At 27.2% G+C, this 66,926-nt stretch overlaps 1 protein-coding gene across 3 annotated transcripts; it reads right to left on the minus strand.

The window, feature by feature from the left end:
* Positions 1–6,377: 6,377 nt before the first annotated feature.
* On the minus strand, positions 6,378–56,976 carry LOC145835807 (uncharacterized). Of its 3 annotated transcripts, none has more exons than XM_082943526.1 (15): positions 56,816–56,976; positions 56,033–56,193; positions 54,202–54,369; positions 53,775–53,946; positions 53,193–53,296; positions 52,984–53,089; positions 52,334–52,506; positions 25,751–25,824; positions 23,579–23,677; positions 23,264–23,505; positions 22,484–22,648; positions 21,987–22,096; positions 8,335–8,451; positions 7,946–8,045; positions 6,378–6,842 (listed from the first exon to the last, which is right to left on the minus strand). In XM_082943526.1, the coding sequence occupies exons 1-15, from the start codon at positions 56,907–56,909 to the stop codon at positions 6,781–6,783; spliced, it is 1,947 nt and encodes a 648-aa protein (XP_082799652.1). In that variant the 5' UTR covers positions 56,910–56,976; the 3' UTR covers positions 6,378–6,780. The 3 variants fall into 3 exon arrangements, with proteins under 3 accessions (XP_082799652.1, XP_082799654.1, XP_082799653.1); XM_082943527.1 differs by lacking the exon at positions 6,378–6,842 and adding an exon at positions 7,191–7,274; XM_082943528.1 differs by lacking the exons at positions 52,984–53,089; positions 53,193–53,296; positions 53,775–53,946; ... (1 more) ...; positions 56,033–56,193; positions 56,816–56,976 and adding an exon at positions 37,481–37,670 and having other exon boundaries at positions 52,334–52,422.
* Positions 56,977–66,926: the final 9,950 nt, after the last annotated feature.

Genomic DNA, 66,926 nt, shown 5'->3' on the forward strand with positions numbered 1-66,926 from the left:
GTAAACGTCTCGCAAGATATGCAGATTTCGGTAGCCACCGCAAGATCAAGGTATGTTGTATTTTTTAGAGTGTTACGGTTTAGTGTTAAAGTAATATTTTATAATTAAAATTCATTTAAATTACTTTTAATTAATTTTTTTTTCTAAATCAGATATCAAGCATTTTTAAAAGAACAAAGACAGGAAGAGATAGAGGATGAGGAGGAATCAGAGGCAGCAAAATTGGAGGTAAAAATAAATGAGTGCCAAAAGAAAAGAAATGAAGCCCACAAATTGCGGCTTGATTTAGAGAAAAAAATTTCTTCAACATGTGTAGGGACAGCAGATGAGAGCGATTTAAATAAAATGAGGCAAATGAAGCGGAACGCAGACCAGATGAAGGAAACCATATCTTCATTAGATTAGATGAAGAGGTTGAAGTGCTAATAAAAAAAAGGAAAAAATAAATTTTTGTACATACATTTAAAAAAACATTAACTTCTTTATTGTTTTAATATTTTAACAGTAAAAGTTCGTTATTGTTTTAAGGTTTGAGTTGTGAAAGTTCCTTATTGATTAAAGGTTTTAATTGTAAAAGTTCCTTATATGTCGTTTCGTTTATTTAGATACATTTATGCTAGAAAATTCTAAAAAAAATGAATTCTTTGTTGTTTTAAGGTTTCAACTGTAAAAATTTGTTATTGTTTTAAGATTTTAGTTGTGAAAGTTCGTTATAAATTCAAGGTTTTAATTGTAAAAGTTCCTTATATGTCGTTTGTTTATCTAGATACATTTATGCTAGGAAATGCTAAAAAATGTGTCTTTTTTCAGACAAGCTGTGTTTATATAGTAATAATACAAGTATTTTGCTAGTAGAGCTGTTTATTACAAACATCAATCATACCAGATGGTTTAAGTGATGTACTGGAAGTTTGATGATAGAATTCAGCAAAAAAAAGTTGTTTATAACCTGTATTAAAATTAGATTGAAAGCTGTATATATTTTCAAGTGTTAGATTATGTATTTTAGAATAAGTTTAATTTAAGAGTTTGATTTAGAAAAGTCAGGAAAATTTTGGTAAAAATTCAGGAAATTTTTCTCAGCTTGATCAGTGGCAACCATGTTTAGTTCAATTGTAAAAAAAATATCTGAGTTAGTCTATTTTAACTTTTGACTATATAATTAAAAGTAAATCATGGTTACATACTTAACTGTTTATTTTATAAAATTAGAATTGTGTTTTTTTATGATCTATAACTGTCAGTAAACATTTCAATTAGATTTTCTAGTGCTAATTTTTTGTTTGAATATCAAGTAGTATTAATATTGATAACCGAAAATTGCTTATTTTAAACAGGATTACGTAGGACTAATGATATTTCAATTTTTTGTTATACTAAAGATTGTATGTTTTAGATTTATATACCTGTTTTTAATTTTTCTTAATTTTTCAACACATAAAACGGAAGAAATTATTTGTTTTTATATAAAATTTTTTTAAGTTTTAAAAGTATAATAGATAGATGTTTTGTTTTCTGCTTTTAAAAAAATAAATAAAAAATTTTTTCAAAATATGTTTGGATTATTTTCAATACTTAAGATAACTAGTGAATTTTTTATTGTCTTTTATAATAAAATATGAATCTTATACATTTAGGTAAATATAACGTTTTTTGTTAATTTTTGTGTGTTAACATAATTTAAACTAATAATTTTTTAACAAATGCGAAAGTGTTTCATTTCTTTATTTATTAAAAAAAATTACAGGAGATACTTATTTTTGAATACAACTAAAGTTAACTTTGAATTCGATTTTAAGTTTATAGTATAATAAAATGTTATAGTTATAATTGAATAAATTTACAGTTTTATCTTAAGCTTTAACTAAAAATAAGAGCAAGTAATAAAATTTGTTAAAGTAAATTTTAGAACCCTTATGGCTTGTTTGAAGTATTATTTAAATAACTATGATAAACAGCTTACAATAAATTAAAACTTTACTAGCTTTTTGTTTTTAAACAAAATGAGAGTAGTCTCTTTAAATTTAATTTAAAACTAAATTGGTTATTTATGCCTTATTTTAGTTTATCTATACACATCACATTATCGGCTTTAATTATTATATTAACTGGTCAAGTATGTTTAATACAAAAATCATAACATAAAGGAAGTCTTATTGTATCATGTTAAATAAGTTTCAAATGTATAATTTCAAAATTAATAGTAATTAAAGTTTAATTAGTATTCTTCTGTAGTTATAACTTCGTAAATAAGTTTATAAAGTACACATGACTCAAAGAAAATTACACATAAATTGAAAACGACCCACTTTATAATTGTAATTACACTAATTTAGCAGTGCTTTGTAAATGTTTAGGTATTTTGGTATGACCACTATCGGAAACTGAATATCTAAATGAATTTTTTTATAAGATCTTTATAGTGGTTGTTTTTGGCTGCTTCACTGAATGATAGAAACTGATAATATGAAAAAAAGTTTATAATCTCCTTGGTCATAAATTAAATACTTTAAGATATTATACTGGAAATTTACAATTGATTTTAAGTTATCTATTAGTTCTGCAATATTTGTATTTGTCCAATTCACATAATTCTTAATAACATGGTTAATTGATTCTGACTGGTTTGTTGTCAACGGATTTAATAATTTGTTTTCCCACTTAGGTTGACTTACATACATAAAAATTTCTTCAATGAGCTTTTTTACACAACTTTCTGTTTTTTTATCCATCACAAAATTCAACATTTTTCCTTTAGTTTCTGCAAAACTGAACATACCTTTAGAATTAATTAATTTTTAAATATTCTTTTCATGTCTGTTTTCTGTGAATAGTCCATATAAAACTTTCTCAAATTATAAATTATGTTTTTATTAATATGTATATGGCACCTAAACTTTGTGCTGTTAGGAAAACTTTTGTAGATTGAATTTACAAGTTCTTGTTCACCATCTGAGAGGAAAGATAGTGTTGAAGTATTGAATGTAGGAGAAATAGCCTGTTTAAGTCTGAGAATACAATAGTTTCCTTATGATAGGGGTAAACTAAAACTACTAAAAATCTTTCTCCTCCTAGGTTTTTGAGATCAATACTATAAACAGATTTTTTGAAAATTTTCTTCATGTTTTCAGAACTTCTTTTAAGTTTTTAAGGCAACAAGTATATTGATCTAACTATAGCATAAACTAATAAATATAAGGTAAATAACTATTTAAATAGTATAACAACACTAAAAAAATACTGTAAAACTACTTAAAATGTGTTTTTAGTTCAATAAATTTTTTGATAGAAATAAAAACTCATATATATGGTAGATTTATCATATCTTATCAAAACTTTATTAATTTACATGCAGAAATAGTTTAAAAACCACATATATTTTGGTGATTTTTGTTTGAAATACCGTATTTTTCCTTTTTTTTTTAATTTCACAGACTCAAGGTTTTTCCAGTTTTTGTTTTAACTGTCAAGTTCCTGGATTCCAGGTATTTTGGCAACCCTGTCAAATTTTAAGGAAATATATCTTTGAATATTTATAAAAAGAAAGAAAACAAAATAAAAGATGACAATAAAAACCTACAGTACCCTCTAATATAATTTTATATCTCAAAAATTTGTTTTAGTATCTGTATAAGGCTACTTGTGGTTTACTTAAAAATCTGTAAAATAACATCAAGTTGTAATAAAAGTGATCTACACCCTTCCTGTAACTACACTAAGTTTTTTTTGAATTTTTTTCAATTTTTTATAAATTTAACATACTTTTTTAATTACAAGACTTATTTATTTTTCTAGAAAAAAAAAGTGATCAGAATATTAAGTTATTCTAGGATTTTATACAATATTCCAAGATTCCAATAAACATCTAGATTTGATGACCATCATTTTAGCTTTATTTTAAACTAAAAAAATGCTAGGTTTTATTGAATTGCATAACTTATGTATAACTAGTTTAAATTTTTTCTATAACTTAAGGTCATCAATAATAAACTATAAAGGAAAAATTAATAAAATAAGAGCTTAATTTGTTTTTGAGTTTGAAATTGTAACTTACACAAAAAATATCAGAGTTAAAAATTATATTTCTATAACTTTAATAACAAAAGGAAATGTTTTGTAATATTTCATTATTTTATTCAGATTTAATCATTTTCATACTTAAAAAATATACAATGTGAATTTATCATAGGCTTAGGCAGCAATTTTGCTTTGTTTACAAAGTTTGAGCTTCACAACTACCAAAGTAAAGTTAATAACGTCATCAAAATATTGGGTACTTTTTTTGAAAAATTGCTGCAATCAAAAGTACCCAATATTTAAAACTACCCATAAAAAGTCCCATCGATAAATAAACTTTTTTGAATGAGTGACTTATGTATAAATTTTTTTGTTAAAACCAGAACCAAACTATTCAAAAAAAAAAAGAGTATAAGACAATTTTTTTCAGCTATAAAATTTCAAATCTAGTTTTAGATCTTACTAATTAGATTGTGAGACTTCCAACATTTTTTTCATCTGCGTTTGTTTTGTTTTTTAATCAAAGTAGCTTAATAATATTTCTATTAAGTTTAAAAACAATACTTCTAATATAATTTATTATTGCATGTTTATTGTCAATACGATTGTCCCAAGCATCAAAACCTGGACTACTTAAAATAAAAGACACATAGCGAAGAGACGAAAAATAAAAACAATTACATAAACGTTCATATTGTTTAAAATCAAAGTTTTTTTTTTCTTTAAACACTGAACAAATTTTTATTAATGGTATGTTTAACAATATTTTATTCTGTATTAATAATAGTTAAAAAAGAAACATTTTAAAGCTTGTAAAAACCTAAGTAAAAATATGATACCAAACTAAAAATTATACAGAAGTCTTTAAAGACTTAAAAGTAAGGTATAAAATAAGTTCACATTTAAGACTACAGATCTTACAACAAGTAGTTTTAGTTAGTAAGTTTAATGATTTTTGACAGGATACATAAACTATAATGATTAAACTTCTTAAGTTTATAAATTGGCTGATTATCTTTAATAACAAGGAAACGATTTTGCAGTGATTTTTAAAAACTATAAGCTTTAAAATTAATGTCATTTGTTCAAGTTAAATGACAAAATTTAACATTTGAATTGACTAAATAACAAATTAATCAATATTTGTCAGACATTGTTTCAATAATTCTAACGGGGGTTCGACTACGACTTTTATTAAATTGACCAATTTTTCGGAAATTTTATCAAGTAGATAAAGGATTTTTTAACAAACTGTTTTTTAGTTCTTTTAGAAAAGAATATTTTTTTTACCTTTTTTTACAAGCATTTATTTAGTACAAATCCTTATCTTTAATAATATAGCTTTATGCCGGTTTTTTCTACAGGCCTTATGTTTTCCACCGTTATTCTGCAATAAAGTTGAGCTAACTGAAAGATAATAAACCTAATCAACTTTAAATATTGAAAACAAGTTTTAGATTTTTTTCTAGTTTTTAGTATTCTGCAATATACTAAGTAAAAAGTTTACTTCTGAATTTATATCTTTTTTATTTTATTAGTGTTATTTTAGTAGTTTTAGTTAGAATTTAATTGAAAAAAGTATACCATAGAAAATAATTGAGTAAAATGATATTTTTAAAAGTTAAACGTTTTTAAATGCATAATACTAAGAATTTTATAAAAAAATTATAAAAATAAATGTTATTATCAAAACTAGTAGTTTCAATTAAGTTAAACTTTTAAATTTACTGCGTCTAAAAATTATAGATCCAGTATCCAGATCTCAATTTTATAAAAGTATCCGGGTCTGGTAATTCACTGATAAATTGCATTAACAGGATGATATCTGTTTGCTTTCAATAAAAATATGTGTGGAGTCTGTTTGAAACCAGTTCATTTCTGAATTTAAAAAGTACACCAATGGCATATCTTTCTAAGTTAGACGTTTAATTCTGTTTTTGACATCAAAAGTAAATTTACTATTAACATTAACTACAAAACAAAAACCGATTTTTACGCGATGCAATTATTACGCTCAACAAAAATAAGAATCATTAAACAGTTTCTATCACTCAATTAAAAGACTGCATTAATAAAAAATGTAATTGTTAACACTTTGACATAATCATTAAGACCTCAGAGTTTTTTAAGTGATAAAAATATATATAGCAAAGTTTTTATATTAATTTTTTAAAGTATTTATCTAAAATAGATTTGATCATTTTAAACTTGGAAATATAAGAGATTAAAACGGCTATTTTCTTTTCTTTTACTACTTTAGTATGTTCAAGCATTACTTAAGCTGTTTTTGTTCTTAAATAGAAGGAAACAAATCAAGTGAGTATTAGTTTATTGGCTGTAAGATAAATACAAATCTGACAAGCAAGGAAAAAAAATATTTTTGAAAAACTCTATCTCAAAAATTAAGTTGAATATAACCACAGTAAGTTTTATACTGAACAAATAAAAAAACAAAGAAATATTATTTAAAAATTAAGTTAATAGTTTATGAAAATAATAGGTTATACATTAGTAAATTATCGTTACTTTTGTTTTGGTTTTAAAGTAACTAACGTTTTACACAAACTAGTTTATAAAATTAAAAATTTGTGAAGTGCTCCAGACCAACTGGTGGTAGGCTATACTACTAATTTAATAAGTTAGTTTTTAGAATTTAGTTATTGACTGTTTTTTTTTTTGATTTCCGTAAACACTAAAAGCCCATAAACTATTTATTTTTTTTAAGTCTGGCTCACTACTTATATTAGGCTTCTGACACCTGCTTTAAGTGTACTCTTTTTTGTCATTAGTTTTTTCAACAACAATCTTATCAGTAACAGTTGGTCCTGTAAAAGTATAGTTTTTATGGTCAATAATATAATTCATTCAGCTTAAATTAAGATATAGCTTCAAAAAAATATGAGTACTTATAAATGGACAGTATGTGACTAATTGAATTTCTTAACTACTAAAATATTGTTTTTACCTTCAGTGTTATAATTATCGATAGTAACTACAAAGAATTGAAAACATAAACGCTAACGACGATGGTCAATTGACTGGTATGAAGAAATACCTTTTGGTCATCGAGCTACTCACTATATCCTTTGTAAGCTTTGTTTTAAGCTTTTCTAACTTTTATAGTAATAAAAAACTACGTATTTAAAACTATAAGTCTAAAAACTAGTTTTTTGCAGGTTTTCGGCACACAAGTTTTAATTCAGTTGTCATACTGTTGCGCTACTCGAAGTTTAATACTTTTTATTTTTGCATATCACCTAAAAGAATTTAATCATTGAACATTAGTAATCTATAAAAACTGGTTGTACTAAAAAATTAACAAATGAAACTTAAAAAATAATCAATATAACTATAATAATCCTAAATAACTTAACAAATTAGTCATTTTTATTTAAGTTCTTATACGATTGTCAGTCGCGTTACAACATTGGGTAGGTCGCTTATAAGAAGTATATTCTAGTTACTGATTGTTTACGGAATTTAGTTGTTCAACATATATAATTTACTGTTTACAATTTGACAAGTGTTACATATCAACTCTATGATTATTAATTAAACAAATACCGTTTACTGCAAACAAAGCCTGAAATTTTTCGTAGCTTAAAACAATATTTAAATAAATAAATGGTTTGGACACTATAAGCATCTTTAAAAGTGTTTGTATGTTTTAAAAATATTTTTATTAACTTTAATAAAAGTTTTATTTGAAACAACATTTTTATAATTGATGCCATTACTTTAAGTGAGAAAATTTGTAAAAAGTGTTTAGTTTTTAAATTAAAGTCATTAGACCTGGGTAAATATTAAGTGAAGTAAATAAATTTTACTTTAACTATTTAACTTTTTACATTTATTACTAATCATTTTTAGATTATATTCAGTGATTGTAAACTATATTAATAGCTATCAATTGCTAAATTAAAATTACTTTTCATTATTGACTTGCTTTCATAAAGAGGCATTCCATAACTGATTTGCAACTTGTAGGTTTTTTCGGAGGTACTACGAAAACTAATTATGTATCCATGCTGTTATAAAACCTTATAGTTAATTTGTTAAAAGTTTATTAGAATCTGGATATGTTACTATTACTGTAGTTATGTAGAGTTAATTTAGAATTGAAAGTGGTTCATTTCTTTAAATACAAAATAGACTAAACTAAAGTTTGTTTTTTAAAGCCTTAATTCGAAAACACAATTTATAACAAACTTAACATTTTGAAAAATACTCGAGTTGTATTACATTGTTTTTAAGTATTTTACTTTAAAAAAATAAACAGTTTAAAATGTATATAAACGTATTAAAATTAAAAATTACCTTAAAGCATTGACAAATATTCAAGTCTTTTTCTTTCAGTTTTTTTAAAAGTTTTAATAATCGTTTGTGAACTATTAAAATTACTTTTAATCTTCCTTCAACCATAAACTTTACTGCCTAGAATTCATAGTCTAATTTAACTAAATAAATAAATGTGTATTGGGTAACAAATTTTAAAATAAGTACTAAAAACTGCTTATTGCAAAAATTTAGTTTTAAAACTAAAAAAACCTGGAAAACTATTTATATAATTACTGGTTTAACTAGTTGTAACTAATAAACAACTCTGTTTACTATAACAATTACTGACTATTTCCAATAAAAAAGGTCATAGTGTTTGAATGACTTACTAACAAAATAGTGCTTTTTTATATTTTATATTAAAATTTGTTGAGTTTCTAGACATGCGTTTTATTGCTATTTAGATTACATTTATAAAACCTTTAAACAACACACAATGTTCTTCTCTTAGAATACTTTTTTATAATAATACTTTTTAATAGAGTAATGTTGTTAAGTTTAACGTATACCTCTTCTAAAGCGGGTGCACGACTATTCAAAATCAGAAAATTCAAATTCCGAGAATTCAAATTCATAAAAAAAAACTGAATGGGTCACAATTAAAAAAGTTATGTTTATTTGTCAAATATAGGAAATTCATATGTAGGTCCAACTAATATCTAAAATCTGTTTTTTCTTTTTACGAAACATTAAATATTTTTTTGAGATATGGTGTAAATATAGTAAATTTCATAGTTATTTTTTGTAGTTTTGAATTATCTGAAAAAATATTTATTATTTTGCAAAATATAAAAAGTGGCTTATTCTGAGGATTGGCTTCGCTCGCATGTTCTGAGGATGGGAGACAAGCGAGTGTAGCGAGTTGTTGTTGGCAAACGCATCTGCGGTTTGTCTATATTACGTTATAAGAATATCTGCAAGTACAACCTAACCAGCTTGAATTTTTGCCTTGATAATTGGAATGAGCTTGGTATTGACCGAGACAAATGACTTATCTTAAATCTGCAAAACACTAAAACAACGATTCTTAAACTGGGGAAAATTCATTTATTTTAGAGAGTAAATTTTTCTTACCACAATTTATGTGAACTAATGTTTAATAATCATCCTTCACATTTAAAATTTAGTATTTAGCTGTAATTTTTTATATATCATAAGCTTAAAGTTCAAATATTTTTTTTTGCCTTTAAACTAATTAAAATCTGTATATTGGGGGTAAATTTGGTGATTACTTTCCATAAAAGGCTGAAATTTGAATAAATGTTAAGAACCGCTGGACTAAAATAGGAGAAAAGCAATACTTAAAGAAACCGAAGCAGAAAAATAACGAGTCCTAATAAACTTTATTTTTATTTATAATTTTAATGCAGCTCTGTTTTATTTTCTACATGACTAAATTTTCAAGCCTATTACAACTGATAGCATGCCTATTATTTTTATTGTCGTGTAATAAAACTATTTATTTTAAATAATTAAAATTTATTAAAAACTTGTCTGTTTTTATAAATTTTAAGAACTATTTGTCACAGTTCACCTAATGAATTTAAAAGTCCCTTTTAAACCTGCGAATAATGGTGGGTTTACAATCACCGGATAATAGGAGTAAGGAGTTGAGAAATGAGTCTGAATCTAGTCCTGTCTCTCCTTAATTAAACTACTATTTTGTTTACTAGACACTCTAGTGTTTTGCTTGCTTATTATATTAACTTTTTTACTTAACTTACCTTAATCAGATTTAGTTACAACTTAACTAAATGTAGACACAAACAAATGGTGGTGCTTTTTTTAGAAAATATAGTTCTGAAAGTCTAATGACATAAAAAGTGTTTATATCAATAAATATAAAAATAACATACTTAGCTTTAGAATTCGAGTTTCAACAAAAGTTTTAAACTTATAAAACTATTACAAATAAGAGTTAAAAAACAAAAAAAAAATAAAACTTAGTAGCAACCACTAAACAGATTAGCAAGAATATAACTTTTAAAAATATGCTTTTTAAATAATATTTTTATAAAACTAGGGGTTTACAGCACTTAAAAAATGTAAAGTAAAACTGATACCAAAAGCTTATGCCTTATGTGAACTCGAAGTTGTAGTACATATCAGGGGCGTCGCGTGGGGTGTTGCACTGCCGCAACTGCACCACCTTGAAATTTTGTAAGAAAAAAAAAAGTATCTATAACGTTTTCGTTATTTTTTTGAACGAAATCTCTTTTAAAACTTCAGTCTTGAAAACGACCATTTTGCCCACTTCACTGCCGCAAACTCTTAGCTGACTGCCGCAAATGAACTCAAAAAAGCAAAATTTCTTCAAGAATTACCGCAAAATCAATATCTTGCGGTAAGTAAGCTAAGTTGAAAATTCCCTAAAACAGGACTGCTTAAGTATCATCTACAAGCTATTGTAAACATAAAATAAAAACAAAGCTAAGCTACTGCAAAGGATTAAACTTGAGTTTATGTACCCACATGATTTTTTAAATTTAACAGATCACTTCTATTAAAAGATTTGTCATAAATTGCATATTTTGAAAAAAAGATAAAAACCCTAAATCACCAAAGTCTTAAAAATTTGATTTTTTATTTTAATCTGCATACATAAACTTAACTATAACTGATTATTGTTATCATAAAGTTAATAAAATAAATAATAAAACTTAAGTTCTGAAAAAAAGAATTAAGAAGTTTATTATAAACTTCTAGTTCACTCTTACAGAAAAATATTTTAGGTTTATATTAAATAAAAAATAGTATTATTTAAACAATCACATATTTAAATAAAGTAAATAGCCTTAACTTAGAAACTTTGATTACTTAAAGTAGTTTAACATTTTAGGAAAATTTAGTCTACCTCTACTTTATATGACTTTTGGTTTAGTTTTTTCATAAACAAAGCAAAAAAAATAGATAAAATTGTTGAAACATGGTTGCCTTGCCTCATAATCAGGATAACTTAGAAATGTTAAAAACTGAAGATGACCCAATATAAATTAAAACAGACCAAATTAGAAAAATATTCAGGCTGACTAAAGCAGTTTTAATTTTTACTCTGAAAATAACAAGCTTATTTAAAATTAAAAATAAGTGTTTTACTCCTATGGCCACATGAAAACTAACTAACCAAATTTTTACTTCTATAATGGTTACATATTTATAAGTTATCTTTAAAATTTATGAAAAATTCAACAGCCTCACAACTAAACTTAAAAAAGTTGAGCTCCTGACAAAAATACTGTCATCAAAATGAAAAAGAAATTAAAATTATGTAAAGAAAAGATACCCTTAAAAACCTATTGAATTTTAAAACTCCAACAAAAAACATTAAAATTAGAAAAAAAGTTTATAAAAATTTTAATGTTTGTAAAAAAAAAAGTGCAAATTAGTAAGGGGGGAGGGTGTATAGGCACTTTTTTACATGTTGTTCTTATTTTAACTTTTTCAGAAAGGCTAATAGTTACTCTTTAATAAACTTGAAATTTCCAATTAAGCTTTTAGTTACAACCAGTCAAAGCCAGAGAGTACAATGATTTATTATACAAGGAGCAAACCAAAACAGCAAAAAATACAATTTTACTGAAAACCTATATTCTCCATCATTTTTAAAACAATTTTTAATTAAACTTTTTCATCCTAATTTTGATAAAATTTTATACTTTTGTTGAAGAGAAGTTTTAAATTTTTAAGTATCAATATATATTTTTATATATACAAAAAAAAAACTTTTGTTATAACTTTTTTTTTTGGTGTTTTAAATTTCTAATTTAGCAATTTTTTTTTGTTTTATAAAAGAAACATCTAAAGATTTTGAGGCCAACTTATAAAAAAAAGATATGATTTTAGTGATTTGATTTATTTGTTGTTTGAGTTTATATTATAAAAATAAGGATTCATTTGTACCTCTGACTGTGAATTATCATATCTCAAAAATTTTAATGAATTTTTAATATTGATAAAAGATGACTTGTAGTTAAATTAAAACTGTATAAAGTAATTTCAGTAAAATAATTCTAAAGTAGATGTTAAGGGCATAAAGGGGAGGAGGGGGGGGGGAGTTAAAACATTTTTTTAAACACTGTTTTAGTTTGTGCCTCCCATTATGAACCTTTTGTTGCCTTTGACTTTGACCGGCTATATCTTAAAACATGTACTGAATTTTTAAAATCTGTAAAATGCATCTTGTAGCTTAGTAAAAACTACATAAAATAAGATCAAATTGTGAAAAAAGTGTTTTATCCCCCCTATGCCCTTAAAAGCAAAGCTTATCTTCAGGTGTAGCAAAAGTTCAGTTGTTTTCAAACTTGACAGTAAAAATATGTTTTTATTAAAATAATTGATTCTTTTTTTAATTCTGCACCACCTAAAAAAAATACCACGCGACGCCACTGGTACATATTATAAGACTTATTAGCAAAACAAATAATAAAGTTCTTACGAAAGACTGAACGTTTTAAAATAAAAACTTGTTAAAGTTTAACTGCTTTAGTTTATACTTATTGGTACACGACAATTCAAATTCTTTAATTATTTTCGTAGTTATTGTGAATTATCTTTTATTATATATAAGTATTTCTAAATCTACTTTTACTATTATGATCTTATTAGTTAGACCTAAATGTACATTTTTTCCAAACTTAAAATATCTTTAAAAATAAGTATAACAAAGTTTTAAAACTTAGTAGAGTATTGCAATTTTTAGTAACTAAAAATTTTCTTCTTAAGGCTATAAAATTTTCAATATTTTTACCATTATGTTCTAATTAATTAGTCTTACATGAGCATTTTTTAATCCAAATTTAATTGTGTTTGAGACGTGGTTCTCTAAAAATATTTATAAGAACTTTAGCTGTCTTAATATGAGTAGTCATGTATACTTTATGTAACTCAGAATAATGCCTTAGCAACTAAATAACAAAATAGCACGAAATCTGATTGCCCTTATGACCATTTTTTGTTTGTTATTTAAAAAAAAACAGTTTAAATTTTAATTGGATCAAACAAAAACTTGTTAAAATTATACCTTAAAATAAAATTTAACAAGAAACTAATTACTTTAAAATTACTTAATATAAGGATTAAAAAAGTCTAGTTTGGTATACAAACTTTTTCTGCTTACATAAACTGATCCTTAAAGATTGAATACTGATCGACCTCTAAGTGGAATTTACAAAGATGTTTCTCCCACCCATGAAAAAAGTAACATCATCTATAAATTTAGTTGTCACTGTGGTAGTGACTACGTGGGAAAATATCTCAAAGGTTTCATGTAAGAATCGATCAGCATGTTTTAAAAGTCTTGAAAAGCTGGTTTGATGGCCGTTGGGAGAAACAAACGAAAAAATACTTCTTGGCGATTGGGCAACATTTGTTGGACAATCCTGAGTGTGCTAAAAATTATAAAAACGAGAACTTTTAAGTCTTAGTGAGAGCGGAGAACTCTTTTCAACTGCATATTCTGGAAGCCTTATGTATCCAATCTTTAAGGCCCAGTGTATGTAAGCAGAAAAAGTTCGTATACCAAACTAGACTTTTAAAACTTTTATATTAAGTAATTTTAAGGGCATAGGGGGGTCCGAAATTTTTTTCCATAAAAATAACATGAGATCCTACATGAAAGCATAAAGTACAAACTACAAGCAAGTTTTTACAGAATTAATAAATATTATTTAACTTTTGATATATTGTAATTTTTATAAAAAGTTTCCGATACAAATGTATGTACTGCAAATTTTTCGGGGTCATTTTTCTCGGAAATTTAAAAAATCACTAAAAACCTATCTTTTCCTTCATTTCTTGAGCTAGAGACCTCAAACTTTCAGAAAATGTTCCTTATATTGTTTGTAAGACTTTCAATGTTGTAATTTTAAAAATATTAAAAAATAAAAATTTTAGATAAAAAAAACAAAAACAATAGGTGTTTTTTTTTAATGAAAATTTTCTTTTTCGAAATTAAAAAAAATCCTGCATTCAATCTTTTTAAAATTTAATTTTACATTTTCTGTAAAAAATTGAAGAAGATTGCTTAAAAAATAAAGAAGGAGATAGATTTTTAGTGAAATGGTCTTTTTTCGCGTTTTTAGTTTGCGCCTTCTATTAGGAACCTGTTGAGATCACCGACTTTGACCTCTCATTCTCAAAAAATACTTTGAGTTTTTTCAAACGGTTAAAAATGTCTTATAGCTCAGATAAAACTTTATAAAATAAGATCAACTTGTAAAAATCAAGGTGGACCCCCCCTATGCCCTAAAAGTAATTAGTTTCTTGTCAAATTTTATTTTAAAGTGTATAAAAACTTATTAATAATGGTTCTGCTTGTGATTGAGCTGCCTGTTATTTTTCTCACAAGGATGATTTTCAATACACTCTACATTGCACTCACTGAATAATGATTGATTGGATCATTTTGCCTACACCTGTTTTAATGTTTTACTAAGCAGCAAAACTTGCCTCTTCAGTTTTAATATAAAAGTTAGAAGAGTCTTATTACACTCGGAATTAGTTTTAAATCAAATGCTAAATATTAAAAAAAAGTTTGTTTTGGTACTAATCTTTAATACAGTATTTGTTTGTAATTTACTCATTCAAAAAGTTCGAAAAGTTTATTTATTACTTTCGTTTAGCACTCAACAGATAAAGTTGCTAAAAACTGACATAAGTATAGTATAAAATTTATAAGTACATACTCAAAATTTTTTCTTTAAATTTAATTAAAAATACTTACGTCATGAAAAGTAAAATGTAAATAGTAGTTTGTGTAAAGTTTTAAGTTTTTGACTAAGTAATTATTTCTGATTTTAAATACGTTTGAAATAGAGTTTGTAGAACAAAGTTTGGATATTTACCGAAACATATTTAAAGATATATTAAATATTACAAAAACCGGCAACAATATCAATAAAAAAACCTGCCTATGATATAGTTTTAAATTATACACATCGCTTTGTAAAAAATGTTTTGCTAATAAGTTCAAATTGTCAACGATTCTAAAACTGAGAGGTGCTAAGTGTTTCTCGCTTTAGATATAATTTCGAATATATTATCTACGTAGCTCTCAGCATAAATAGGACTGTTAAGGAAGTGTTCATGGATGGATAATTGTTATCTTTTGGGTTTTCCGCGGCAGTTAAAAATAAGAATTTTTAGACTTTTCGTAACATGTTGCACTCTTGTATTTTAAAACGTTTAGATGTACGAACTACGTAATCATAACCGCATTGATAATTAAAAATGTATACTACATTATTCAGTTCATAGGTAGGAATGTAATCTTTGAATATTCCGTTGAGCGGGCGGTTGGTGTTGTACATAATACGTAGCGAAACGCTATTAAAGTTCGATTTAATGATAAGTGAAATTTGCCTAGTTAAACTGATTGAGTTTTCACTCATGTAGGGAAGGCGGAGTTAGACTGAGCAAGGATATGGATCGAAGGAGGGTAAGCGATTCTTTTTGGCCTGTATTGTCTCGATAGTTTCCTGTTTACTGTTGTAGGGTAACCTAATGAAAGAAAAAAAAAATGTGAATATCTTCTAAATTAGAATCCAAACAGACGGCCGTGAAAATCTTAATGGTACTATTTGTCTAGCATTGTATGATCTTTAATTTTTGTTTAGTTGGACAGAAAAAATTTAAAGAGATATAACTTGGAGCAAAATTATTTTTTTGTACACGAAAGTAGAAAAAAAAATTGTCTCTGTTTCTAAAAATATTAGTGTCTAAGAAATAGTTATTTCCTAAAATTTATATTTTATAAATAAAAACTATACATTTATCCATCTTACCAAGCTTAGCAAATAACTACTATACTTGGCTAGGTAAGCTTCAGTATCAACTAAATCGAAATTTATTAGAATTTTGCTACGTAATATGTACAACACCAACTGCCCGCAAAACAGATTACTTAAAGGTGCAACACCTATCCACAAATTGTCACTAGTAACACATCAAATAAATGCTGAAACTGAGAGGAAATTGAAAGAAAAAAAATCTTTAAATGTAATAGTATTTAATATTCCAGAAAACATTAGCAATACATCAGTTTATACGGTAGAAAATGCAAAAAATGACCTGAATAAAATACAAAGTTCTCTAGGTTCCAACAAGATAGCTGAAACTGAATTAGATACAATATACCGTATCGGTAAATACAACGGCAATAAAACGAGACCAATAATTTTGAAGCTACTGACACAATCTAGCAGAAAACGACTGTTGAGTCTAAAAAACCTTAAAATACAGCATCTGGGAAAACAAATTAGTATCTACATTAATATTGATCGAACAAAATCAGAGATGGAACATTTTAGAAAATTGAGAATTGAACTAAAACAAAAACAAGCAGAAGCTGAAAGTAAAAATTTGAACATAAGATACGTTATAAAACAAAACAAAATAGTTGAAAGTACTCAACTGCCCTTTCGGTTTAACGCCAAGGATCTCTGGGCCTAATAAGTCTAGCTTAAACACTGACATGCATCTTAAGTCATCTAGTTTAATCTTTAATTGTTCTAATACTAAGGCCTCAGGCACTGTTTTTTCTAATAGTTTAACCTCTAGTAGCGATTTATTTTTAAATGTTTCATATACTAATATAAGATCTATTTTAAACAAAATAAGCTTCATTGAGTGTTATATGTGTACACAAAACTTAGATTTATTTTTTTTTACTGAAACATGGTTAAATTCAAATGTTGTTGATTCAAATTTTTGTCCTCTAGGGTATAATATAATCCGTAATGACAGAATAGGCAGGGGAGGAGGCGTTGCTGTTATATTTAAAAACTTTTTAAAATTAATTGAAGTAAAAACTAATTTTGTTTCATCTGATGGTTTTGAATTTTTGTGTTTTGATTTGATTCTTAAAGGACTCAGATTGAGATTTTTATGTGTCTACATCCCTCCAAATTTCTCTAAATCTCTAGCTGTTGTTTCAAACATGATCGACTTAATCAGAAACCTTATTCCAAAACAGTCTCCTTTTTACATTTTAGGTGACTTTAATTTGCCAAATATAGACTGGAATATTCCAAGCACAACCTACAATGACTGTCACAAATGTTTTATTAAATTTTGTTCAGATAATCTCCTTACACAACTTATTGACTCACCTACCCATAAGAACGGTAATATCCTCGATTTACTGCTTTGTAATTATATGGCATTAGATAGAGTTAAGTTTCATTTGGTTGATTCACCTTTAACAAATATAAATGATCACAATGTTATTTTGTTTGGGATAAGTGTTCAAAAAAGTAAAAAACCATCTCCTAAATCACTCTATCCAGATTTTCGTAGAGCAAATTTTGAGAATATTAATAAATTTTTATCAGATATAAATTGGAAAGTTCTTTTTAACAACTCAAAAAATCTACAAATGTTTTATGATAAATTTATCAAAACAATAAACTTTTCAATCAAACAATTTGTGCCTTTGATTAAACAAGACAGAAAAATGAAAACATATCCTTCTGATATAAAAAAGTTGTTAAGAGAAAAACTAAAACTCTACAAACAATGTAAGTTAGATAAGCAGATGATAGAAAAATACAAAACTGTATCAAAAAAATATGAAAAAGCAGTGAAAGTGTTCAACATAGAACATGAAAAACGTTTTTGCCAAAACACAAACTCAATAAAATTCTACAGCTATGTAAAATCAAAGCTCAAGTTAACACCTTCTTTACCTGTATTAATTAATGAAAATCATATTCCAATAGTATCAGAACTTGATAAAGCCTCTTTTTTTAACAGGTCGTTTCAAAAGGTATTTATTAAAGATTGTGATGACAAAAATTTTACACTTGTTAGTAAAAAGTGTTTGGAAATGAAAAACTTCTTCATAAGCAATGATGAAATAATTAAGTCTGTTAATCATTTAAAGGATAAAATAATCAGAACGCCTGAAAACATTCCTTCATATTTTATTAAACGTACTATTCATTCCCTAATTCTTCCAATTTCACTAATTTTTAATTGTTCACTAGCTACATCCTCTGTACCAAACCAGTGGAAAGTCTCATATGTCATACCAGTGCACAAAAAGGGTAGTAAGTACAACCCTTTAAACTACAGACCCATTTCTTTAACAAGCAGTTTTTGTAGAATTTTCGAACACATAATTTCTCTAAAAATACTTGATCACCTTTTTTTAAATAAGCTAATTTCACATAAACAGTTTGGTTTTCTACCTAATCGATCATCTAGTTATCAACTGTTGAATTGCTTACACTCATGGTTGGTTTCATTTCTAAGCAATAAGTCAACTAAAGTTATTTACACAGACATTCAAAAGGCTTTTGACTCTGTATCCCATTTTAAACTAATAAAGACTTTAACTCAATACAAAATTCATACAAGTTTAGTTAGCTGGTTCAAAGAGTTTCTTGAAAACAGAACCCAAAAAGTAGTTATTGGTAACACTTTTTCAGAGTCTTTACCTGTTTTCAGTGGAGTGCCTCAAGGAGGGGTTATTGGCCCACTTTTATTTATAATTTATATCAATGATATAGCTTTAGAAGTAGATGACGATAGCAACATAAATCTCTTTGCAGACGATACAAAAATTTTTAGCCATTCTAACACAATTCTACAAAAATCTTTGGATAAAATTTATCATTGGCTAAAAGAAAGAAAACTAGTTTTAAATCCTAGTAAATGTCAGGTTCTAAACATTCAAAAAAATACATCTAGTATCACCTCTGAATTTAGAATAAACAACATAAGCTTACCTTCAACTAAAGTGTTTAAAGATCTGGGAATTTTTATTGCAGAAAACCTAAAATGGAACCACCATATCAATTACGTTTATCAAATTGCATCAACTATTTCTTTTCAAGTTTTAAAGAGTTTTAAATCTACAGATATAAACATTCTCAAAAAAATTTATCTCGTTTACATTCGTCCTAAGTTAGAATACAACACACCAATTTGGTCTCCATACCTGAAGAAAGATATTAACCATCTTGAATCCATTCAAAGAAAATATACAAGAATAGTCTTCAACCGTTGTAACATCTCATACATATCTTATTTTGATAGACTCTCAAAACTTGGTATTAAGTCTTTAGAGTATAGAAGGATTGAGTTTGACTTAATTACTTTTTTCAAACTGATTAATAGTGAGACTACAATTAATTTACAGTCTATTTTTGAACCTCATAAATGTACTTATTTACTGAGAGGTAACAGCAGAAAATTTACATGCAGACATAATTTCAATAATAATGTTTGGCATAATTCTTTTTTTTATCGTTCAGTTGAATTATGGAACAAGCTTCCAAACGAATTAGTTTCTTGTAAAAAAGTTGAGCATTTTCGGTTAAGGTTAAAAAAGTTTGATTTAAATAAATATTTTGTTAGCAAAATTAATAAGTGATTTTTTTTTGTTGTTATTTTTTCATTAACCACTGGTTGTATTTGTCTAATTTGGTTTAACCTATAGCTTTATTTTATTAGCGGCGCCTTTCCTCTGTGTATAACAAAACCTGTTCCTTAATACATAGTTTATTGGGCTGTTAAAGTGCTAGAGGCCTTGGGTTCAAGTTTTGTTTATAGTCAGTGTTCTCAACATTTATCAGCTACTACGAAAGTCCAACAAACGCTGAGTTATCTGAGTATTAAAGATTTGAAAGTAAATATGAAGCAGGCTCTCCTAAGAAAAATGAAAAACGTTGTTCATAAAAAAGCGGTTCTAGTTATACGAATAAAAGTGAAACAAGTTGTATGGATAAAAGTTAAGCCGGTTACTCAAATGAAAGCTGAACCAGTTGTTCAAATAATGTGAAGCCAGTCGTTCGAATGAAAGTGAAACCAGTTTTGGAGTGAAGCCATCTGTTCGGGTGAAGTTGAAGTAGGATATTGTTGTTCTCTTTTCGGAAGCACCGGAATTATAAATTTTGTGTTATAATTTTTGGTGTTTTTATGTTAATTTTTAAACTTTAATTAGTTAAACTCAGTTTTTTTTTCTTTTTTAATGTACAATCTTGGTTTATTTTTGTCTTTTTGTTGTATGTCTTTCTGTATAAGTGGCCTAGGTTTTGATGCCTGGGTCCTTCATATGACAATAAACTTACAATAATAATAAATTCAGTAACGTATTATACTTTTTAGTTCTTATTGCGGAAATGACTACGTTGGTCGTACATCTCACTATTTTCATATCAGACGAAAGCAGAGTGTAACAAAAAAGCTTTAAAAATTCATTTTAATAGCCACGTAAATCCCAAAGATGAACAATCATCCATTCATGAACACCACCTCAGCAACCCTAATTGGACTGAGAACTACATGGATAGTAGATTGAAAGTCCAATATAGAGCAAAAACACTTACCACATCTCAATTTTAGAATCGTTGTTCACTAGAACTCGCGGACCGAACATTGTAGATGAGATGTGTATAATTTAAACCATATAAATAGACTAATTACTTTTTCAGAAGCTTATTCTACAAACAATTGTTCGCTTAAAGAGCTCGTTAAAGCTTATAAAAATATATTTAAAATTCAATAAAAATTCTAAAGGTGAAATTCAATAAATTACATGGCATGTATTATAAAATAAATTATAATGATTTATTACGATTTTATCATCTGTTAATAAATAGGATACTTAACCTTTACTTTAAAATAAAAATGTGATTTGTGTGTTTAATTTCTAGGACGTAACTTTTTTAAACTAAATTTCAGGGAAATTATTTGACTTAACCAAAATTTATACTCTAATAGTGTCCCTTTTTTTAGTTTTTTGTTGACTAAACAAAATAAATAAATAAAACCCTTTGGTTTTTCAAAATCATTAATTTATATATAAATTTACTGAATAAATACCATTAAATCACTTTTCTTTTATTTTAGCATTTAGTGTAAATCGTTGTCTTATAATTTTAAAAAGTATTGTAGTAACTGAATAATAGTTTTTAAGTTTGTCAAAACTTTAATTTTGTTAGTCATCTGAACATTGACGTTTTTAGAGACATCTTTTCAAAAAGAACTAGACAAAAGATCTGAGTAAACGCTGCGCTCCTCTATAAGTATTTTTAGATAAAAAATAAACTAGAAGTACACCACAATGAAAGTACATAAATTAAATTTATTCTTAGTTATAATCATAAACAATTTTAAATTTTTTTTAGTAATTTTCGGAAGTAAGAAAATTAAATATATGCTAAAAGAGATTTAACAGAGAAATCAATTAAAGATGAAGGTTCTAATATTGTAAAATATATATAACAAGTTATTTAAGTTATTAAGATTCACTGCTGAGCGAGCTGTAACGTATTTAGCGAAGAAAAACGTATTGAATTTGTAATGTTGTGTTTCAACTTTTGAATTATTCAAATAACTTATTGCCCACCCTGTATTTGCTTGAACTTACTTTAGGTTGTTAAATGTTTTTTCACCCAAAATTTATAAACTATACTTTAATGCTTTGAAACTTTACTTTTTACAAAATTCATTTTTAAAGCTTATTTATTTATGTTCTCTCTTTTTATTTTCTACGCGACAAACTAAAGTAATTTTAAACAAGAAATTAACAAAAAAAATTGTATGATAAGAAAATTACAATAACCTATTCTAAAAAATGAGATAAACTATTTAAAAAATTAAAAATCATTAAAATCGAACAAACTTACTAGTTGTAAAATGTGCTGACAATTTGTATTAGTAAAGTGCTTTTCAGAGAAAATGAATATCATTACTCTGTGACTTTTCCACATGTGAGTTTGAATTGAAGATTCTTTTCCTTGAAAAAAATCGTTTTATTATAAAATCTTTTAAGCCGACCAAAGTTTGCTAAAATATTCAGAGAGAATTTAATATAAAAATTTAAGTTAATGTCGACAAATTTAAAGTCAATTCGTCAACTTGTCAGACTTAATTGAAAACCCCGAGCGTCTAGAAATATTTAAAAATAAAATAAGTATATTTTTTAACTTATTTTCTTTTAATTTTCTTTTAATTTTATTTTATAACATTTCAAAAATGATCTTCAATGTAAAACAAAAGATGTTTTTTTCTTAATTCTATATTTTAATACTTCTATACTAAACTCCTTACTTATATGAATTAATCGTGCATCAAAACCATAAAAATTGTGAGAATAAAAAAGTATTTTCAAATTTATACTTACCTTCTCCTGGATTAAAATTGTATGAATCAATCAGTCGATCATAATTAATACTATTCATAATTTTCTTCGTTTTGAAAATTGTTTCGCAGAGAATTTCCTTTTCACGTGTATTTGTACTTTCTGACACAAAGTATGACAAAAAGACGTCGTAATCATAACTATCATCTACATCAAAAATAAGTAGTAGCACTAGGTATAACTAACATAAAAAAAAGAAAATCTTCGTTTAGTAGGTTTTCCAAAAAATATTGTAAATAAAACGCTTTAATATTAAAACAACTAATGTAAACAAAACATGTAAACACGTAATTTTTAAAGAAATGATCGATGTGTAAAACAAAGCTTTTTTTTTTTGTGACAGGTTACAGGGTTGCCAAATGTTTTTGGAAAATTTTCTTAAGGTTTTAAAACTACACACTTTTGGGTCTATTTTTAGTTTAAAGTTAAGTTTAAGGTAAAATACTGTTTTATTATTATAAAAACATTAAAAAGATACTGTAAAGCTACTTCAAAGGTGTTTTTTAATAAAAAAACTTTTAGATGATGACAATTTTTTTAATATACATAGTAGATTTTTTGTTTCAAGTCAAAATTTTTCTACTAATATGTAAAATTTGTTTAAAATTCCAGGTTTTTTTTATAATATCTCAAGTTCCAGGATTTACGATGTTGTTCCAGGTTTTCAAGTTTTTTTGTCAACCCTGACATTATCACATTTATAATCTGTGCAACAAGTTAATTTTAAAATTGTAGAAAATTGATTAAAAATTGTTGAATTACCATTAGTATAGGTTCCTAAAATCTTTCTTAAAAATATTTTAATTTGTATTCTAAAGTTCCAATAGAGTAAATTTAGTACAACGGCAAGGACAATCCCTGTTACTGAGATAACTGTAGGAAGAAAGTAACCATTTTTTTGAATTAATGGAATAATTTTTATTTTAAATTTTTTTGTTTGTTTTTTTTCATATCCATTTAGAGTGTCAAGTACAAAGTCTCCAAACTGGTCGATCGAACTAAGTCTGTAGTGTGAATAGAAATAAATTAAAGTAGCAAGTTACTTTAAGGTTTTATAAATAAGCTGCTTTTCCTCACCTCATTGTAAAACTGGCATAAACTTTTGTATTAGTCTTGTTTGTTGCATTCAAACTTAATTTGTTATAAATACAATTATCGCGCCCTTCAACAACTTTTCTGTTTGAATAACACTTTAAATCAAGTTGATGCGTTTAAAGTTTTAAAGTTGCATTTTATTACAATAATAAGGCTTTATTTATTTTTCAGTTTCATACTTAATAAATACTTTAGTTGTACATAATATGTTTGAGCTAGAAAGCAAATATTTTTTAATTACTTAAATAATCATAAAACTAATTCATTAAAACGTATGTTTATAAATCTTAGCAACTATTAAGCCTTCAATATTTGAAACCATAAATAAAGAGAACTATTAGTAAGAAACAAATTAACTTAGATAAGTATATCTTAAATTACTCTATATTTTTGTATCTAGATCTACACATGTATTTTTTTCTTATTTTAACTTATATTACTTATTGGTATATAGTATTTTGGATAATTTTATAAGAATTTGAATTTTCGGAGTTTTAGTCGTACGAATTTGAATTGTCATTTAACCCAACGTTCCATTTACAAATCAGTTGTGTTCGAAGAATCAATTAGACTAAAGAGATTATGCAAACGTTACTGTGATTATCTAGAAGCTCTAAAGGCTTTTAAAGATAAATGTTTAAAGTCTTGCGTCTGCAAAGCTTTAGTTGACTATATGGTTATCGCAGCAAAATGGAAAGATCGGTTTGGACCTCCATTGAAGAAGGCAAGAGATTTAGTAGCATATAAACGTCCACAAACAATTGCAACACTAAACCAACTTTAAGTACCAAGCCTATGAAGATAGTGTTGTAATTGGTGGGTCACACCCTTGTGGACGATGTTTACTATGCAACCGAGGGGAAGAAGGCGGAATGATAAAAAAAACTTAATAGAATCAAAAGGTGGTAAAATTGTTTAACTCTAAAAAATTGAATTGCAAAAACTTTAGAATTTGTGTGGCAAAGTGTAAAGTCTGTGATGAGTACTATGTGGGACAGAAAATTACGTTTTTTTCCAAAGATGGTGCTCTCACAGACATAACTGGAAAAACATGACCACCAGCGAGACAAATTATTAAGCTGCCCTCAAACTTCACTATGCCAACAAACATCCAACATTGAGCAAAACCTTTAAAAAAGCATTTTCAATCAATTTTACAGACTCAACAAGCAACCATACCAGATTTTTTAGAGAGTAAAAGGGTCAATTTATTACTAGCATTATAAACATAAATAAAACAATACTGCCTTTTTATAGATAATGGTAAATTTATAAAACCTATAATTTTACAACAACCAAATTTTTATTAAGATCGTTTTATAAAAATAATTTCTGTTTCAGAAAAGATTTTAATCGTTTGTGTTTTTGATTAAAGTATTACTTTAAAAACAATAGTTTCTGAAAAATAGTTTCCTTTTATAGCATTTTAATTTTTATTTTAACTTAAGGTTTGCAAAAAAAAAATATTCATCGATAGTATTATTTCTTTAAGATGATATGTTTGTAAGAAACAGTTTCTTATTAAGACAGTTTTTTTTACTTACTTTAAGTTTTGTTTTAAGAATGATTTTATCTTTATTTAATCGATAACAGTAACTATTTATTTACAACAATTTACATCAAACAGTATCTTAATAAGATAGTTTTTAAATTAAGGTTTATGTCGGAAAAGGTTTTGTTTTTACTTTCATTTGATTTGAATTTAATTTTATATACAAAATATCATCATAATGTTCTAAAAATGTTTTAGCTTAATCAACAAACTAATTTTATACACAGTCTTGAATTACTACGTCATAATACATTTTTTCACTATAACTTAGTTGCAAAAATGCTTTTTAGTTTTATCAACTTATTGAAAGCTTAATGAGGACGGGTTACAACCCGTCCTCATTAAGCTTTCAATAAATAAACCTGAAAGCGTTTTAAACTTGTATGTTGTGGAATAAAAATTTTTAGGTTTTTAAAACAATAGTTTGACTCTTTTAATTATCAAAATCGTCATCTTTAAAAGCTCAGAAAAAGTAAAAGTTTTAGTATTTAAAAAAATTGATAGATAAAATAAAACTATGTTTACGAGTAACTTTTAATATTAAGTTTCGTTTTATTGGGAGATAGTTTATTTTACTTTATGTAAAAAGTATTTAAACTAACAATTTACAATATCCATAAAACGATCGATTCTTTTGAATAACTGGTATTTTGTTTGGACTTGAATGGTCACATACCTATAATTTAGTTTTAAAAATTATTTACGGGTTATATTTCACATGTCTTAATATCTCATACAATCTTTAGTATTATAGTTGTTTTCAATTGTTATACTTAAAATACTTTAAGAAAATCTCTATAAAAAACTACAAAACTATGTAAATTTTAAGATGAAACGTTCGAAAAGGAAATGATAATTAGAACGAAATTAACTTGAGAAGCTAGATATCAAAAAGAACAACAAATTTATTTAAACATAAAGCAAATATCTAATTACTGAATAGATAACTTGCTTTTTGAAGTGATACAGTAAACAGTGCAGTAAGAAACAAAGCATAACAATTTTGGCTGTATCTTAAAACCAAACTAAAAGTTAAAAACAAAATATAATTGAAAAATTAGAAATTGAATTCAGATAACAAATAATACTTTTAAAATAAATATAATTTTTTGAATTATCGATTCCTAAACTAAAAACAATACAATGTTCCGCTTTTTAAAAAGTTCCTGCTTGAAAATCAAACCCCTATGTATATTAAAATTAGTTCTGTTTCAAAGACAAAAGAACATACTTAAAAACAAAACTAAATTTAGAGTTTCAGCTTAAAACTAAGTGACTTTTTTGTTTAACTTCGTTTCTGAGTGAAAAAGTTTCGTTTTTATCAAAAACAATAAATTAAGTTTGTTCACTTTAAAGACACATATAAACTAAAATAAGTTTAATTTTTGTTTATTGGTTTTTAATGTAGTCATTAATGTTTTCAACTAATTAGTAAAATGCTCAACTTTGATTAAAACATATAAAACAAACAATACAAACAAAAAAAATCAATATAAACACGGCAACATGCCTTTACATTGCGAAAGGAAACCTTTACTACTTCCCAGTTTTTCTGAATAACATGGAGTGTTCAGAAGCGTTAAGCACGCTGTAAAGGATATGGTGAATGACGTTAAGTTTCCATTTATTTTCGCGTTCCATTTAAAAAAAAAATTTTTTTTTGCCAGTTGTGACGAATTACTTTGATGGCCTGGTAATATATAAAGGACTTGGTTCAAAATGCTACGTCGTTTTTTAAGGTCGGCCACAAGAAGTTTTTGGCTACTGCGTCAATGGTCTTGTAACACTTCAACAGTTTTCTTCTCAGTCGAAAGCAGTTTTCTTTCTTTCTTTTCTCTTAAACTATTCAAACCACTTAAATTCAGTAACGCGCTTGTTTTAGTGAGTTAGTTTTTAGTGTCTTAGTTGGTAACACGTCTATTGCTTGTAAGTGTTGTGTTCTCGTCGTACACTTGTACGACAGCGACTGTTTTTTATATGAACGTTTGAATTAAAGTAGTTATTTGTAAAGTTTGCTATATTTTGTTTAGTCGTTTCTATTCATCGTAATACAGCTTTTTGTTTTTAAGACTCGATTTCTTTAATAAGTATTTAAGCATTCTAAAAATCTTACTACTTAATTAGGCTAAGCTTAAATGATAGTCTAAAAATCGTTTCATAAACCAACTTGGCTAAATAACTTAGCTAAGTCATTTCTAAGCATTTAAGTAACCGTCACCGATATTGTTATAACGCGTTAAGTCAGTTAGTATCAGGTTCGCGTAAATATAAGAAACAATTTTACATCGGTAGATCGGTAAATGGTGACCCTGGATATTTGAGTACGCACCTTAATTAAGTCCGTAACTTCTTCTTTTTTAATTTCTACTTTTGTAGATGGTGACCCAAAATTAGTTTAAAATTTTATAAAGACTTTAACAGTAGAACAAAAACAAAGTCTACTAGTATCATGGATATACTTTATTTTAAGCCAAATAGCTGCCAACATTTTTAGGGACTGGAGGAAATTTAAAGAATACAAATATAATACATTAATAGCAGAGTTTTCCTCGTCTGATCCCCCGAACCAGTAGCCTACAGATATCTAAACTGTAAGTACAATCACAATCAAATTAACTGCTTAGAAAAAACCCCATTGCATTGGTTAATGTCATGTATAGATAACAACCTCTACCAACTTATATTATGGGAAGAGCGCGTAGCTAACCGCTTAATATGTCTTCCGTGGTTCTTGTTAAACCATATAGATTACGAATGGGGTAAGTATAGGAGCATCGAAGTAATCGATGAAGCCCGCGAAAATCTCGAAGATAATAACAGCCTGTAACGAAATTATAGATTTTAACCTTGAAATTGATTTGTTAACAGCTGAGATTAACAAAAGACAAAGTAGGTGCGATATATTCAAGAAAAAGCAGTTCGAGAAATATGTGTGGTTCGAATACCAAGGTTTTAGCAACAAACGGTACCAAGTTATATAACGAGAAACCTTTAAGTAGCTTAATATTATAGAGAGTTTTTTGAAATATCTCCCTTTATTAAACATAGTCCATAAAATATCTGATATTGAGACGGTAATTGACAAATTCGAAAGTTTTTGTAGGTATAACGACGAACTTGACAATAGTGAAAGAATAAAATTTGTCTTATGGTCCAGTGTTTTACCTCCTGATGATATGTTTTTTTGATTCAAATACAACTGAACATAGAAATCTTATTTTTACGTAACTCATATAAGAGAAATCATGAGAAACTTATGCGCGAACCTTTGCAAAAAATACGCGAATTAGAAGCCGAACCCGATCGCAAGCACGCTGTCAGAATAGCTGCTAGAGAAGCAAAACGCAATCGCGCTAACGCCATACCGAATTATGACGTCACAAGTACGGCGTCACGTAATACAGCAAAAAAAAAACCTGATAAGAAACAACGTTCTGACCAACCACGGCTAGCATCACCAAGGCCCGCGTCAATGGTCAGCGCCAACGAAGCTAGCACCTATACGACCAGCACCAACGATTCGAGCCGTCCTAACCAGCACCACAACGGGCAGTCCCAACGGTCAGCGCCACCGAAGCCAGCACCTATTCAACCAGCGCCAACGATCAGATCCATCTTAGCCAGCAACACAACGGGCAGTCCCAACGGTCAGCACAACCGCAGCCAGCACCAGAACAATAAGAGCCAACGGCCATTTCAGAAATGTCTTCCGTCAAACCGAAAAACGCACGGAAATTATCCTCGTCTACGACCGGAAGCACAGCAGCGACTAAAAACACTTCTTCCAACATTACTTCGTCCGGCAAACCGAACAAATCACGAAAAATGGCTTTTTTCTAAACAAAAGCACATCAGCGACTACAAACACTTCTTCCAGCATTACTTCGTCCGATAAACCGACGAACTCGCAAAAGTTACCCTTTTCTCTAAACAAAAGCACAGCAGCGACGTCACAAAACGACGAAACTAAAATAAATGTTAAGTACGATCGCGAAATCTTTACAATAAAACACATTTCTTACTTGAAACGAAAACGATTGCAAATAACAAAAAACTTTTTAATATTAGCATATAGCAAATTTTTAAGACAAACCGCGAATTAGTTTGGTATATATTTCACAAATGGCTATTTAAAACCTAAAAAACTCTAAACGATATTGCACGTATTTTTTAAACTAATCATGAATTATTTTGGTACATTTTTCATCGATGGCGCCTTAAAGATTTTGAAATCTAAAAACTTGTTAGTCAGATAATAAACCGTTGTGAAACTTTGAGAATAACTTCAAACGCGATTTTTCACCGCTGGAAAATCAAATTAAGATGTTATTGAAACTTTACGGTTAATTAACTCTTAAAACGAAAAGTTAAGACCACCAAAAGAGTAGTTTGTTTTTATTTAATTGTAGCAGACAACTAGTCTAAGAAGGTTTCTGAACAAAGCTTAGTACGAAATCGAGTCGCAAGAATTTTAAAGAGTATTTATAGAGTTTAAACTTTAACTTATTTTTATTTTGAGCTTTTACTAATACTAAAAAAGAATTGCCCAAATTTGTTAAACTTAATTTCAATTTGTTGTTTAGCAACAGTTTTATGTTAAAACTTTGAACTATAATATTCACAGTTGTACTACAATAACATTAGTAATTGCTATTAAAATGGGATGAAGGTAGTCTTCCTCTTTTGATTTTAAAGACCGGACAGGATTGAATTTTAGATAAATATAAATGGTAAGAACCATTAAAAAAATCAGTCACAGTCTTATACAACCACTTTGAAGAGATCTTTCGTTTATTAAAAAACAAACATTTTCAATTCTGTAGAAAACAAAAAAATATACTAGCAACTAGAGAAAGTATATTAAATATTTTTAGCAAAATTTGAAATAAAACTAAAAACTACCATATTATTATAATACTGAATTTCATACTTTTACTTTAAAATTAATGGAACACTTATATTTGAGATTAGTCAGTAAAGTTTGATATAATTTTTCAATTTGAGAAACTGAGAAAAAGACACTTTGGAAAATTATTTTTGTTTACTGTAACTAAGAAAAACTATTTCTATAAACAACAAACAATTAAAAAAATCCCCTAGTATTTTACTTGATAAAAAATTTTTTTTGATGACATTTTCAATTTTTTATTATTAAAACTATTCCTTAAAAACACTGTTTAAATTAATTTTTGCCTTAGTTTTTTTAATCCACCATTGTTCTGTGTAGTCTAAATTAGTTCTTATAGGGCTTTCTAAAAACTGGACTGTGTAGGCATTTTCTATCTTTTCTGGTATATTGTTTTTGTGAAATTTATTATTATGTATAATTAGAGCGAATTGGTCTTTTATTTAATGTTTTAGTTCAGTTTTATTGTTTTTCCATATGTTTCTGTGGGCATTCCACCTCTTAGTAAAGCTATTCATAGTCTGTCCAATGTATAAATTTTTGCATATGTTGCATGTAGCTGCATAAATTCCATAATTTTTGCAATTTAATTGTTGTTTAATTTTCATATTTGTATTGTTTTGTTATTACTTATCATATGTTTATTATAGTTTCCAAAATTTCCACACAAAGCACACTTTCCATATTCAGCTGTTTTGTTGTTTTCTGTTTTTCAGGGTTGCCACACACTCAGGGAATCTCAGGGAATTTTCAAACTGTAGAAAATCTCAGGGAAACTCAGGGAATTTTGGCATTTTTCTTTTAACTCAGGGAAACTCAGGGAAGTTTTGATTTTTTCTCTAAATTTCAGGGAAGTTTTTGAAAATCTCAGGGAAATTTTTTTCTAGATCTAGAATGAGGTTTAGTTAATCCAGTTTCAATATTTTGTTCAAAAGTAGTAATTTTTATTATTTAAGTGGTTATTTTGAATTTTTTTAGCCTTGCGGCTAGTTCTTCAATATTCTTAGTATTAACATTGTAGTTTTTTTAAGTTTTAAATTTATATTTACTTAAGTAAAATCAAACAGTTTAGAGAAATGAAAATTGCTGTTAACTATTCATTGAAAAGTTCTAATAAACTTTTTATTTTTAGTTACTTATGTAGTTTAAAAAACACTATGTTGTACTATTAGTTCTTATTTTTTAAATAATAAAGTTATTTGTTATTTGTTTACAACTACTTGTTTTCAGTAAAAAAAATTAAAATGAATACAGATTAGTGTTGTATTACTTTTGTTAAAAAAATAGAGGTTAAATTTTTGTTTATAAATAATAATTTCAAAAGTAGTAGCAGTTTTCAGAACAGTTGCTAGGAAAGACATACAAGTCATAATGAAGTTATTATGTATGCATTTAAGTGAGTTCTTCATGTGAAATTATTATTATAGTATAATTAAATTTTGTCACTTAAAATGTCAAACAAATTAAACTTTATTCTTTTATGTAGAAAGTTAACTAACAAGTTTACACAAAGTTGTGCAAAAATTCAGTTTTTAATTTTTAATTGGTTTAAACCTTTTAAGATTGAGTTTTTGAAAACAGTTTTTTTCATAAATTTAATGCAGAAGCATACACATACAACCTTCCTTTTATTATTAAAGAAGAAAAATGAGAATGAGGTATTAATAATTTGTGTTAGAAGAGAAATTTTTTTTTTTAAGATTTGAAAAATACTCAGGGAAACTCAGAGAATTTTAAGGTTACTCAGGGAAATTTTTGGTCACTCAGGGAAGATTTTTTGGCTCAAAGAGTGGCAACCCTGGTTTTTGTAAAATTATTTTTGTTTATTAATATATTTCTCAGTGTTTTTGGTCTCTTATAAGTTAATCTTAATAATTCTGTACTGTAACATTGTTCATTTTTGTTAAAATTTATAAATTATTTAAAGCTGGTTGCCCAAGTCACTTTTTCACTTTGTTCTGATTTTTTTATGTTATTTGTACTAGGATCTTTATTACATACTTCATCTAATTCATTAAAGGTATTATTTATTAATTTTTTACTGAAACTTGATCTACTGCATTTAATTTTTAAGTTAATTAGTGACTTTTCATAATCTTCTGTTTTTTCATTTAATTTTTTAAGTCTATTAGCTTCTGATAAAATTATTTCTCTAAAAACGTGTGTTAGATGGTAAGAATTGCCATTTAAAAATTTTGCTAATTTTGCTGTGGGTTTGGTGTGGTTTACTGTTTTGAATCCGTTTATTTCAGAGCTATTTATAGTATGTAAAATATCTAAAAATTCCAGTTGTTTTCCTTCTTCTGTATTTGAGATTTTTTTTAATTGTAAATTTAGATCATGAGATTGAAATTTTTTGGTGAGTTCATCTTGAATAAAAATAGGTTTATCTGCTGGGCACAAAAAATAATGTCGTCTATATATCTTTTATAAATAAAACACAATTTTAAAAAGTTTAATTTTTTAGTTATAAAGTGGAGGGCAATATTTGCCAGTGAGACGCTGAAATTTTCTCCTGTAGGTATCCCTTGGTTATTTTTGTATAGACTATTTTTAAAACTAACATAATTGTTTTCTAAGCAGAACATTATTGTTTCTACTATTTGTTTATTTTGTTTACAGTTATAATGAGTACAAACTTTCAGGCAATCTTCAAGGGAGTTTTTTATCAGAATTCTTTTGAGGGATGGGTATAGGTTTTTAACATCTGCTGTGATTATATTAATTTCTTCTTTAATTTAATTTTTTTTCCAACTAAATAATTCTTCTAGGTATTGGTCACTATCTTTGCAATATTCATTAATTTCAGTTTTACAATAGTTTATTGCAATATTTTTAATTAGGTTTTGGAGCATGGTGGTAATTCGAGACAAAAAACTGTTGCCTATAGCCCAAATCATTCTTGTAGGTATTTCTCTTATATTTTTTGTTTTCACTTGTTCTGGATTTAATTTATGTGTTTTGAATGTTGGATATATATGTCCTGGGTTGTCATTTTTGAAATATTTTGCTTGCAGAACTTAAAGTAGAAAATTTAAACAAAATTAATGTAATAGATGAAAACATATTATTCCACACAATAGGAAAAAAAGTTAACAAAAGTGGAATACTGTCGAAAATTACAGGCCCAAAAGCAAAATATTTCAAAAATGACAATCCAGGACATATATATCCAACATTCAAAACACATAAATTAAATCCAGAACAAGTGAAAACAAAAAATATAAGAGAAATACCTACAAGAATGATTTGGGCTATAGGCAACAGTTTTTTGTCTAGAATTACCACCATGCTCCAAAACCTTATTAAAAATATTGCAATAAACTATTGTAAAACTGAAATTAATGAATATTGCAAAGATAGTGACCAATACCTAGAAGAATTATTTAGTTGGAAAAAAAATGAAATTAAAGAAGAAATTAATATAATCACAGCAGATGTTAAAAACCTATACCCATCCCTCAAAAGAATTCTGATAAAAAACTCCCTTGAAGATTGCCTGAAAGTTTGTACTCATTATAACTGTGAACAAAATAAACAAATAGTAGAAACAATAATGTTCTGCTTAGAAAACAATTATGTTAGTTTTAAAAATAGTCTATACAAAAATAACCAAGGGATACCTACAGGAGAAAATTTCAGCGTCTCACTGGCAAATATTGCCCTCCACTTTATAACTAAAAAATTAAACTTTTCAAAATTGTGTTTTATTTATAAAAGATATATAGACGACATTATTTTTTGTGCCCAGCAGATAAATCTATTTTTATTCAAGATGAACTCACCAAAAAATTTCAATCTCATGATCTAAATTTACAATTAAAAAAAATCTCAAATACAGAAGAAGGAAAACAACTGGAATTTTTAGATATTTTACATACTATAAATAGCTCTGAAATAAACGGATTCAAAACAGTAAACCACACCAAACCCACAGCAAAATTAGCAAAATTTTTAAATGGCAATTCTTACCATCCAACACACGTTTTTAGAGAAATAATTTTATCAGAAGCTAATAGACTTAAAAAATTAAATGAAAAAACAGAAGATTATGAAAAGGCACTAATTAACTTAAAAATTAAATGCAGTAGATCAAGTTTCAGTAAAAAATTAATAAATAATACCTTTAATGAATTAGATGAAGTATGTAATAAAGATCCTAGTACAAATAACATAAAAAAATCAGAACAAAGTGAAAAAGTGACTTGGGCAACCAGCTTTAAATAATTTATAAACTTTAGCAAAAATGAACAATGTTACAGTACAGAATTATTAAGATTAACTTATAAGAGACCAAAAACACTGAGAAATATATTAATAAACAAAAATAATTTTACAAAAACCAGGGTTGCCACTCTTTGAGCCAAAAAATCTTCCCTGAGTGACCAAAAATTTCCCTGAGTAACCTTAAAATTCTCTGAGTTTCCCTGAGTATTTTTCAAATCTTAAAAAAAAAAATTTCTCTTCTAACACAAATTATTAATACCTCATTCTCATTTTTATTCTTTAATAATAAAAGGAAGGTTGTATGTGTATGCTTCTGCATTAAATTTATGAAAAAAACTGTTTTCAAAAACTCAATCTTAAAAGGTTTAAACCAATTAAAAATTAAAAACTGAATTTTTGCACAACTTTGTGTAAACTTGTTAGTTAACTTTCTACATAAAAGAATAAAGTTTAATTTTTTTGACATTTTAATTGACAAAATTTAATTATACTATAATAATAATTTCACATGAAGAACTCACTTAAATGCATACATAATAACTTCATTATGACTTGTATGTCTTTCCTAGCAACTGTTCTGAATGCAGTAATAAAAACATAAAAGCTTAACATTATTGTAAAAAAACCTGCAAAAAGAAAGTTTAAAGAAATAGCTAAAGAAATATCTCATATCAAAGTACAACTAAATACCTAACAACTGATACAAAATAATCTAAAATTATTTTTTTTTTTATGTCTTTTAGATGTTCATACACAATTTATTTTAAATAACTGAAAACATAATTTTGATTTTAAAACAATTTCACATTACCTAATAAAAAAATCTTAATACTGTTTTTTTAAGTATGCAATTTCTAAATCAATAACTTTAATTTTATTTTCAAGTTTATTTGCGTTGTCCTTAGCAGCTATTCCTCTTGCTAATAATTCTTTCATTGCTTCTAAATCAGACTGTTTGTTGGCATCTGCAGTATATTTGTCATAGTCTTCATTTAAACATTTGAGTTGCTTTGTAAGTTTACTTTTTTGTTCTCCTAACTTGCTCAAAGCATCACCTTTATTTGGAACATTTTTAGCAAAGCGCTGTTGCTCAAGATATGCCAAATATTGGGCCCTAGAACATTTTACAAATTTTAACAATTCAGAACTTAGTTCAACTGTGCTTGGTTCTAGACTGTTTGCATATAGATGATCTTTGATCATTCTTCGGGACCTTATTGTCATCTCTCCCATATTAGTTGATATTACTTCCTTATTTAAGCTAAAGCCCCGTTCAACACTTGCCTGGCCATTGTGAAGCACAAAAACAGCCTCAAGGACTCTTGTTAAATCTTTATACTTGCTTGGGATATCGAGTGTGTCAAAATAAAAGGTGTCTAAACTGTGACTTTTTTTAAGAAAATTTTCAAAAAGTATTTGAGTGTTAGAAGAACTTAACAAATCAATGTATTGAAATAGTTAACAAAAACTTTCATTTCTCTAAACTGTTTGATTTTACTTAAGTAAATATAAATTTAAAACTTAAAAACACTACAATGTTAATACTAAGAATATTGAAGAACTAGCCGCAAGGCTAAAAAAAATCAAAATAACCACTTAAATAATAAAAATTACTACTTTTGAACAAAGTATTGAAACTGGTTTAACTAAACCTCATTCTAGATCTAGAAAAAAATTTCCCTGAGATTTTCAAAAACTTCCCTGAAATTTAGAGAAAAAATCAAAACTTCCCTGAGTTTCCCTGAGTTAAAAGAAAAATGCCAAAACTCCCTGAGATTCCCTGAGTTTCCCTGAGATTTTCTACAGTTTGAAAATTCCCTGAGATTCCCTGAGTGTGTGGCAACCCTGAAAAACAGAAAACAACAAAACAGCTGAATGTGGAAAGTGTGCTTTGTGTGGAAATTTTGGAAACTATAATAAACATATGATAAGTAATAACAAAACAATACAAATATGAAAATTAAACAACAATTAAATTGCAAAAATTATGGAATTTATGCAGCTACATGCAACATATGCAAAAATTTATACATTGGACAGACTATGAATAGCTTTACTAAGAGGTGGAATGCCCACAGAAACATATGGAAAAACAATAAAACTGAACTAAACCATGAAATAAAAGACCAATTCGCTCTAATTATACATAATAATAAATTTCACAAAAACAATATACCAAAAAAGATAGAAAATGCCTACACAGTCCAGTTTTTAGAAAGCCCTATAAGAACTAATTTAGACTACACAGAACAATGGTGGATTAAAAAAACTAAGGCAAAAATTAATTTAAACAGTGTTTTTAAGGAATAGTTTTAATAATAATAAATTGAAAATGTCATCAAAAAAATTTTTTTATCAAGTAAAATACTAGGGGATTTTTTTAATTGTTTGTTGTTTATAGAAATAGTTTTTCTTAGTTACAGTAAACAAAAATAATTTTCCAAAGTGTCTTTTTCTCAGTTTCTCAAATTGAAAAATTATATCAAACTTTACTGACTAATCTCAAATATAAGTGTTCCATTAATTTTAAAGTAAAAGTATGAAATTCAGTATTATAATAATATGGTAGTTTTTAGTTTTATTTCAAATTTTGCTAAAAATATTTAATTTACTTTCTCTAGTTGCTAGTATATTTTTTTGTTTTCTACAGAATTGAAAATGTTTGTTTTTTAATAAACGAAAGATCTCTTCAAAGTGGTTGTATAAGACTGTGACTGATTTTTTTAATGGTTCTTACCATTTTTTTTTATACTTAGTAATTGCTGGTAACAAACTTTATTATCATCTTTTTTTGTTGTTATACACCTCAGCGTACTTATAAAAACACGTTTTTTATAAGGTCATTCGAGCTATTTAAATCTTATCTAGTATTTAAACGTTAACAAACAACTTTGTTTTTAACTTTCCTAGAATATTGAAGTTTTAAAATAAATAAGTACAAAGTTCACCAGCTATATATTTTACGAAAACAAGTTTAAACTTTTGAAATGCATGTGATTGCTTGTTTTGTCAACTAACTCGTGTTAAATGTGAAATGTTTCTAATACGCTAAAAGTTTGTGGAAAATACTTCGTTTAAACTGAAGCTATAAATGTTTTTAAGTTTGTTATAAACATACTTGGAAGTACTTGAAAATACTTCAAAAAGTGTCTTCTTTATATTTTTACTTGTAATTAAATTAATTCAAGTAGTTGCTTACACTCTTTTTGCACTTTCGTACGAAAACGGCTCGAGAATTACAAGACATCAACGAGTCAGCGGAGGAGACGCAGAGATCTGATGTACCATCAGCGTACGGTGGCCGAGGTGGAGAACAGATGAGGAAACCAAGCATGTACGGGAGCGTGTACGGGAAACAACGGGGAGCGAGTACTATCAGTGAAGAATTTCTAAAAAATATTTCAGTTTTTTTTTGTCATTCTGTAAATTGTTCAAACTTTTTAATTCTGCACGTCATCAACGGATTTTGTAGCATTTTAAAAGTAAAGTAATACTTTTTTACAAATAATCAGATAAAAGTCGACGACAATCGGCGGTCATTTTTCATTTATGCTTTTATATTAGAGGTTGCTTAGTGTTTTTTACAAATTCAAAACTAATTAAAGACAATATTTTTCTTAACCCAAGTGCAAATTCTAAAATGGCAAATTAAGTGGAGAGAATGTAACACTTCAACAGTTTTCTTCTCAGTCGAAAGCAGTTTTCTTTCTTTTCTCTCAAACTATTTAAAACACTTAAATTCAGTAACGTGCTTGTTTTGGTGAGTTAGTTTTTAGCTTCTTAGTTGATAACACGTCTATTTCTTGTAAGTGTTGTGTTCCCGTCGTACACTTGTACGACGGCGACTGTTTTTTATATAAACTTTTGAATTAAAATAGTTTATTTGTACATTTTGCTATATTTTGTTTAGTCGTTTCTATTTATCGTAATACAGCTTTTTGTTTCTAAGCCTCGATTTCTTTATATAAGTATTTAAGCATTCTAACAATCGTACTACTTAATTAGGCTAAGCTTAAATGTTAGCATAAGTTAAAATTCGCGTTTTATAAATCGACTTAGCTAAATAACCTACCTAAGTCATTTCTAAACATTTAAGTAACCGTCACCGATTTTGTTATAACGCTTTAAGTCAGTTAGTATCAGGTTCGCGTAAATATAAGAAACAATTTTACATCGGTAGATCGATTAAGTCTTCTTGTAACACTTTAACAGTGTTTTTCGCAGTCGAAAGTGGCTTTCTTTCTTTTTCTCTCAAATTTATTTACCTTAAATCAGTAAACACGTTTGTTTTTTGAGTTAGTTTTCAGTGTCTTAGTTGATAACGCTTCTATTTCTTGCAAAGTGTTGTGTTCCCGTCGTACACTTGTACGATGTCGACTGTTTTTTATATGAACTTTTGAATTAAAGTAGGTTTTTTGTAGAGTTTGCTATATTTTGTTTAGTCGTATTTCTATTCATTAAAATACACCTTTTTGTTCAGAGACTCAATTTCTATATATAAGTATTTAAGCATTCTAACAATCTTACTACTTAATTAGGCTAAGCTTAAATGATAGTCTAAGTTACTTAGCTAAACCAATTCTAAACATTTAAGTAACTGTCACCGATATTGTTATAACGCGTTAAGTCAGTTAATCGCTAGGTCGCATAAAGATAAGTAAGAATTAAAACATCGTGTGACAGGCGCATTCTCTATTCCTAAATGCAAATTCTGATGTGCTGCATTGAAAGCTGGTGGTCTCAATTGTTATGGTAGTTTTATTCAGATGTTGCCAACTTCTATAACTTCAGCAACATTATCTGGTTGGCAAAACTTAACCTTTTTATTTATCCAATCTTTCAATTAGGTCTTGTTCACTTTGTTGTAAAAGGGCAACGGAGCTTCGACGAAGCAAAATTTCGATTTGCACTGATATTATTATTCCTTTTCTATCCTCTCTAACTCACCCTCTGAATCTTAGTCCTTGGATTCATAGTCCAATATCTCTTCGTAGTCCGGGTCTGTCTAGTAATGACCCATATACATTGTTGCTAGTTGAAGTGGTTTACTTAGGGCGTCTGCTACGATGTTCTCTAGTCTCTACGCCTTTAAATTAAATGATTTCAGGGTTATATTTTTTATTCTATAAAGGTAACGCTGCACTAGAGGGGTTTGGTTCGTCAGAATGTTATTACAACATTACAAAGGACCAAGTTCTCGGATTCTATTATTGTTTGTCGGCAATAGATCCGGCTGTAAAAATATACGATACTCATAAACAACCCCTTATGTTAGGTACAACGTACCCGCTTAGCTTCTTTTCGAATACGAATACGGTTTACTTCTCGTATAGAAGGCAAGGAGTACCATTTTCTCTTGCTCGCCTTCCTTCTCTAACACTGAGTTTCTGACGTATCGGATAACAATACCACGAGCTTCTTTGAATAATGATTCGACAGAGTTGCTGCATTAGTTAATGCTACTTTTTTATTCTCAAACGCTTTGATATGGTTGTCATCTAGTTTCAATATCGTCTGGCTCAATTTCTTTAAGCCCCCAGATATCTCGCTCAGAGGTGACATAATCTTAGTTAACTTTGGCACAAAGCGATGGTAATAGTTTACCATCCCGAGGAAACGTCTTAGGTTTTTTGTGTGTTAGCCATAGGGTTAATCTCAGATAGCTCTTTTGAAGATTGGTCGTCAATTCTGTCCACTCTGATGATAAGGTAAAAAAGTTCTAGCCTAAATTTTGCAAAATGTCTTTTTGGCATTCAGAAAAAGCCTATTTTTGTTAACATCTTTAATACCTTTTCCACATGGTAAATGTGCTGTTGTTCAAATGAAGAATATATGAGTATGTCATCAGATAGATATAATTAAGCTTTTGAATTCTCTTAACAGACATTCAATCCTTAATTAGAACTTCGTCGGCGCGTTTTTAAAACCAGAAACGCACCGATTCGGAAAAAAGACACCACTATGTACATTTTACATTACCAGCGGCTCATCTTTAAGAGTTAGTTGATAGAGGCAGGCTATAGTACGCCTCTTTCAGGTGTAGGTCTGTAAAAGATCTTGTGACTCTAAAAATAGTTAAGGAGAGTTCATCGATTCTCGGCTGTAGGATAACAAAGTGGGCACGACGTTGCATTCGACCTGGTAAAATTGACGCAGACCCGCATAGTACCGTCTTTCTTATGCACACAAGTAATCACACAATAAACAGGGGACGCCTTTTGACTTTCCTATCCTCGCACCACAATGCCTCGCTGTAGCAAATCGTTGAAATATTCTTTTATAGCTTCTCTGCAACCTCTCGCTCTTCTCGGTTTGATTTTTACGGCTATGTAGTCGTCGAACAAAAGATCTAACTCATGGTTGTGCTTGGGCTTAGTATGGTAAGTTGGCTTTTTAGTGATTTCGGGAAAGTTCAATAATAGTATTTAGCATCTCATTCAAGAGAGAGGTTATTGTCGTTTGCCAGTTTAATTTTGTTAATCAAGGCGTCTGTTGATGTGGTTAAATCAGCTGCTGAAAACATCTTTGCTGATCTCCTAAACCCCATTTTGCACTGTTGGGCGGAGGACGGTAAGATGACTAGTTGGTGTGTTACCAGCATGTCCAAGCCAACAATCCCACAACTTCTTGACTCTTGAGTCACCCAAAACAAACGTTTCTAGATTGAAAATCACACTCCCGGATAAATTTTCTCATTACCAAAACATTTTGCTTTGCTTCGAAAATACTTATTCATCTCGTTTGTCAATTTATTTTGTCAGGACGGAGACCTCTGATCTAGAATTGACAAAAAAAAAACGATTACGTTTGAATTTGAAACGAATAAAAGGTTCTGAGGTAAGTTTTTTTGGTTTAGTACAGGATATTTCGTCAATTTAAAGGCCCATTTCTGTACTCTCTGTGTATCACTGTTGTCAACCGTATTTATCTTTGCTTCTTCTTTGTTCTTTATAATGCAATCCTCTCTCGTGCATGACTCTGAAGTATCCTCCCCAGCGAGACCTTCGCCTAATAAAATCACTGTTGTCTCCCTCAGTGCAACCTTTGGATACGGCTTTCTTTGGCGGCTCTCCCTCCAAAACACTGTCGTCCCTATTAACTGGACTAATAATTTCTCATTCCTTGGCAAAACGTGTGCACTAAGAATACCTATGTATCTTTTCAATACAGTCCTCAATTTGGTCCTCACCAACGACTCTCTTGCCTTACAAGTGTGATCATAACTTTTTTTGCTCCCTGATTCCGCTTTAGACGCGTTCACTGGCGTTGAATTTTTCAATAGACAATATCCTATCTGCTTTGCTGTGGGTATGGTAGGTATAGATGGTTCATTGATTCGATTTATCATGACGCCATTACTAGCTTTTGCGTCGAGATTTAGCTGTCGGGGGATTGTTTTACTTATAGGTTGGACAGCTTCGGTGTGGGATGAAATGCCTTTAACCACTCTCCTACTCTTTGCGTGGAGTTTGGATGTTCATTTTTTGGTTGGTACTATATAAAACCATTGTCTGTACTGCATTTCCCACGATCTGAAAAGTAATCAGCTCTACTACCAAATTCTCTATGTTCAAGGCAAATGAGTTGCTGTGGAACTTTCTTATTATTGTTGGTAGCCGGCCGAGGTGGTTGTGTTTAAATTTTTCTGGTGAGGTTCCAGTTTGTAGCTATTCTCTGGCTTGTGTAATTTAAGTTAAAGGCCTTCGTTTTTTTTTTCCTGGCGAGCAGCGTTGCATATCCCTCTAACAGCTATGTCAAATTCCCTGCTGTCCGAAAGGAGCTTTTTTCTAATTCTCCCCCTTAAATTAGGAGGTCCTAAGTGGATTGTGACAAACTTTTTTACGATGGCCATATCTATAAGCTCTGCCATATACTACTTCAACGTCTAACTCGCGGCTAGGAATCGAATTTTTCTCAGCTCTGTGTAACAATACGTGGCTCAAGCGTCCCTCTCCACCTATCATGAATTCTTTAAGGGTTTGATAACTCTGGTTAGCTTGATCAAACTTACCTCTTTAATTTTGCTTATTAACTCATGTCACCAGTTTCTCAAGCAACTTGTAATGATCCCGGTCCGTCTGAACGTTACGCTAAAAGCATAACTCTTCGAATGATTCTAACTTGAGTGTAATGAGTTTCTCCTCGCGTTATAAATCCCCCAATCGATGTACTTAAGAAAGGGCTAGATAAAACTTATTTCTTTAACTTCGCTTATCATCCTATGCTACGAGTTTCTCAAGCAACTTGTAATGATCCTGGTCTATCTGAACGTTACGCTAACTACATAACTCTTCGAATGATTCTTACTTGAGTGTAGTGTAATTGCGGTTTAGTATGCTGGATAAATGACTTAAGATCGTGCGGGGTGTCTCACCGCACCCCTCTATTGTAGTGTAGAATGTGCGTTCCTCAGGCTGAAAATGGCGGTTGTAGTCTGGGCGGCCTAATTATGATCAAGAGTTTTCTTTTACACTCGAATTGTCCTGACCTAATGGGCGCCTCATTTCGTTTGAATGGACGTGGCTCACCGTTTAGTACAATGGTGAACTTTATGTTCTTAAAAGTCAGATGAGCTTGACTTTTTGTTTGATGTAGAAGTGTGTTCTGTTGGGGACTTTTATTCTGCTCATCCTTTCTCTTGCTTTCTGGAGTTCCCGGTCCAACCGAGCTAAACTCTGCAGAGATTCAGTTTTTCTGCCTATCTTCTCATTTAATAATTTCAAGCGTCTTCTAACTTCCAAGTTTTTGTTTCCAAGCCGCTCTTGTTGTTGCCTCGTTCTCTCAATTTCTAATGTCTTATCTCTAGCTAAATTTTGGCTTTCACGTTGCTACTGTTAGTGCCTCGTTCTCTCTGGTTTCAGTACCTGTTCTTTAACTAAACACTCATCTCTATTATGGTCGCTTATTTCTATCAGCACGCTAGTTGTCTGCTCCTGACTCAACCGTGAGTGTTGCTTACAAGTATCACTATATATCTTTTTTACCACAGTATCTACACTATGACCTATCTCGGCGTTAGTCACCATCTCTTCATTTATATTTGACTCCATTAAGTTACTCTGATCCACACCGACCTTGCGGCTGGGTGCAGGGTCTGGTTCAACATGTCCGCTCGGAGGGCATGCTGGCGCTAGTTGAAGTGGTACTGCCTGAGAGTCACCTTCAACTCTAGCAGCTTCAGACCGTCGATTAGCACCCTTTTCAACAAATATTTTACAAAAACGTCTTTCATTCATTTTATAAAAAATTTTAAAACTATATTTTTAAATACTTATTTTTCTAATTAAGTTAGAATATATCTTAATTTGTGTACTTCATATTTTAAAGAGAATGATCAATTATAAATTTTATTAACAATACAATGTTTCACTCGCTTGAAACTGGTCAAACGAGATCTTCAGTTGTTTAAAATCTTATTCAAATAGAAATATTTTAAATAAGATTATTTGAATAAGGTTTTAAAAAACTGAAGATCTCGTTTGACTTATTTCAAGCGAGTGAAAAATTGTATTGTTAATAAAATTTAAAATTTATAATTAATATCTTAATTTTATATCACAGATGTTCTTGTGCTAAAACTTTATTCCGACTAACGGCGTTTCACTGCTCTCAAATAAATTTAAGAACAGATCTACGGAGTCTATAAAATGTTAACACACATTAGAAAAAAAGCAGAAAAAAGCATGTATAATTATGTATAGTGTTTATCTAGGTAGTAACTATAAATGGACTTTATGGTTTAAAAACAAAGTTTGGGATAAAAGCGTAAAATTATAAAATTGTCTACAAAAAAAACAAATTTAATAAAAGTAGGCACCAACCTTAAAAAGCTCTAAGAATAGGCAAATTTTAAAAATGAAAATTAAATTGAGTTGTGCAGAAATGTTACGTCATAATAATTTTAACAAATTATTCAATAATTTATACAGCTTGAAAACATGAAGTATTAAACTTGCAAGAATATATAAGTTTTGTAAAATAAATTAGTACATAAATAGACAGAGTTATACTTCATGTTTTCAAGCTGTATAAATTATTGAATAATTTGTTAAAATTATTATGACGTAACATTTCTGCACAACTCAATTTAATTTTCATTTTTAAAATTTACCTATTCTTAGAGCTTTTTAAGGTTGGTGCCTACTTTTATTAAATTTGTTTTTTTTGTAGACAATTTTATAATTTTACGCTTTTATACCAAACTTTGTTTTTAAACCATAAAGTCCATTTATAGTTACTACCTAGATAAACACTATACATAATTATACATGCTTTTTTCTGCTTTTTTTCTAATGTGTGTTAACATTTTATAGACTCCGTAGATCTGTTCTTAAATTTATTTGAGAGCAGTGAAACGCCGTTAGTCGGAATAAAGTTTTAGCACAAGAACATCTGTGATATACATTCCGATAAGCTTAGCTTATCAGGATCTCCAGGATTTAACGCCTTATAACGTTACATCTTATCTTAATTTTACAAATATATATGAATGTATCTTAATTCCTGATTACCTTAAATTCACAAGTAATTGTAAATATACCTTATTATGAGAATATCTGATAATATAAATCAACTTAGTTTAACGATCACTCCGTATTTTTTATTTTTAATGATACTTTAAAAGTATTAGAACTAATTTTTGCATTTACTTGCTTGTTAATTTTATATTTATTAAGTAATTGACCATCATTTAAATAAAAATTTTTAATTTTAAATTATTTCGTGGTAAAATGTCACTAAGTGCTAAAGTGACACTGTGATAAAATGACACTCCATGCTAAGTGTCACTCCGTACCAAAGTGATGCCGTGCTAAAGTGACGACCCGTGCTAACAAAAACAGCTAAATTAACAGCTGTAGTACTTTATTAAAACTTAAACTTTCTTAATTCAAAAAACATTTACATAATCATTATTTTATGGTAAAATTGTCATTATTTTACCGGCAAAGTTTTAATCTAAACTTTGGTAAACTTATTACAAGCGGTATAACACAAAGCTAAATAAAAAGTTATTTCATTTAAATTAATCCTAAAATAGACAGATACAGAAATAACAATACCAACAAAGTTAAAATACAGCTTATACATATAAAAATTAAGCCTAATATTAGTTATCAAGTTTAGTTGTTTTTAGCTAATTTTTATTAGTTCAATGGTTTTAACTAAGCTACTAACATTAAAATTGAACTAATCTGTCTGTATTAAGGTTTGTATTTTTTATTAAACGTACTAATGTGAAATTTCTTTTATATTTGACATTGGGATATATGTACTTTTTCAAAACTTTGTACAATTTTCAGGTTATTCTACATCACAGTTGCTCCTTGGCCTTAAAATACTAACTAGTTGTGATTTTTTTGAAGCAGAACCATTAACAAAAAGAATTCTATATAATTTGCAGTAAAACTTACCACTTCTATTTTTTAATTTTATTAATAAAACAATGTTTTACTTTTTTAACAATATTTTTAAATAAGATTTTTAGTTGATTAATAAAATCTGTAAAATTTAAGGTAAACAAGAAAGAAAAATTTGGGCTAGACTCAAAATAAAACTGGCTATTAGGTGTGAAAACAAACAAAGTACGACTAATAATTTGATATAAATTTTAAAACTAGTAGGCGATTTGTTAAAATTGATTCATTTTAAGGTTAAAAAAAATAAACTTCTTAAGCTGAATACGACAAAGTTGAACTATTATTAAACAAACATATTTATAATTAGTTGGCTTGTAAACAATCAAACTCTTGCAAATAGTAAACTAAACTATAATACAGTACATAAGATGTAACGTTAAAAGGCGTTAAATCCTAGAGATCCTGATAAGCTAAGCTTATCGGAATATATACCACAGATGTTTTTGTGTTAAAACTTTATTCCGACTAACGGCGTTTCACTGCTCTCAAATAAATTTAAGAATAGATCTACGGTGTCTATAAAGTATTAACACACATTAGAAAAAAAGCATGTATAATTATGTATAGTGTTTATGTGGAATAAAAACATAAAATTATAAAATTGTATACAAAAAACACAAATTTAATAAAAGCAAACACTAACCTCAAAAAGCTCTAAGAATAGGCAAGTTTTTATAATGAAAATTAAATTGAGTTGTACAGAAATGTTACGTCATAATAAATTTAACAAATTGATCAATAATTTATGCAGCTTAAAAACGTGAAGTATTTAATTTGCAAGTGTTTGTGATTGTTAATGTGGATGTTGTGAAATAAATAAGTACATAAGTAGACAGAGTTATTTAAGGAGAATCGTCGGTTGTGGGGACAAATATTCGATAAACCTTGCCGCTTATTCAGAAGTAGGTCTTTATCTTCTGCTGCAATTACTGCTCTTTCTGTATTGCAAGTTGGGCAAATTCTACTTACTCCGTTGGATGCATGTTTGATCTTTGAAACAATACTCCACTCCATATTTGGCCTTTTACCGTAAATGTGAAATTAGCTCCAGACATAATCCGATAAACGCGTGCTTTGTTTTTTATTTATATTTTAAAAAGTATGTTTATGGTTGGCATATCTATCATTGAAACTGCCTGCTGTACTTCCGATATAAGTTTTATCTGGGCCCTTACTTTCAACTTTAACTTTATAAATTACATTTAATTAAACAATTACGTTTTAATGGGCAGTTATCTTTATTTATTTTACGGCAATTACATTTTTTAGGCATATTACTTAACTTATAAATATTAGGCTTAGTTGGTTTTGAATATTTATTTATAGTTTTATTATTATGCATTTTACTTATACTTTTAGCGCTATTATTACTTACTTGTTCTAAGATTTCTTTTATCATTTTAGAAATTCTAGTTATACGTTGATTATTATAATCTACACTATTGTTAGTACTATTGATATGAATATTTTCATTTTCATTAATATTTAAATTATTGTTACAGCTTATACCTTTAATATTTAAAGTTTTAATATGTTTTACATTATTGTTACCATAATTAAAATTACCACTATTAGGATTATCATCATTACTACTGTTATTATCACTACTATTAAAACTATTATTTTTATTATTACTGTTATTATTAATATGATTAGTTTAATTAGAAATATTATGTATATCTACGTTATTACTAACTTTATTACTAGACTTATTATTTGTATTAGCTTTGATATGTCTATTTTTAAAGTTTAAAATTACTGTTTTGTTGTGCAATTGTATTAAAGTTTTAACATTACTCATGCAACTAAAAGAAATTTTAACTGTCTTTCTATAAAGAATTTTATTATAAAAGTTGCTATCGGGGAAGTGTTTATCGACTAGCTTTAAAAACTCTTTACCTAAGTTTATATTAACTGAAGAGCAATATGGAGGACTATACCACATTATATGTCGGTTACGCGGTTTTTTTCGTTTTTTATCTACATCTAATTTTTCATACTTTAATTTACATTTAAAACTTCGATTTTTTAATTCAGTTTCGTACGGTGCGTTTATTGTGTTAAATATTCTTTCATTCGAAGAGAAGGTACTTAAACGTTTTTGTGTCATTACCGGGAGGCATTTTTTACATGATAAGGGTGGTCAGAATTAGTATTAATAAAGTTTAATAAAGAATTGGGTTTACGGTACGGACGGTAAGTATTATTAGATAAATCTAAAGTTACATCTAAAAAATTCGTTTTTTGCGCTTCTATTTCTAAAGTTATTTTTAAACCGATATCAGACATCAATCTAAACGTTGACTTTTTAATCTTTTCGTAAACAAGAGGTTTTGAATGATCAATGACACCGAGTCCATCATCTCTATACAATCCACAATTATCAAAAATACTTTTGAGTTTATCTAGAATGTATAACCCTACAAGATCGCATACCTCCGCTCCATGAAAACTACCCATTGGTATATCAAAAAACTATCGGTATCATTTTTCTTCCATACATCATCACCCGAAAAAAGTAAAGAGTCACACGAATGGAATATAATGTCTGTATCTGATTTATTGAAATCAGAAAATTGGGATGCATAATCTAGTGCGTTAATAAGTGCGCTTTTGTAATAGACGGATAAAATTGGACAATATCAAAGCTAATAAAACGCTTACTACTTTTATTGTTAATGTTGTTAAACTATTGTAATAGTTCACCAGTATTTTTCCATTGGATTAGACTAGTGGCTGTTCTTACGTCTTTAATTATACTAGTTAACATTTGTTTAGATATTTTACCAATATGCGTTTTACTTTTACTTGCTTGCTATCTTTATAACCTAGGTATACGTTTACCAGTAATATTATTTTCATTTAAAAGTTCTTGTGCACGGGAGTCTATCGTATCAGCCGGATTGTTGGTACATTTTTTATAGTTTTTTGTGATATTGTCTAAAAGTAACTTTTCATAAATTTTTGTACTGATTTTATATAAATTATTAGTTTTGTCTGCAAAAATAACAAGTTTGTTGACTTATTTATAGAATTAATCCTGTTACGTAAATTATATAGAAAGTTATTAGTTTTACCGGGTTTAAGTTCAATTTTATTAATTAAATCAATCAATTCAGATTCAAATGGTATTAATTTTACACAGATTGGTGCCGACTTTTTAGTCGGTAAAGGCAAAGATTTACTTATTGTACTTGATTTACTTGTGTTCAAATGAGCATCAGAATTATCGGCAACATAGTTTGTTTTTTACACAACTTTTGTTTCGTAATAAAATGCACGCCATCTCATCTTTTGGATGAGGTCGTTAGATTGTTTCATTACGCTTTATTACGATGGGGGCGTTTGTGTAATGAAACAATCTAACGCCCTCATCCAAAAGATGAGATGGCGTGCATTTTATTACGAACAAAAGTTGTGTAAAAAAACAAACTATGTTGCCGATAATTCTGATGCTCATTTGAACACAAGTAAATTAAGTACAATAAGTAAATCTTTGCCTTTCCCGACTAAAAAGTCGGCACCAATCTGTGTAAAATTAATACCATTTAATCAATAAAATTAAACTTAACCCGGTAAAACTAATAACTTTCAATATAATTTACGTAACAGGATTAATTCTAAAAAAAAGTTTAATAAACTCGTTATTTTTGCAGACAAAACTAATAATTTATATAAAATCAGTCCAAAAAATTATGAAAAGTTACTTTTAGACAATATCACAAAAAACTATAAAAAATGTACCAACAATCCGGCTGATACGATAGACTCCCGTGCACAAGAACTTTTAAATGAAAATAATATTACTGGTAAACGTATACCTAAATTAGAAAGATCGCAAGCGTATATAACAGTAAAGGATCATAAAGATAATTTTCCTGCAACAGTCAAGTGCAGACTAATAAGTAAAAGTAAAACGCATATTGGTAAAATATCTAAACAAATGTTAACTAGTATAATTAAAGACGTAAGAACAGCCACTAGTCTAATCCAATGGAAAAATACTGGTGAACTATTACAATAATTTAACAATATTAACAATAAAAGTAGTAAGCGTTTTATTAGCTTTGATATTGTCCAATTTTTTCCGTCTATTACAAAAGCGCACTTATTAACGCACTAGATTATGCATCCCAATTTTCTGATTTCAATAAATCAGATACAGACATTAAAAATGATACCGATAGTTTTTTGATATACCAATGGGTAGTTTTCATGGAGCGGAGGTATGCGATCTTGTAGGGTTATACATTCTAGATAAACTCAAAAGTATTTTTGATAATTGTGGATTGTATAGAGATGATGGACTCGGTGTCATTGATCATTCAAAACCTCTTGTTTACGAAAAGATTAAAAAGTCAACGTTTAGATTGATGTCTGATATCGGTTTAAAAATAACTTTAGAAATAGAAGCGCAAAAAACGAATTTTTTAGATGTAACTTTAGATTTATCTAATAATACTTACCGTCCGTACCGTAAACCCAATTCTTTATTAAACTTTATTAATACTAATTCTGACCACCCTTATCATGTAAAAAATGCCTCCCGGTAATGACACAAAAACGTTTAAGTACCTTCTCTTCGAATGAAAGGATATTTAACACAATAAAAGCACCGTACGAAACTGAATTAAAAAATCGAAGTTTTAAATGTAAATTAAAGTATGAAAAATTAGATGTAGATAAAAAACGAAAAAAAACCGCGTAACCGACATATAATGTGGTATAGTCCTCCATATTGCTCTTCAGTTAATATAAACTTAGGTAAAGAGTTTTTAAAGCTAGTCGATAAACACTTCCCCGATAGCAACTTTTATAATAAAATTTTTTATAGAAAGACAGTTAAAATTTCTTAGTTGCATGAGTAATGTTAAAACTTTAATACAATTGCACAACAAAACAGTAATTTTAAACTTTAAAAATAGACATATCAAAGCTAATACAAATAATAAGTCTAGTAATAAAGTTAGTAATAACGTAGATATACATAATATTTCTAATTAAACTAATCATATTAATAATAACAGTAATAATAAAAATAATAGTTTTAATAGTAGTGATAATAACAGTAGTAATGATGATAATCCTAATAGTTGTAATTTTGATTATGGTAACAATAATGTAAAACATATTAAAACTTTAAATATTAAAGGTATAAGCTGTAACAATAATTTAAATATTAATGAAAATGAAAATATTCATATCAATAGTACTAACAATAGTGTAGATTATAATAATCAACGTATAACTAGAATTTCTAAAATGATAAAAGAAATCTTAGAACAAGTAAGTGATAATAGCGCTAAAAGTATAAGTAAAATGCATAATAATAAAACTATAAATAAATATTCAAAACCAACTAAGCCTAATATTTATAAGTTAAGTAATATGCCTAAAAAATGTAATTGCCGTAAAATAAATAAAGATAACTGCCCATTAAAACGTAATTGTTTAATTAAATGTAATTTATAAAGTTAAAGTTGAAAGTAAGGGCCCAGATAAAATTTATATCGGAAGTACAGCAGGCAGTTTCAATGATAGATATGCCAACCATAAACATACTTTTTAAAATATAAATAAAAAACAAAGCACGCGTTTATCGGATTATGTCTGGAGCTAATTTCACATTTACGGTAAAAGGCCAAATATGGAGTGGAGTATTGTTTCAAAGATCAAACATGCATCCAACGGAGTAAGTAGAATTTGCCTAACTTGCAATACAGAAAGAGCAGTAATTGCAGCAGAAGATAAAGACCTACTTCTGAATAAGCGGCAAGATTTATCGAAGATTTGTCCCCACAACCGACGATTCTACTTTAAATAATTTTGTCTACTTTTGTACTTATTTATTTCACAACATCCACATTTACAATCACAAACACTTGCAAATTAAATACTTCACGTTTTTAAGCTGCATAAATTATTGATCAATTTGTTAAATTTATTATGACGTAACATTTCTGTACAACTCAATTTAATTTTCATTATAAAAACTTGCCTATTCTTAGAGCTTTTTGAGGTTAGTGTTTGCTTTTATTAAATTTGTGTTTTTTGTATACAATTTTATAATTTTATGTTTTTATTCCACATAAACACTATACATAATTATACATGCTTTTTTTCTAATGTGTGTTAATACTTTATAGACACCGTAGATCTATTCTTAAATTTATTTGAGAGTAGTGAAACGCCGACAGTCGGAATAAAGTTTTAACACAAAAACATCTGTGGTATAATACAGTACATCTTTTTTTAAATCAAATGCTATATTGTGACGTAATTACAAGCTTCCACTAATAAATCTAATGGATTTTTTATTGTCAAAATTATTTAGATTCAGAGATAGATATAATTCACTATGTACTCTTTTTTTCACATTACCAACAATTTTTTTTTCTTATTTAAAAAAAACTATTCTTTTTTTCTTTTAATTTGAAATTTGTCAAGACTTACACGTGACTATTATTAACTAAACAAATACTAATTAAAACGAAAATATAAACAAAATATAATGCAAGAACTGCTGTTTAGGGTACACCTCAGTTTTAATCTTTAAAAAATTAAACAGCTTAAACAAAAAAAAAAAAGACATTTAAACTACAATATTGTTTAAATTTGCTTTTAGAAAAACTTACAATAAGTTTCTTAAGGCTTTTTGTTTCTAACTTTGACAGTATAATACTTGGAGTGTAAAATGTTTTAATAAAGTTTCCGCGAACTTGACAGTTTATTGTAAAATTTTTATTGGTTTCAATTTTGTATTCAGACTTTTCACACATTATAAACGTTTCTTTTTGATGACTTTTTTCTGGAAAATTTTAAAAATCTAGTTATGAGTACAAAAAGTAATTTCAATGCAAATTATAAACTAAAAGGAACATTAACAAAACATGAACACTTTTTAAAACTGTTAATTTTTATCTAAAAGGTGCATACTGCATCTTCCAGCAGATCACTATAAAGATTGATAAAGTGTACTCATAATTTTAAGTTTTAATTTTTGAAAAAAATTAAGTTTAAATAGAAATTTGTTCAATTTAACTACAATATCAATATTTTTTTTTTGTAATATATGTTTGATGTTAAAAAATAAGCAGAGATCTCTACTCAAAAAGGAGAATCAGTACATTATTCTATTTGAATAAGAAGTTAGTTTAAGTACTGATGACCTCATTGGGCAAAAGTTTGTTCACTTAAAAGCTATTAGAAATAATATATTGTAAATTTATTGTATTTCAAACTACATTATGTAACAAAAGTGTGTTAAATAATAAAGTTCAGCTACCGTAAACACAAACTCCAAATGAATGAATTGTCCAGCTGGATAAGTTATAATAAGCTTTGTAGACATATATGCCAACTTCATCATATGTTATTTTTGGTATGATAAGCTAAATGAAAAAAAGTTTAAACACTTTTTAAGTTTTTTTTAAATTCCATAGAAAGATATAAAAAATAAAGGTTTAAATTTAGTGTCAACTTAAATAATTTTACCTTAAAAGGGTACTTTTTTTTACAGTTGTGAATCAATCTTGACTTTATATTGAAGTATATAAAGCTGCACTCTCTTAAAATTGATGCACTGTCACCTATAGGGTCTGTTTAAATGTGTTTTATAACGTTTTTTATCATAACTTTTGTGAATTAATAAAGTTATATAGGGTAAGCTAGTTAAATTGTCTACTCATTTTATTTATGTTATTTGCACAACTTATAATAACTAAAACTTAAAATGTCTATATCATAAGTAAAACAATACAAATTCTTGTTATGTTAAATGTAAATATAAACTACAAGTAGAATTAATAGTCTGGTAAACCATTTTTTAACTTTTATTTCTTTTAATTTTGTTTTACACGGTATTTATACAAACTTAAAACTTGTTTATGAAAGATATTTTTTGATGCAAACCTTAATGGGGTAGAAAATTGTTTTTTTAGTTTGTAAAGTGTTATTCTAAGATGCTTGAAAACATGGTTAAACCTATTTACTGCTAAATAAAGTTAAATTTATTTTTAATTTAACTAAAAGTATTCTCCTTTTCTATAAAGCAAACAGTAGAAAAAATCGACTAACTTAAAGACGTAAATTGAAGGCTACTTCCAACTTTTTTCTTATAAATATGTTTAGTAACATTGTAAATATATCTTTCATTGCTTAAACTTGTTTGACTTTTACAAAGAGAACTAGTTTCAGTTGTAAAAACAACTTTTACTTTCTCAACAAAACATTTTTTCAATATCCTTACCTATTTAATTTTTTCATAGATAGGTGAAAGTTAATTTAATTTCGAAAAGTTGGTATTACAATTGAAAAATAAAATTTTTGCTAAAATTATTTTGCAAACGTGATTTGCCGGTAAAATGTTAGTATGAAGTTCGAATAATTAAATTTACTTAACTTTAGTTAAAATTTTAATAGAAATATAATTTAATTAATCTTAAAAAATAATCTCAAAACTATAACTAGTTTTAAACTATATTCTTACAATTTTGACACCTACTTTTGTGAACAAAATGAATGTTTTGTTTTTCTCGTTGGTTTTGTTTTCAACTATAAAAACTAAACCTTGAAGATTTTTTCTTTTTATCTTTTTATCAAATGGATAGCTAGAGAATGGTTTTGAAGTATTAAATACAACTCTCTTTGTTTCCGCATTTTGTATTAAACACTGTTAGTGAAAAAGATATGTTACGCTTTTTTAAATTATAGTTAAAGACCATATGAAAATTAAAATTAAAAAAAGTCAAAAAATTTAAAAAGATAAAAATTAAGACAATACAAACTTTAACATTAAAAATAAACAAAAGAAAAAATGAGTCAAGTAAGTAGTAAAAACTAAAGCACTTTAATTTTTAGAAGTTCTTACAGTTTTTTTTTATCGACCGTATATTATCCAAAATTTATTAACAGAAAACTATAAATATTTTTCAAAGTTTATACACTATAACTTATCAAGAAAGTCTAGACACATTAAAAATAACCGAAAATTTTTAAAGTCAAATCTGTTAACGGCATTTAGTTGAAAAATATTTACTGAAGGCCATAGGGAACTGAAAATAATTTAAACTAACATTGTCACTTATATAAAGGATTTAAGTTTAAACTACAAGTCAGTTTAATTAGAATTGATCTTTTTTTTAACTTTTAAGATTTTATAGTTTCTGAGAAACTTAAGAAACAAACGTTTGGACCACAAATTTTGAATATTCAATTTAATTAAAAAATTAAAAGTTTACTAAAAATAAATTTTATCCTTCTTTTTTTTAGTTAAAGACCTAAAAATTTTAGGAAACATTCCTTATATAGCTTAAAAAATATGAACGTTGAAGTTTTAAAAGCAGCAAAAACTTAAATAATTTGGATAAAAAAAGCAACAAAGTAAGCGGTTTTTCATTAATAAAGTTATTATTATAAAATAAGTAAAATTCTTGTATTGAAAAGATTTAAGTACTAGTTAAGGACTCACTGTAAAAACTGGAAAAGATCACTTAAAAATAAAAGGAAAAGAAATATTTTAAGTGAAACATTTTTTTTACGTATTTTGTTTGCTCCTTTAATGATTAGCTTATTAAGTTTACCAACTTTGGTCTCTTTTATCTCAAAAGTTGTTTTTTTATCGGCTAATAATTCTGCTAGCTAAGCAAGCGTATAATTATCTAAAATGTTTAAATATATAAGAAAAATAATTGAACATTTTGAAACATTAAGAGTATTTTATTTCTCGAGGTATTTTTTGTTTGCAGTAAGCATTTTTGTCTAGGAATGTACTTGTTATATGATTTAAAAAAACTTCATAATAAATTTTTAGTGACTGGTAAGTTTAGTTTTTTTATAGTACTTAAAGTGTAGTTATTTACAATAATTGTATCACGTTATTATCTACTTGACATAATTTACTACATATATAAATATAATTCATAGTTAAAAAAAAACTTTGGTTTACCAACATATTCAATTACAAGTTTAAAAAACTAAAAGGTTTGTTATTAAAGCTATTAAACTTTCTTTACATTTGTGTTTTTGAAAGTGTTAAAAAACTTTTGACAGTTGTATGGTACAAGTTAACTCAATAATTCATATAACTGTTCAATAAGTGATACATGTATTTATATTGTTTTGCGTAAAATAGTTTTATAGTTCTGTACTTTTTAAAAGTATTTTTTTATTTAAACTTAAAAGTAATTTGAAGGTACTAGTTCTTACTAATGTAGCTATATTTTGAATAAATAAAATATATGAATACTTTAATAGCCTAATATTAAAACTATTTGCTAAGACAGTAAAATGTAAGCCTTTAAACTAAATTTTTAAAGTATAAAAAGTAAATAAACCTCAACAAATAGCTCATTCATTGAAGGAAATGTTCCATTTTCATTTTTTTGAAATAGATCGAAATAGAAGTATTGCTTAATGTGAGGCAAACAAGATAAAAGAAATGGCCAAGAAGATCGATATTTTAATTCACTATTCTTATGAGTGCATTGAAATGCGTCTGTAAATGTTTCTATATTGACAAAAATTTTAGTTTTGGCTATAAGCAACTTTTGAGCTAAACGTTGTTTATAACATAGTGCATCTTAAATAAAAACTAAGATTTAGACAAAAATTATAAGTATTTTTTCACAATTAAGATTAGAAAAAGTCATAACATTTGTGCAATTTAGCTAAATTTTTTTATTTACTTTCAGGTAACTTAACTTCATTGTAAAGTATATATTTTACGAAGCTGTAAAACTTTTAACCATATTTATAAAAGTGTTATTGAAAGTTATTATTTAAAAATTTACTTTATATTTTAGAGTTAATTTGAGTTGACATACTTATATCGGGTGATTAGTTTTAGAAATCATAAAATAAGTACTTAATAAGTACTACTTATGTATGTCTGTTTTAAAAACTGTACTCAATAAACAAATATTATTTACACTTAGTATACAAACTAGTAAAAAATGATATTAGAAACTTTAGGATATGCTTATTAAGTTGAAAACTTCTTTTATAAAAAGATTTTTAAGCAAGGAATAGTTTTGTTGCTACTAAACGAAAGACGCTGTAAATGTTTATAAGATTTACTGCATCATTGTTTACTCTAAAGTATATATAAGTTGCCTCACCATTAAAAAAATGTTGCTCAATATTTCTTTCACAATATCCAGTATAAAAGTATATTTTAAGAAAAAAAAAGAAAAAACAAGATTTTGAACACATTCTGATCTAAAATGAAGATTTAAAAAGTATTATTCTAACATTTTTCAAACTTTTATATTTAGACTGAAAACACTATATAACGCTGTAAATTACCTCGTCAGTAAATTATTTAAGCTGTCTATGCAGCAAACGTATATAGTGGAGAAAGTAAAGGTATAGCTTTTCAATTACGCATTACTTCAACTTCATTTATAGTACAAAACTTTTTTTTATGGTTCTTATATGCTTTTCGGTTTTGTGACTAATATAAAACAAATTATAAAAACTAATAACATTACCGAAAACAAGCTAAATAATCATTTTATATATACTTAAAAATATAAACTGTTTACTAATTTTAACTTTTAAAACTTTTTATTACTAGTGATTCGTTGAAAGTTTATTTAAAATTATATTAATATAGCCTTTTTCGTCTAGTTTTAAAGTAATTTTACTGTTTGTAAAAACCGTATTTATTATAATCGAAATAGTTTTTTTTTTCCTTTTTAAAATTTATTATAAAAACTTTTTTTTGCTGTGAAAATATTTTATGCTTCTGGTATCTCTCGTTAAATTTTGTACTAAAAATCTGTAAAGTAACTTCAAAAACAGACAACAAAACAAAATATTGACATAAGCTGAACTAATACGGCGTTTACTGTAAGAAAGTTTTTATTTCTTTCTTTATTTTTCGTAAAACTTTATTAAGAATGTCAGAAATGATAGTAATAATTTCTATATAGTCCAAAAAAATAATAGGAAATGAGTAACGTGTAGAACAGTGACCTAAAGATTTTATTATACATCGAGTTCTTTGACCATATTTTTGAGCATCAAGTTTTTTTATTTTGTTATTTTAATTAATTTGTTAGTTTGTTAAAATATAAAATCATAAAACGTGTTTTATAATTATGCGCTTATAATTTTTTAGAAAATTTTGTTAAACGATAAGTATCATTTAAAAGTTTTTATATGAAGTGATAAAACTTCTAATTTCTAAATTTTTCATAAAAATACTAATAGGGATTGAATAAAAATGCAAATATAAAATTTCCTTTATCTATCAGATTGATTATACGTTTTTGCTCAACTTTTCAAACTGAATTTTTGATTATACTTCATATTCCTTTTTAATCTTAATAAATTTTCATTTTAACATTTTTTTTGTTTAAACTTTTGTTGATTATTTTTAGAACTCGCTATACTACTTATTTCAATGACTATAGTTTGTATTAATAGACATGACTTTTGTGTTAGAATTTATATAGGACATGGTAGAGAGACCATTCAAGTTGAGCAAAATTAATTTTAGTTCGACTAAAATTTAAGACTCAAGACACAGCTGTTTAAATTATTAAAAACTTTAAATTTGTAATTTAAGACAAAATTTTATCACTTGGTTTATATAAAAATATTTAAAAAGTTATAAAAATTCTAGCAAAGTTTTGAAACTTTCAATGTTAGTAAAACAGCTAATACTACTAAAGAATAAATACATATTACTTTTTTTAATAAACAGGCATTTCTAATTTGTTTTGAAATTTTTCAAGGCGTTCTACCTTTGCTAAACCTAGTTAACAGTATGGAATAAAAATTGTGTGTAAAGAATAAAAATATAAGATCAACGCACAAATTTAATTTAAAACTGATTTTAAGCAAGTTAATTCACATTTAATTTTAAGTATGAAAATTACAATAACGTTAATATTTAAGTTTATCTTTTATTAAATAAACGTTTAAATCAGGGTTTCCCAAAGTAGACGAAATCGCCCCCCTGGGGGCGATTTTAGTTATTTGGGGGGCGATAATTAGTAAGGGGGCGAAAGGGTGGGCGATAACTAGTAAGGGGGCGAAAAGGGGGCGATTTTAAAATTTTGGGTTGTCATAAAGTTTTTACTTTTTATCTTGATATTTTACTAATTTTAACTTGCTATTAAATATTTGAGCCTGAGATAAACTTCAACAAAAAAGTATATTGTATTTATGTAAAATATAGAGAAATTAAGTACTTATGACTACTACTTTCAAATTAATCACATATTTTCAATTGTATATTTTCTTATTTAACAATTACATTGATCATAGACGATGGGAAATCCTCTCACTATTTTCAACCTTACATATATATTATTTAGAATCATAAATGGTTTGCAAAAATCTATTTTATCGATATTAACTATCAGCTAATGATATTTCCAATTGTTTTTTGAAAATTCATTAAGTTAGACTAAGAAATAAAACTAAACATGGTTGCCAATTTACCTAAAAAAACCTGGAATTTGACAATTTAGGCAAAAAAAAATTTCAAAAATCTGGAATTTTTAACAATTTCAACATATTAAGTAGTAAAATTTTGATTTGACACAAAAAAGCTATCAGATAGATAAAAATATGTATCCCTTCGTGGCAGATCTTTTTGAAGAAAAGACTCACAGAAAACCTTCTCAGACTTACAAACTGACTTTAAACTTAAAGTAAATTTTTCAAAAAAACGATATAAAAGCTTTTGGACTCAACAAAAACTAAGGCAAAGTATTCAATCATTGGAGAGGAATTTAGATTGTTGTGTATAGTTTTTCCTTCTAGCTACGTTGTTGAGAAAGCTTTCAGTTTAGTTATCATCATCTTGAGAAAAATATATAATCTAGATATTTGTAAAGGAGGTGACTTGAGGCTTTATATGACTGATTTAGAATCAGATTAGAAAAACTTGCAAGCATTCATGAACCTCATCCTTCGCATTATATTAGACTTCAGTAGCAGACATTATTTTATGATTTTTTTTTGTTTATTTTTTCTTTTAAAATACTTCTTATTTAACCTGGTTTGTATTGTATTTAAGTAGTCTTTTTATATTAAAAATTCTTATAAGTTATTTATTCTTTAACAGATTTGCATAATGCCTAATAAATATTAATTACGGTAGACTTCCTATTAAGTTTGCATTTTTAACCCAAAAAAAAAGTGCAAATTTATATTTTCTTAAATTTAACTTAAATGAAGTCTACTACTAACTAAGTATTAAAAAAAATACACAATATTTAATAGCTTATATAGATCTCTTTTTTTTATGAATGTTTGTTTTATGTTTTAGTTGATTTCATGTATATTCATAACGTTGTTGCATATAAGATATTTAAATTTATCATTTTGTAAAATAATGGTAATAATTTTTGAGTTTAAACTTTTTGATTTTGTTCAAAGCGCGAACTGAAGAGGAAGTCTACTGTATTTATAAAATGGTTTATGTTTTAAATATGTTAACAGCTTTGTTTTGACCTGGTTAGTTTTCAGTTTATATTTGTCGATTTACATTACACTAAAAGTTTTTATAGCATAGTAGTTAAAGTATTTGTTTGAAAGAAATTTATTTGACATATTTTTCTTGTTTAATCTGTATAAGTAAAAAAATATTGATAACCGATAAAGTTTTTATTTTTAAAATTATTTTTCGGTTTTAAAAGAGTATAGATTTGATGTCTCTATTTGAAATGACTTCAAATTTTTCATTTAAAAGATTATTAAACTCAAATTTTTTTTCTAACTTGATTTATTAATGTTAGAAAATCTATATATTAAATAATATTAAATTATTCATACAACTGTTTTTTGTTTTATCTCATGTTCTAATATAGTAGCAATTAGAATAAGTTGTTTATTTTAATAGTTCAACACTAGTTTTTAGTTTTTCACTATATTCTCTGGTAAATTATTGTAAGCTAATAACTAGAGAATAAATAAAATTAAACAGTATTAAATAAGCCATCAAAAAGACTGTTACAGTTACAAAACAAAGTTTAAACATAATTAAAAGAATTTTTAATCGATTACTTTCTGTTCACAGAATTAACTGTAAAACATTTGATTTTTTAGAATTTAAATTAAGAAAAAAATGTTAAAATTATGGTTTAGTTTCCTAAAGGTTATTCCATTCACATACTATTTGATGGTATTCTACTACAAAACATACAGTTTAAAATTAAATTTTTAATTTTGCAACTAACTTTCTTATAATATATTTTAGCATTGAAATTAATGATTTTACTGCATTAACAGAAGCTATTCATAAAACCACTTTTCATGTTAGATTATCAACCAGTCGGTAAAACTTTCTAAAACTGGATCAGAAATGGTGTTTTAATATTTATTTTATTATGTGTAAAATAATCTGTTCATTCTTTTGTAGTTTTTTAATCTCTGGTATTTAATTTCAGAATATGCCTATTTATGAAATAATTTAAGTATTTTGTGCGGCTTAAATAAATTACTTAGTATTCAATTCTAAATGTCCGAAATTCCTTAAATGAGAGATAGTTATAATGTCAGGTTTCAGTTAAGATTTCAAATGGGTAACGTACGGTCCAGATCCAATCAAATTTGACCCGCTAAGTAATTTGAAAACTACTTGTGCAAAATAAACAAAAATTAGTTTTTAGATGCTTATGATTTTGAAATACACTTTCAATTTGGTTTTCAGTTCACAACAGTATTTCCTAGATCACAATAATAGTAAATCATTTTATTAAAATTATGCTCGAGTTTTTTATTTTCTACATTTTTTTAATTATGCAGCCCGCAATTACATTTTTTAACGAGTTGAAACAAGAAAAGGTTTTTTAGTAAATATGAATTGCTGACTACAGAAATTTTCCACCACTACCCTAAAAGTTTCATTAGCTCCAAAACAATTGATATTTTTTCAGGATTGATTACACAAGGCTTTTTAATATTCAAGTATTTTAATACACTTTACTGGGCTTATAAGGAAACAACAGTAACTTATTTTCTCAAGCCCTGTAAACTACTTTGAACACAGCCCAAAAGTTCGTGCATAAGAAATACCAGACTAAATTACATTTCGAACACAAATTATTTGGCTCAAAAGTTTGTACTCAAGAGAAAAACTACTTTTTGAAATCGTGGGGGGCGATTATTTTTCAAATTTCTGAAAAGGGGGCGATTTAGTAAATGAGTTTGGGAAACCCTGGTTTAAATGAATTGAAATACTTGCAAAGCATAGAATCTTTAATTTAATTTGATTTATTTTATTATAATTACATTTAAAATTTAAAACAAGGTTTAAAACTTTTATGTTTATTACAATTTTATAAAATAAGTACACTCCTTAATTTTTTTTCAAATTACGTTTATATTTTGTTTGTACTGTATATGCCTGTGTTGGTAAATATACTAGCAACAGTTTTAGCATCTATACTTGAAAAAATAAATTCCCCAATGTGTTTAAGCTACAAAGTTTTCCAAACACACGAACAAATTTTCCAAAATCGAAAGGTTGCTATTAAAATTGCACAGCGTCCTTTTTGCTCAAGTTTTGTTGTCGTTTGTTGCTATTATTCTCCAAGGTAGGTGTCAGTAAAGGACAGCGTCACTTTAGCACAGTGAGACACTTTAACCTGGCGTCACTTTAGCGCGGAGTGACACTTTAGAACGAAGTATCACTTTAGCACGGCGTCACTTTAGCACAAATTGATACTTTAGCACGGCGTCACTTTAGCGCGGAGTGACATTTTAGTACGGAATAACCTAAGACCTTTTAAAATTTTCATTTAAATGATGTTCAATTAATTAATAGTTTTTAAGTAAACAAACTAATAAATGCAAATAAAAGTTATAACGCTTTTATAGGTATCGTTTTAAAGAACATAAATAAAGTTTAACTAATAGCTCTTTAAATTAAGCTTTCCTTAAAAAGTGTTTTAAAACATTAAAAAAAACTAAACGGGTAGAAAAATTCTTGAATTAAGTTTAATACCCTTGTAGTAGTCAATAAATAATTTTTATAACTCATATAAAAGTTGCGAGACGCGTGCATGTAGATTTAAGAAGAACTTAACATCTTTATGTATTATGATAATTAAAGCTTTTGATTTCAAAAATGAAATAAGTAAGTTTTTTGAGGATATTAAGTTATTAGAGCTTCTAAAAACAAATGTTAATTATTTACCAATATTTATCTACATTTATACTTATCACCTTTTATCTATTAAAATTAGTTTAAGTATTTAAAATATGTTTTTCGAAAACCAGAGCTTGTATATATTGCTAGGTTTATAAAAGTAGTTTTATGTTGAATTTGAAAGTAAGAGTGTCAAAATAATTTCCTTAAAAGTTTTATAGTAAGATAAATAAGTAAAGTTTGCAAATTTAGTTATACCTTAGTTATAATTAAAGACTAAAATTCAACACATTTAAAACTTGTTAAATTTTACTTTAGATGTTGCATAGTTCATTTTTAGGTTTTTAAATATAATAGTACAAATGTTATTTAAGCATAGAAAAAAAGTGCAAAATAAATTATGTGCTAACTTGTCAGTCCGTGTTAAAGTGTCATTTCGTACTCAAGTCTCAGTCCGTGCTAAAGTGTCACTATGTGCTAAAGTGTCACACCGTGCTAAATTGTCACTCTGTGCTAAAGTGTTACTCTGTGCTAAAGTGACACCGTGCTTTTCTGACCCGTTCCCTATTCTCCAATATTCTTTTTTATCGTTTTCCTATACTGTTTAGTATAGCTTAGTTTAATGATGTTTTATTCACAGCCTCTTGTTATAGCTGTTTTGATATAAAAGTGAAGTTAGCTACACAAAACTAAATTATATAAATAACATAAAAAAGGCAATTGCATATGGTTCACTTCTCCATTTTTTAGTCTGTGAGCACCAATGCACGACAAAAAACTTGAACATCATTAAAATTTTGCGGTGTAAACAGTTAATTAAAAAAGCTCTTTAAATATTAATAAGTAAGCTACAGTTGCATGTAGTAATTTGCAAGCATGATTATATTAAGGATAGGTGTCAAAACTGCACGAGGGAACCAGATTTTTAAAGGGGACTAAATTAGACGAAGATACTTTTTCACTAAAACAATTTTGCACGGAGACATTTTTGCACGGGTTGAATTTAATTTTTTACCTATTTTAATTACTTTTGTTTTTTATAAATTTAGTTATTTTTATTTTTTAACATCGTTGTTACCCCTAACCCTTACCTTTAATTTGTACTTAGTAACTTTTTTTTTGTTATTTATCTTTTAGTTTTTTTACTCTCTTGCAAAAAGGACCCTCCGTGCAAAATTGACCTTTGGTGCAATTTTGTCCCCTTGTGCAAATTTTTTTTCGTTCAAAAGTATCTTCCTGCAAAATTGACCTTTCGTGCAATTTTGACATGTTTTCAATATTAAATATAAAAAAAATAAAAGACTCAAACTAGAAAAAAAACCGGCAAGAAAAGCCATTTACTTTAACTCCCCTTCTGCCAATCCATAAAAACTAATAAATAAAGTATTAAGTAAATAATATAGAAGCACAACAACAAAAAACAATACCACTAATACTCCATTCTGTAACTTCCATTAAAAGAATCTATGCCCTCTGGATAACAAATGTTTAATCAAAAATGTAATTTACAAAGTCAATATATCATCTGTAAACGAAATAAAAAAACATATTGTTTCGATCGGAAACACTTTTAAAAGTAGATGGTACAGTCACAATAACAGCTTCAAAAAATATAAAGACAACGGGCCGAACTAGCAAAATACTTTTGGCATTTGAAAAACAACAAAGTCAATTACGACATAAAATGGAGCATCTTCCACCACATCGGGGTAATCAAAAACATACACAACATCTGCAAGACTTGTATTTTAGAAAAAATAGAGATAGCTAATGCTAACAAAAAAAAATTGAATAAGAGGTACGAACTGTTTATAATCTGCCTACATTTTCAGAAACACTGCTTTAAAACTTAAACTATTACTCGTTAATTAGTAAGTTAAATTATTTGTAATTGTTAAATTTATCTTTACCTCAAGAAAATTATTTTACATTAAAATACGATCCCAAACTAAAAGTTTTGATTACATAAACATTCTTTAATAAGACAGTTTAGAAAAATTTTATAAATTCATAGCAAAAAAACATTACTTCAATTTGTACAATTCGTACCTCTTATTCAATTTTTTTTTTGTTAGCATTAGCTATCTCTATTTTTCTAAAATACAAGTCTTGCAGATGTTGTGTATGTTTTTGATTACCCCGATGTGGTGGAAGATGCTCCATTTTATGTCGTAATTGACTTTGTTGTTTTTCAAATGCCAAAAGTATTTTGCTAGTTCGGCCCGTTGTCTTTATATTTTTTGAAGCTGTTATTGTGACTGTACCATCTACTTTTAAAAGTGTTTCCGATCGAAACAATATGTTTTTTTATTTCGTTTACAGATGATATATTGACTTTGTAAATTACATTTTTGATTAAACATTTGTTATCCAGAGGGCATAGATTCTTTTAATGGAAGTTACAGAATGGAGTATTAGTGGTATTGTTTTTTGTTGTTGTGCTTCTATATTATTTACATCACTTTAAACCAGGGACGTAGCTAGCTCAAAAAAGTTACGAATCTACAAAAATTTAAACATATGAAATGACGCGTGATAACGTCCTGGCGGGAACACAGCTACCTCTAATGTTATTGAATTTAATATGAAACTCTGCAGTTATGTTAATACTTTAAAAATGGATGTTCAAGAGTGATAAGTGTATACAAGGCAATTTATTTTGCTCCACATACCCTATGACTCTTTATGTGTTGCCACTTGTGTAAATCCAGAAAACATTCATTAAAAATAAGTATAAAAAAAATCACAATTTAACTCAAAAACATTTACATTCATTAGATCAAACATTTAACGTAGTCAATAGTAACAACAAGTTATGCAAATTTTTGTAACATAAAATTGTATGATTTTGATTTTTGAAGCTACAGCTTCCATTAGGATCAATTTTGCATGCAGCTTTTTGTCAAATTAAAAGCTTTAACGCGCTAAATGTTACAATTTTGATGTATTTAATTCGTTTAATCTTTACGACACTAAAAACGCTAGAGAATACATACATGTCGAAATTATCTCTCAGGAGTGCATAACTAAGTTTAAATGAATACTAAAGCTAAGAAAGCAGAGTCTTTTTAAGCTGAAATAAAAGCAAGTTTTTTCGCATATAAGTATACGTTTCTGTAGATTTACAGAAACGTACCAAGCGCCACGTGCCTGGTTTAAACATTAAGATAATTACGTCATAAAGCTAACTTAAAACATTTTTGAGCTTTAATCTTCAACAGCCTAAGTAAAATCTTTACCAATTGTAAACTTTAAGTTTATTACTATATTTATTTTTTTGCAGCTAACTTCCATGTGAGTTCGGTTTTTTATTATTGTTTTTTTTTTATGTATAGTGTCTACAAAATTCTTAAAAATTTAACATAAGTACTAAATTCTTATTTAAGTTCAGTATTATAAATTTTATAAAGTTTTGTTTCTATTAAGCCGCAAAGTTTTAAACTATAAAATTTTTAATGGTTTCATTTTGTTTTACTTAATATTTTTATATTACTTCCATTTATATTGTTCAATCATATTTTTTAATTTGTAATAACTGATGATCTCTTATATCCCAATATAAAAGTGAAACATTATTTTGTTAATAATAAATTGTAAAAATTAAAAATATATAAAAGTATCCTTAAAGCTAATTAAGTTGAGAACTTTGATTTGTTTTATTTAAAGCAAATTAGAATATATTGATAGTAACGTTATTAATAATTAAGTTTTTTATTTCAAAATTTTAATCAGTAAACTAAGTTTCGGTCAAAGACCTCGTCAGTACTTACAATAAAATCTAGAAAGATATGTTTGAAAATCAGAAAAACAAAACTAGAAAATTAAAAAAAAAATGTACTTAAAAAACAAACAAGTCTAAATTTAATCTTAAGGCTAAATGTATGATAAATTTTAATTTTAGTTAAGTTTCTGCTTAGTAATTAAAAGTCAAAAAGAACTTATTAAAAACCAAAAGAAAAAAAAAATAGATGTAAGATTCTTTTTTCATTTTGTAAGCTTTAAAAACTATACATCGATTAAATGAAATGATATTTGTTAGTAGTATAAGAGTTAGAAATTAAAATACTTTCTTATGTGGTTAATTTGAATTATAACTTAGCTGTATAAAATTAAAAAATATA

The sequence above is a fragment of the Thalia democratica genome, chromosome 5, assembly GCF_965202585.1.
Source record: "Thalia democratica chromosome 5, ktThaDemo2.hap1.1, whole genome shotgun sequence".
Lineage (NCBI taxonomy): Eukaryota > Metazoa > Chordata > Thaliacea > Salpida > Salpidae > Thalia > Thalia democratica.

Bases quoted from the DNA above. Each gene is read 5' to 3' on its own strand.
- LOC145835807 (XM_082943526.1), bottom strand. From the start codon at position 56,909: ATGTGTTCAAAATCTTGTTTTTTCTTTTTTTTTCTTAAAATATACTTT. The intron at 54,370-56,032 runs GTTTATTTACTT...TTTCACTAACAG, and splicing joins TGAATGAGCTATTTGTTGAG to TGTTTAATACAAAATGCGGA. The intron at 22,097-22,483 runs GTAAGTATAAAT...ATTTTTTTCAAG, and splicing joins CAATTTTAATCCAGGAGAAG to GAAAAGAATCTTCAATTCAA.